The following is a 72089-nucleotide window of genomic DNA, read 5'->3' on the forward strand; positions in this document are numbered from 1 at the left end:
GATCCTAAGTAGAATGACTTCACTTTATTTGATGGATCAACAATTCACAAATGAATCTTTGAAGACTAAAAAGAAACACTAAATAATCAAGGTTAGCACACCCAGAAGTTATAGAAATAATCAATTACTTGAATTATCACCAACTCTTCATGTACCATTAGGGAAAAAGTTAGTTACTTATGCTTTTTAATTCAAAAATAAAGACTATGACTGTGCATTGATTAAATTTATTAGGCTCTTTAAGATCAGTAAAAGTATAACTAGTACTGTAATAGTACTAGAGTTTAACTTTTACGTACCTTAAATTTTATATTTCTCTAGGATACATGTGACACTAATTTGAAAATTATATGTGGACAACTGAAAATTATGTAGAGATTTAAATTTTATACCTACATAAATGGAAGAGGAAGAATGAAGGGAGGGAGGGAGGGAGGGAGGGAGGGAGGGAGGGAGGGAGGAGGGAGGGAAGGGGGGAGGGAGGGAGGGAGGAAGGAAGGAAGGAAGGAAGGAAGGAAGGAAGGAAGGAAGGAAGGAAGGAAGGAAGGAAGGAAGGAAGGAAGGAAGGAAGGAAGGAAGGAAGGGAAGGATCATTTCTGTATAGTAATTTGTCATTCCCAAACTTCCCCCAATTTTATCATCTTGTTCAGGGTGGTACCAGAGAAATCCAGCAGATGGCACTCATACATTTTTCTAAATACGGTGCTGAATAAAAACAGGATTGCTTAAACTTTGTATTTCAGACCAGAAAGACAGAATAAATCATAGAAGCAAACACATTTAAAATTTTTCTATTACCATAAAGAAATAGTGCTTTTAAGCTGCTCTAATGCACATTCATAGCTTGTAACCAACTTGCAATTTTCGCTTCCTATTCTAGCAGCTGGTGGCAAGTAAGCATTCAGAACCATTACGTGCCAATCAACCGCTTGATAATAGAAAGCAGCCCAGTGACCACTGAGAGACCCACAAACTTTTCCCCATTATGGATCCTGGATCATTATTTAATTCTAGTTTCTTTTCAATGCTTTTATTGGTTGTTCTACCTAGATGGGCTTTGAAACCAGCAAACATTATTACTACCATTTTTCAACTAAGTAAACACAGGCTCAGAAAGTAAAAGAAATAAGAAGATAGGCTAATTCAATCAAGAAAGAAAATCAACAATAAATGAATCCAGTTTAACTAGAGAATCAATAATTTATGCTTAAATACTCAATTAATAAATATGGGTTAAATGAACAAGTTAATTCAACCATATTTCAACATACATATATTGAACACTTCCTATATATCAACACTGTTCCAGGCTCTGGAAAAAAAAGTGGTGCATAAGACAGACAATGCCCCTGCTCTCACAGAACTTATGCTTTAGTCGTGATAAATAGAAAAGAAAAATAAGTAAGGATATCAGAAATTAGTAGTATGAAAAAATAGTGAATTAAATTACAGTGGGTGATAATGTGGCCACATGACTACGTAAACTGACTGCTTAAAGGAAGGCTTCTCAAGGGAGACACTTCAGTGCCGCCTGAAGGACAGAACAGGAGGAGGAGCATCCAAGCAGAGGGAGCACAGCTACTGAGATGATCCCAAGGCCACAGCCAGGAGGGCCTGCGTGGAGAGCAGACAGGCCAGGGTGGCCCAAGAGGAATGTGCAAGGAGAAGTGTATGACCTGAGTTCCCTGCAGGAGCCAGGGTGGATGGATGGATGGCCAAAAGAATGGATGGGAGGAATAATAAAAAGAGGGGGGAAATACAGAAATAAACAAGAGTGTTATTTTCAGGTTAATCAGATATTTTTTTACATGTTGATCTTTCTGTAAGTTTTCTAGCAAGTACTGAAAAATGAACATAACTCTTATTCTTTGATATTTTAAGAAGGTGCCACCCCTCAGGTTATCACCTTAAATTATCAATGACCAGAGAGGGTAGCACTGAAAAAAAACCCACATCTGTTGAAAGTATAACAAAGTGAGATGATTAGGTGTTAATTTCAAGAGATACCCAGAAGGTGAATTTTTAATAATACTTGATTTGAGTCTGTTTTGTACTGATTTGCCCCTTTCTCCTCAGGGAGTATAAAAGATATTCTTAGTTTATTAAATATTCACATTCACTGATTCTGATTACCAAAAGGGTGATTTAAACGATTCTCAAATTTCTCTTATCTTCTAATATTTTCCTGTTGCACAAGATATTTTATAAGCCAATATTCAAAAGGAATATATATTTTTAGGTTATTCAAACTGAAACCTCCCTAGCCAATTTGGCTCAGTGGATAGAACATCGGCCCTTGGACTGAAGGGTTCCGGGTTCAATTCAGGTCAAGGGCACGTACCCCGGTTGCAGGCTTGATCCCTGGTCCTGGTCGGGGCCTGTATGGGGAGGCAACCAATCGATGTGTTCCTCTCACATCAGTGTTTTTCTCTGTCTCCCTCCCTCCTACTCTCTCTATAAATCAATGGAAATATATCCTCGGGTGAGGATTAACAAAACATAAAACAAAACGAAACAAAACTAAACTAAACTAAAATAAACTGAAGCCCAAGCAATTAAACTGTAAGTAAAGAGGCTCACTGTCCCTTGTGGGGTCACACAAATCACATCATCATTCCAAATCTCCGTTCATCCTGCAAAAACTGGGATATACGCTTGTCCCCAACTAGAATCTCAATAAAGAGCTTTGATTATATTGGATAAAAATAACTTTATAAACTTGACTTTGGTATTTTACAAATTTTAACTGGCATTAGATCTTAGAGCTAACCTTACACTGACCCTATGATTACTCCCAGGTCACCCATTCCCAACCAGGAACTTTGTCTAAAGTCAACAAAAGCTGTCAACAACCACACCATTTAATGGTGGCTGGAATTTGCAATACTTCCTTCTCAGAAATCACAAGGCCATATCCAGAAATATTCATTAGCAATTGTATTTGCATCTATTAAATGTAGATTAAAAGGATTTTATTTTAACAAGATTTTATTTACCCACTAATTAGAAAGACAATTTATTACAAGTATGGAAATAATTAACTTAGGGTTATAAAGTAGTTTAGCTCTTTTGGCAGTAAGAAGAAAACAAAATAATTTTTCTCCCACTCAACAGGCCTCATTTTGCACAGCCACTTACATGGGCCATTGTTATTAATTTCACATTTTGACTTGCTCTTCATTTTCCCAGACAACTGAGTTCTGGCGCTGTCAATTTCATGACAGTCTTTTAAAGATAAATTCGCTATGTATCAAAAGCAGTTGTTTAAATAAGCATTTGGCTCTGACAGTTTTGCTCTAGATACTTTTCAAGCAACAGCTAAAGAGAGCATTTTACCATCAGTCACGGCTTTCTTTGTTATCCTTTCTTTTTTTCCCTCCAATCTAAGTAAATGTGTTCTTACAACTAGCATTACCTTGCAAAACTTCCCCTCATGTGTAGAGAATGTGACCCTCAGTACAATGAACAACAAATGAATGAAATCCAGGTTTTCCCTCCTAGAACTGGGAGAGCTATCAAATTACTTCCTTCATATATTGATCAACGCTATCTCAAGATGTCATTTTTGTCAAATGTCAGTAAAGTAAATAAAAAAGTAAAGCTTCTTCACTGGGCTGATGATTTGATCATTACCAGGCCAAGCAAAAACCTTATTTAACTTGAAAATATAATGTGTAGGAAGCACAAATGCAACTAACTATGCATTCCTACCTCCAACATTTTCAAAGGTAACTTCATCCTGCCCGTTCTTTCATAAATAAATAAATAAATAAATAATTCTGTTATCTTAAGATAAAAGGGCCACAAACCTCCAAGACTTAATCCCTGCTTCAGGCGAATGACAAAAAATATTTTTCATTTTTAGTTCACATCCTGAAAACAATTCCCTCGACAGAAAATGTTCTGAACTAGACTCCGAAAGGCAAATGCATTTGCTTCATTTACGTTTTTCAGGATGACAAAGGAGAGGAGTGGAGAACAAACATAAAAGTTGACCTAAAATACATCAGTTTCAAATATTAAAATACTTTTCAGTGTATTGAACACCTTCAGATTTCAAACTTCATACTAGAAATAAATATTTGAGTGACAGAACACCTTACCCTGTCCACCCAGGTTTAAAAATCATATCACGGTCCTGGCCAGCATAGCTAAGCGAGTGGTTCTCAACCTTCCTAATGCCGCGACCCTTTAATACAGTTCCTCATGTTGTGGTGACCCCCCAACCATAAAATTATTTTCGTTGCTACTTCATAACTGTAATTTTGCTACTGTTATGAATCATGTAAATATCTGATATGCAGGATGTATTTTCAGGGGTTGCAACCCACAGGTTGAGAACCGCTGGATTAGAGCATCAGCCAGCAAACCGAAGGGTCATGGATTCCATTTCAGTCAAGAGCTTGTACCTGGGTTGCAGGTTCCCACCCAGTTGGCAACCCATTGATATAGTTCTCTCACATCTCACATCTCTCCTCTCCTCTCCTCTCTCTCCTTTCCCCTCCCTTTCACTCTCTCTAAAATCAATGGACAAAATATCCTCTAGTGAGGATTAAACCCTCCCCCAAAATCCTATCATATTTATTTCTAATCACGTCACTGAAATGCTACTGTTCTCTGGACTGCAGATAAATGACTTATTCATAATAATGTGGCACAGTTATGTATGATTGATTGACCTGAAGCAGAAAGGGACTTTGTCCTCAGCATTGGCTTACAACAGGCCTGTCTGGTGTAGGCTGCCTGTCCATCTGCAGCCAGCCAGCTGAACTGCCCGACTGCCCCGCTGATGAGAGACTCAACAGGTTCTTCACGGCATAATTCCCATTCTACAAAAACTACCAATCCCAACTGATACTGTTTTAAAATGTTTCTAGATTCCAACTCATTACAATACAATGACGTCAACCTTATTTTGGACTTTTAGGAATCTCAATACATTTTTTAAAGTTTAAGGGGGAGAAACAAGAGGACAAAATGCTCTCAACTTTGGTTTCTTTTTCAGAAGAACACACTACTACTGACAAAACAACGAACAGTACAGAAATCTTCCCGAGTGCACGTATCTTACAGCTCTCCTTTTTCTTTGCTGTTTCCTCCCGTCTCAATAATTAGGCCAGGGAAGAAAGAAAGGGATTTCCAGTCCACTGGTCATGCTCCACATCCTATAATTTTGCTGCTGGTTTTCCCCTGGCCAAATAGCTCCATTAATCAGCAGGAACAATATGCAGTAACTATCTAAACATCCTAATATTACCCCCGGCAGAGAACTGGGAGTTAGAAAGTTGCTTCTGAAAAAGCCTGTTACCATGAAGAACCAATGACGCTGCCAGGAACCTCAGAGCAGCATCAGGATTACTCTGGGGTAGCCTGAGCTTTGGTTACAACTAAGAATTGGAAAAATTCAGTGAATGAGCATTTATTTAAGAACTAGAGGCCCGGCACACGAATTCGTGCATGGGTGGGGTCCCTTGGCCTGGCCGGCCAGTGGAGCCAATCGGGGCATCTCGCCCATTGAGCGGGGGTAGGGACCGCAGGAGGTTGGCCAGCCAAAGGAGGTTGATTGTGGGAGTGCACTGACCACCAGGGGGCAGCTCCTGCATTGAGCACCTGCCCCCTGGTGGCAGTGTGCATCATAGTGACTGGTTGACCAGTCATAATGGTCACTTAGGCATATATATATATATATATATATATATATATATATATATAATATATATATATATATACACACACACACACACACAAATATATATATGCATATATATGTGTGTGTGTGTATATATATATATATGTATTTATTTTGCATTTCTGTAGAGCCAAAGACTACTTCCAGAACAATCGAGGTCACTCTGAGACACATTCTGACCCAGATAATTTCTGTTATTTCCCTACTTAAAAGTTTTATGAATTACTAATTCTTAAAAATGTAAAAATGGACCTACTGTTCTGCTATTTTATATTGACAGTGCAGTTTTGGTTCATACACTGATTTCTATTGATTGCTATATTTCCTTTGTTCAGTGAGCTTGTTCCATTGATTACATTGATTCTAACAGTCCATTATTTTGATTGGTATCACATGTAGTGCTTTGTATTACTCTACCATGCAGTGCTAAAATAATCATTTATTTGATTGTTTGAAAATTAGTTTAAATGTTAAATATGCAATTTCAGCATTTTGAAATAATGAAAATACTGAACCTCCCTTTTTTTTCTCAAATTTAATTCATATTCATCCTGATTCTATTACTGAATATCTAATTCAGATACTCTCTCTGACGCACACACAAAAATACAGTTGATATTGTCAGTAAGAGTTTATTCTGCATATATGCCACTGTGTTAGTTATGCAAATAAGTGGCAGATCTTTAGTTCACAATATTTTAGTTATAAAACCAATAATAAATAAAAATTACTAAAAAGGCTTTATGTATAAGCTCAACCTACATGTTAATATACATATTTAATAATATTCACAGGTCTTAGAATTTAAAATGTAAATAAATGGATTAAAATGAGACAGAACTGAAGTCAGAGCTAATCCCAATAACTATTTCCCACTCTATATTTGCATATAAAGTGGACTGCAATTCCCTGGTACCTTTCATTTTTTTCTTCTTAAGCAAAAATAATTTATTATTTAATATTGAAAAAATCAAAATAGAAATCACTTCTGAAAATGCAAATTATGTAAAGAGATGGCAATTGGGACACATCTCAAAGGAGACTTTTAGCTTTGCTAATTTTTAAAAAATAAGGGTGTAAAGCAACATATACAAAAAAACTCTGCCAAAGTAAGACTCTCTGTGAAACTAGGCCTAAGTACTCTACTTTAACATCAGCACATATAAGACATTTGTAAACATCTCACATTTGATGTTAAACTAATTCAACTATCACTACAAAAAGAAAGCATGATTCTCATATTTGCGCTCGGTACTTTGAAATATACCCCAAATAAGTTTTGTTCCATTTCCCCACCTATTGCAATCTAGGGCCTTATTGAAGAGTTTTAATACACTTTTTTTGAAACTACTGAAAATACACCTTTCTTCCTAGTCAGGATTGTTAACAGCAGAAATATATGTGATGTTAGAAATCTGATGGCAATACCAAGTTTGATTCAAATGTAAGTACACTGTCTTCAGTTGCAGTGTTTCAGGCCACCAGCGAAAATGATCCTGATGGCCGTAAGATTACGTACCTCCCAAGCGGATGACTTATTTCATTCTAACCCAAATGGGCATTAGGAAGAAAACTGGCAGGCCCAACGTGCTGGATAAGGGCTGCAAGTGCCCGGGACTTAACTCAGACACGTCCAGAGAAACGTGGAGAAAACTGGCTTTTGCCGATGGAAGACCTCAGAGGACCTCAGTCAACTACATCGTGTGAGTGGACAAAGATTGAAATGAAAGTGAGCACCTTGTAGGTGGAACTGGCACTGACTAAATTGGGTCAATAATCCGAGTGCTTCTCCCTATGTGTGTCTGACCTGACCCAAGGCAAGCTGCACCAGAGAGTAAACACCAGCAGAAAGTACAGATTGGCTTAAGGGTCAGGGAGATCTCAGACACTGAGCACACACTACTGCTCCTTTTTCTTCCTTTAGAAATAAAATCAAAAACCACATGAGAACCCTTAAAGTTCCAGCAAATACTAAGACCAAAAACATATATTGGTCTGAACCAATTCTAGACATCAACAACTTTGAACATTCTGAACCTCACAGTAGATTTCTCCACAAGAATCTACTGTCATGGGTCTCATTCATTATCTATCACAAAAATTTGCTTCTAAGATGCTTTGATCAAATCTCAGGTAGCTCATCAATTCTCTACACGTTATTTATTTTCCTGAAGATCTTTCTGTGCCAATGTCTGAAAGGAAAAAATATTAATAGTTACTCATAAGGAAAGTGAAATTCTTAATAAAGGGATTATATATAATTTATGTAAATTTAACACCATAATAAGTCTGGGCATTCCTAAATTTTATTTTTAAAAGTTTTAATATAAAATATAAATCCTAACATAACCTACCAGAGCATTTGTAAACAAAAAACATTTACAGAAAGTAAACATGAAACGAAATGTAACATATTAAAATAAATTTATACTTTAACATGCTTTAAAGCTAGCTATACAGGTGTCCAATTAAAATAGACCATGGCAAATACTGTGTTCGTTTCATAAACAACCAAAGAAGGTTAAAAGCAATTTGAAGTGCTCCAAAACAGTCTGAAAATAAATTTTCAATAATTGAATCCAAAGTTCTTGAGATCATAAAAATCTCTAATGAGAAAGTTTTAGGATCAAATATAATAAAAGTATAATTTATGTTTATCAAAAACAAAAAGCTTTTAGCATCATGATAATTAAACCCCTTTAGTGCATGAGTCCTCTAATAACAGTTTCCATCAAGGGAATGTTGTGTGGTCAAGTTTGAATTCTTTTTTAACTGAGTTTGAAATTATACACATTCTCTTTGAATATAACTTACTGTATGTAGCACCTTGCTCTAGGAACTCAAACTCTTCACAGATTTACATCCTGACCTCAGTATTTTGGTTATTGCTGCTTTTATATATATATAACAAATCCATGTGAACAGCAAAAACCAATTCAATGACATGTGTACCATGTTACTACTGGTAATCAGAAGGTAAAGAATCAATGATGGCTTACCAACTCCAAAAATTCTATTTCTGTTTGGAGAGCTTCGTAAACACTTTGCATGTCATCTTCCTTATAAAGTTCTAATTCCTTTTTAAGTCTGTTTTAAATGAAAAATTCACTCTATTAGTTCAGCAATCTTGTATGATAATTTTTTTATTACATGAACGGTGGCAGGTCTGCAGCTCTATCGTCAGAATTTTAACTTAACACTTAAAGAATTTGAAAAGGAATTTTAATTCTCTCTAATTCTGCAAGGACTACATAAAATTTTGTGAAAAACTCACATAAATAAAATAAGGTAGACTGGCCCTAGCCAGTTTGGCTCAGCGGATAGAGTGTCAGCCTGCAGAATGAAAGGTCCTGGATTCAATTCCGGGCCAGGACATATGCCAGGATTGTAGGCTCGACCCCAGTGTGGGCCATGCAGGAAGCAGCCAATCAATGATTCTCTCACATCATTGATGTTTCTCTCTCTCTCCCTCTCTCTTCCTCTCTGAAATCAATAAAATACGGGCAGTCCTCGGGTTACGTCGGACTCGATGTATGTCATTTCATGGTTACGTCGTCATCTCCCATTTATTTATTTAAAAAAAAAAAAAAGTTCCGTCATTTCGACGTATGTACATATGTGCTTTATGTTTTTTATTATTTATTTACCACAAGTCAAGGTCAGGAATTGTTATCTTTCTTTTAAATTTGTTTTACTGTTTCACTTCATTACTGCTGTGTATGTGCTCCATGTGAGTGACGTAGGTGCTTATGTAGGTGGGTTCCGACTTACAGCGAAAATCGCGTTACGTTGCACCGTAGGAACGGATCTCCAACATAACCTGAGGACCTACTATATATATATAAAATAAGGGAGACTGAATAATAAAAAACACTTAATAATTTAGGGTAATTAAGAGAGCAGGGAATCTACAGTACTGTCTGATGGCCTCTAGTTTAGTCCTGGCCACTACCAAGCCAAATAACCTAGGCTATGTCATTTAGCCTCTCTGAACCTCACCTGAGAATTCTAAGTGCAGTAAAAACATGACCTCTAAGATTTCTTCTTGCTCTAAAATTAAACATTAACTCGATTTTACACATACATCATAAAAATATATTTTGAGCGTGAAAAAGTAATATCAATGTTTCTTTTCCCCAATTAAGCCTTTAATCCTTTGAATATTCTGAAATTACTTTTAAAAATTATTTTATGCACATTTTTATATGAAAAATAGTGATGAAACAGTCTTCCATTTTTAGCATGACTAACATTCTTTCTTAAAAACAAAAAACATAAGCAAAAGCCATGAGCTGTGACTGGAGAGGTGGAGAGCCAGGGCCTGAGACTGGGCAGCTAGAAGGGAGAGGCTGCCCTGAGAACAGATACTGAGAGCAACACTGCTCTCACAAACCTAACCAAGCTGGGCCAGCCACCAGGTAAGCCCTATTCTTAAGGGGAGAGTGCCGGGGTCCTAGGCCAGTGGCACTCCCTCTAGACTAGCAGAAGCAAAGGAAAATCCTCTCTGAAGGAAAGTTTAAGATTATTTAGGCTCATAGGCCTCCCACAGAGAAAGATCAAACAATGAGTTTACAATCAAAGATCACCAAGTACCCAAGAAGCAAACCACTATTAAGTAAAGGTCACTAGAGACAATAAACAACAGATAGGAAGAACTACAAGTCAATAAGAAAAAATAACACAATTGAAAACAGGCACGCGCGCGCGCACGCGCGCACACACACACACACACACACACACTCATTTACCAGATTACTCACAAAAGAAGATATCCAATGGCTAATAGAATATGAAAAGGTGCTCAACTTCATCAAGAAAATACAAAAGAAAAGCACAATGTAATGCTACCACACACCCACCAGAATAGTTCAAATGAAAAACAGGAAATACCAAGTGTTGACAAAGACATGCATAAACTAGAATTCTCAGACACTGTTGGCATAGGTTATCATTTTCCATTCTTTTACTTTTAACTTATCTTTGTCTTTATTTTTAAAGTGAGTTTCTTATAGAAACTGTATAGTTGTGCCATACTCTTTTATCTAACATGATGATCTCTTTGAGTTGGTGTATTTAGATCATTTACATTTAATATAATTATTTATTTGGCTGGATTAAAAATTTTGCTATTGTTTTCTATTTATTCCATCTGTTCTTTGTTCCTTTTTTCCTCTCTTTTTTCCTGTTTTGGATTGCTTGATTTTTTTATGCTAGTATTTTATCTACTAATTGACTTGTTTTTATACATATTTTAAACTTTTTATAATGCCTATGCTGAATTTATAATACACATCTTCAATTTATTACTGTCCACTCTCAAATATTATTATACAGTCATAATATTACAGTATAAAACCTTTACAACAGTATGTTTCCAATTACTCCCTCATATTTTTTTCACATTGTTACCACATAAATTTTCCTTTTACATTTACTATAAACATAAATCATATTGCTAGTATTTTTGACTTAGGCTCTTATATTTACCTTCAGTTCAACAATTTCTGATGCTTTTATTTCTTGGTATAGTTCTGAGTTTCTATTTGGTATCATATTCTTTCTTCCTGAAAAACTTTTTTTTGTAATGTAGTCTGTTTTCAAAGAAGTCTATACACTCATATTTGTTAAAAATATCATACTTTGCCTTCATATGTAAAACATATTTTCATTGAGAATTCTGAGTTGACAACTCTCACTTGATAGTCATTCGTTTGTCTCGTTCTACATGATTTCTGATGAGAAGTCTACTGTAACTCTTATCTTCATCCCTTGTATGTAATGTATGTCTTTTCTTTTTCTGCCTTCCTTCATGATTCCCTCTCTATCTGTGTTTTTCAGAGGTCTGAATATAATATGTAAAGATGTTTGCTTTTTTAAAATGCTGCTTGGAATCCTCTGAGCTTCTTATGTCTGCTTTAAAGTATTTCATTCTTTTTTATTTATTGATTACGGTATTACATAGGTGTCTTTATCCCCCCATTGCCATCCCACCCTCCACCCCCAGGCTCATGCCCTCACCCCCTGATGTCTGTGTCCATTGGTTATGCTTATACTTTTATAATACACTCTGCCATGGTCTCTAACATTATGGATGTTAGAACAGTACGGATGAATCTCAAACACATTACGCTAAATAAAAGAGGTGAAACAAGAGGCTATATTGTGCTAAATAAAAGAAGTGAGACCAGGCTACATACCATATTATTCAATTTATATGACATATTGGAAAAGACAAAACTAGGAAAAGAAAATAGATCAGAGACTGGGGGTGGACTGTGGGCCTTGATTATAAATGGGCAAGTGGGGACATTTTGGGATAATGGAAGTATTCTGTTTTGATTGTGATGGTGGTTGCATAATTAAGTGTGTTTGGCAAAATTAATATAATTGCATATTTAAAAGGGTGAATTTTATTGTATGTAAGTTATACCTCAATAAGCCTGTCTTTAAAAAATGACAATGACAGGAATCCACATTCCTATAAAATAATGGCAACCACCTAAATAAAAACAATCCCAATTACAATGCCAAATAATGCCACCTATAAGCCATACTTACAAGCTAATCAAGAAACATGTGATATTACAAAGTTGAAATTACACTTAAGTACAGAAATAAACAGGTTAATCCCGCAGAACCAAATCTGAAGTCTACACCAAAGCGGAGACTGAAGCACAACTAAGTGGAAGAGGAAAAATGACAGGGCGTGCATGGGGGTGATACAAGACAGGTCAAATGATCCTCAAAAGGAGAAAGTCCTACCCTGCGTGGGAAAACACTGACAACAGGCCTGAGGCCTCATGGTTGAGAATACTGGCTTTTGTCAGATTGAAGGAAATGGGTTTTTTTGTTTGTAATATATTTCTATTGATTTCAGAGAGAAAGGGAGAGGGGAAAGAGAGAGAGAAATATCAATGATGAGAGAGAGTCATGGATCGGTTGCTTCCTGCACACCCCACACTGGGGATGGAGCCAGCAACCCAGGCATGTGCCCTGACCAGGAATCGAACCCATGACCTCTGTTGTCAGACTTTTTTATATTTCCTTGGGCTTGGGAACGAGCAGGCTTTCTTTCAAACTATCCGACCTCTTTCCCGCTTTTCCCAGCTTGTGTTTATGCCCTGTCCATCCATTCTCTGTCCTGGATTTTCTGAGGCTTGTGCCCCTCCCCTGTCCGATCTTTTCCCCAATTGTGCCCGCCCCCTTTTGTGGTCCCCATTGTGGCTCCTACTGCATATGCACTCAGTCAAAGGAAAAGCCCCTCAGCGTTTTCTCCCTCCCACATTAATCCCACAGAACCTGCTGGTCACACACACCACCACCATCTACCTCCCCCACCCCGCAACCTGGCCCCCACCCTCGTGGCTGTGGCTGTAAAGCTATCTTTCCTGCCTAGTTGACGAGGCGGGATGTTTTGCTCCACTGGCCTGAAAGATGCTAGTTACTCCCCAGGGTGACTGTTCCATCCCTTCCCTCCTCTTTTGTTAATTATCTAACTGCCTGCTGGAACACTGCAACTGCCTACTCCACACTCCTATGTGTACTTAAGGCTCCATTTCAATATATTTATCTTTTCAAATAAAATGGTCGGGCTCTTTCTTCCCACCATATCCCCTTTCAGTTCAAATGGACTACAGGTCCTGTAAGATCTTTCATGTCCATCAGAATTGGGTGGTGACGACGTTCGCTTTTAGTTAGTTAACAATAAGAATGAGAGACAGCTGAAATTAAGGAGGGCGTTTAGAGCAAATTATAGGAAGTATTTCACTATTCAGCATATAATCAAGCTGTAGAATTTAGAACTGCACTTAAAGATTGCTGTTGTTAGCTTTAAAAAAAGGCTGATGATAATGGGATGAATATTAATGTGGTTGCAGCTAGCCAACGCTATATAATGGTAAGCAGTGCATAGACTAACTGCCTATCGGAGTCAAGATGGACTTCCTTCACCTCTACACAATAACTACGGGCCGTCTGCCTTGGTTACTGTCATCTTTCTTTGAATCATCAATTAATGACGAGGATGGCCAATAAGGCTAGCTAGTTCAGCAAACTTACATTCCTTGTATTTTTATCATTTCCTGCAGCCTTCCAATTTTTTTCAGTGTCATATAAAATGTCCAATTTTGTTTCTAAGTGTCATAGAAAAGCCTTAACTGAAAGAACATCCCTTTCAGCCACAGAGCTCTACAAAGTACTATTTAATTAGAAAAAGTTCATCCGAAGTCTTAGTGCACCAACGCAAATGCTATTAAGGTTTAAGTGTATTCCATCACAGTCTTTTGTTTCCATCTAATAGTGATTATGCAGTATTGTCTCCTAGCTTTTCTTCTGACTAAAGTGTATCATATACATGTCCCCCAGTTAATTAAGCATGCCAATTAATACCATTTCAGATACCTATGTAACAGGTCTAGGTGGCTACACCACAATTAATCAGCCATTGTACAGCATTTAAATCGTCACTTTTCTTTTCCTACCATAAATAACATTTCTGTGAACACTTCCGTGCACAGTGTTCCTTCTGTAGTTAGAATTATTGTCCTTAGGAGAGACCTCATAAGTGGAATTATGGGGTCAAATGGCATAAACATTTTAAAAATGCCTATAATTTATATTCCAAATTACATTCCAAATATATGCAATTTATACTGCCACAACAATGTATAAATTAGCTCTGTACCACACCCATGCTAATTTCAATTATGGTCATTTAAGAATGTCTTCAAAAATTTGATAGAAAAATTATATTGAATGGTTTTAATTCGAATTTAATTGATAAGCAGTTTAACAGAATTATCTTATCTTATTCATCTTGGTATTTCCAGTTACTTGCAAAGTGCATGATTCCAAGTGGCATTTAATACATGTCTGTTGAATATATACATTAATAAAGAACTATTGATTTCACTGTTTTCTTATTGATTTTTGTCAGTTGATTATTTGATAAACTGTTATCCCTTATTAGTAATAATTACTATAAATTTTTCCCAGTTTATCACTCCAAGTTGATGACTTTTTTAACACATGGGATCTTAAATCTTCTATGTTGAGTCTGTTAATCTTATCCTTTTGTTTCCTTAATTACACCAGAGGTTTAATAAGTGGTCCTTTCTACTTTTTGCTAGTTTTCCTATGACCCAATGGGTTTCTATATTAATTCATATAAAAATTATTTTAGTGACATTTAAACACAAAACACAATTTTAAAAGATATATGAGCATCCACTTTCATATACAATTTATTCTGAAAGTTGAATGTGTCAAAGCAGAACTTGAGTTTCCTAATTATGCCTTCCCTCCATCCAGGCCACCAGCAGACAGGTAGCAGCCTTCACAGGTGTACAAGGCAGCACCAGCGAGATCCGCCATCATCTCCCTTCACCTAAATCCTGGGCTGGTTGGATTAGGCAACTCCTTTTACCACATATTTTCTACCACTTTCCCCACTCTCATATCAAAAGGGGTTGTTTATAAAGGTAAATACACATATGAAAATTTAAAAACGTCTTATTATGACATCAAAAATACCAATGAATTTGGAAATGATTAATATTATATATGGCTCGTGCAATAAACAAAATTATTTCAAAGTTTAGGGATATTTACAACCTGGCACATTTAGATCAGAATATAAATTCTAAAATAATCAATTGATTCTACTGTCAAAATGTCTCTTGTACTTACATAGAAACTTTAATGCCTATAGTGTGTGGCAAGAATTCACAAAACGGGATCTCTATTAGCTTGAAAGCTATATAATCACTGCTGTAGAGACACTTCTGTTAGTGAATAAATAATGAAGCTTTACCAGAAAAGATGCAGTCCACAGAAATACTGAACAAAATACATAGCTAAGAATAACCCTAGAATTAAGTGGGAATTTTCATATTTTAAAGAAGTTTTAAAAAGAGATGATATGGCCATAACCGGTTTGGCTCAGTGGATAGAGCGTCGGCCTGCGGACTGAAAGGTCCCAGGTTCGATGTTTCTAACTCTCTATCTCTCTCCCTTCCTCTCTGTAAAATCAATAAGATATATTTTAAAAAAAAAAAAAAAAAAAGAGAGAGAGATGATATGGGTTAGAATGAGACATATAATTATTTTTGGCTAGTATTTTCCAGAAACTTTAAAACTGAGATCCTGTTACACTTGTCCATTTTGAGCTCATTCTTGATGGCAGAGAGAACTGCAAAGTAAATGTGCATTATTTTCTCAAAGTAGCCTGGACAACCCTTTCTACTACTCTGCTAAATGATGCTTATTCTAAATAATGTTACAGAAACACTCCCCTACATATTTAAAGATACTGAATTAAAATGTTTCTCATTATGAATATTTAGAAACTCTTGGAGATCCATCGATGGGAGAAAAGTAGCATAAATATGGCATCTCTATACATTGGCATTAGATACTGAAGTTGATTAGTACAAACTAACATGGGATGGGGCTAAGTAATAAGGCAATTTTGATGACAGAATCAATTAATTGTTTTAAAATTTCTATTCCAATATAAATGGGCCTAGTTGTAAATATCCCTAAACTTTGAAATAATTTTGCTTATTCTATGAGCCACATATAATATCAATCACTTTCCAAATTTACTGGTATCTTTGGTATCAGAATAGAATTTTTTTTGTACAGTTTTCATTGCAAATATGCTCTTCACAAGAACATTCTGTCTTCAAATGTACAGAAGAAAAAATCCCAGGCTGATGACTATGCAGCTTCATTTCTGTAACAAACTTCCTGTTGCCTTGAACAATCACAAATATTGTTTATTAAAAATGTAAAACCATTCTACAACGGAGTTTTGTGAGTAAGGACAATGCCTGAAACGCTGCAAGTTGTCCAGGATATTCACCACTTGAAGTAATAAAAAGTCGTGACCTAGAACTAGATTTTAGTGTCTGGTGTTGGAGAATAATAAAAATAATAGGTGTTGGGAGCCCAATCTTTCACATTCTTCTTTCCTGCTTCTCTGAGGTCACTCACCTTCCAGAGCTGGGATTCGAAGGCTTGTACTCCTAACCTCCATGCGTACTTGCTCTCAAGGCCCTGAGCGCTACCATCTCTGTGCTGCCCGGACCACATGAAAGAACTAGCTCGTCACAGCTTTACCAGCCACGAGGAAGCCTCTGGCTGACGTGTGGAGCAGAGCAATATTCTACACATTCGCTGCCTTCACACCTGTTCATGAACGAGCCCACACTCCCATGTAGACTCTTAAATAGACAGAAATCTTGGTATTTATAAAAACGGAAAGATTACCTATAGCAGAGATCATGAAACCATCGTGAGGGTAAGTACTGTTCTCTACTTTCATGGACGGCATCAAGATAGAGTTTAACAAATAACCTAAACATTACAAATTAACTTAAAAAACACACAATAATTATAAAAGAATTCAGCAATATAGATAGAATAAAATATGTATCAAAATTTTCTAACTGCCCAGCCAGTGTGGCTCAATGGTTGAGTGTTGACCCATGCACCAGGAGGTCATCGGTTCGATTCCTAGTCAGGGTACATGCCAAGGTAGTACACTCGATCCCCAGTAGGGGTTGTGCAAGAGGCAGCCAATCGATATTTCTCTCTCATCAATATTTCTATCTGTCATTCCTCTCCCTTCCTCTCCCTCAAAAATCAATAAAAACATGTTAAAAAATCTTAATTACTAAAAGTAGAAACAATACGCTCATTGAAATGAACTAATATTAATTTTTTTATAATTGCTTTCTTACCAAAGTTTAATAAAAGTGTACTTATAATAACCTTAAAATAAAGCTAGTTGTTCAATGTGGACGATTTCCCTCATATCCTTGTGTACAGGGGACAGTCGGCAATAATGTCTGGAGACACTTTTAGGCATCACAGCTGGGGGTGCTGGGTGCTACTGGCATCTAGTGCATAGAGTTCAGGGATGCTGCTAAACATCTTACACTACGTAGGACAGTTCCCCACCACAAAGAACAACCTGGCCCCAAATATCAGCATTGCCAAGTTTGAGAAACCCTCCCATCCACCTATAAAAATAACAGCCATACCAGTAGTAGCTAAACCTGAAAATTTAAGAAAAAGGCTACTATTACAAAATTTAGTATACATTTGAACAAAAAGATGAAAAAGACTATTCTCTTCCAAAATTAAGGGATAAAACCAACTGAACTTTAATGAGGGCCTTCATGATAAAGTTGCATAAATGTCATATAATTGCTTGCCATCATTAGCGTCTTGTTATGAACTAATTAATAGGACCGAAGTCCCTCTTTCCTAAAAATTTTACACTCTGTACTTTGACTCTGCTCTTCACACTCAAAATAACTTTTACAGACTATACCAGCAGGGAAACTAAGGCACGCATATCAGAGTTTAAAGTAGGAATTGATAAATATTGGCATTTCCTGTAATAACTCCAAAGAACGGCCTAGGAATATGGACCAATGCTCCTTTCTTCCCAAAGTCCCTCTCTGGGTAGTCAGTGAGGGAAAGTACGCTCTAACAGACTCTGTGTGGTTAAGTTTAACCCAGGGCACAGTTTTATGATGAGTAATAAACCCACCAAACTGGAGGTCCTATCAGAAGCCCTTATACTACTAGCTATGATACCAATGGTCATTACCATTTTTAAAAGTGTAAAAAAATCAATGAGCAGATTGTCATTACAGAAACTCATTCTGCATCACACATATCACCCAGGAGATTGATATTTCATGCTTACAAAACTTAACATAAAATTAAATTGCAAATATTTTCTCATAATCTACTAAAATTATGGCCTAAGGCAATACACTACTAATATGAAGCATTTGTTCAGCTCCAGTGGACATATTTCCTATATGATTTATGTGAAAGAGGGCTTCATTTGCTTCTTCAGAGATTCAGTAATGAGGTTTCTTTGGTTATTCTAAGCCTGGTTAAGTCTAAAAAGTATAGAAACTTCTCTAAATTAAACCAGCAAACATACCACTGAATTATTATTTTTTTTAAAAATATATTTTATTGATTTTTTTACAGAGAAGAAGGGAGAGGGATAGAGAGTTAGAAACATTGATGAGAGAGATTGATCAGCTGCCTCCTGCACGCCCCCCACTGGGGATGTGCCCGCAACCAGGGTACATGCCCTTGACCAGAATCGAACCCGGGACCCTTGAGTCCGCAGGCCGACGCTCTATCCACTGAGCCAAACCGGTTCGGCACACTGAATTATTAATAAATAGTCAAATTTGCCGAAACCGGTTTGGCTCAGTGGATAGAGCGTCGGCCTGCGGACTGAAAGGTCCCAGGTTCGATTCCGGTCAAGGGCATGTACCTGGGTTGTGGGCATATCCCCAGTAGGAGATGTGCAGGAGGCAGCTGATCGATGTTTCTCTCTCATCGATGTTTCTAACTCTCTATCTCTCTCCCTTCCTCTCTGTAAAAAATCAATAAAATATATTTTAAAAAAATAAAATAAAATAAAATAGTCAAATTAATAAACTGGGTTTTCTTTTTCCTCCTTGTGTATATGACTATTTCATTTTAGACATCAGCCACTCTTTCATTATCCAAACACATAAAAAGCATCTGAATATTCCATACAGAAAATACAGCTTCATTCTTTAGGCACAAAACCAGAGTAACAAATTCTAAGCAAAATAGTAGATGGTGACTCCTCTCCCCACTGAAAACTAGAAAGATAAAAAATAATTCCAATCATTTCCAAAAGAAAAGTCAGGGATAAAAGAAAGGAGAGTTGTGGGACCAATCTTTGTCTTAATCCATTAGGATGTGAATAACACTGAGCACAGGAGGTATAGGAAAAGATAAAATTGATTCCAGCATTATCAACTCAATGCATCATGAAACTTATATGTAGCACTTTCTAGCTAGTGACATGCTTGCTTATTACCACATTTCAGAATACACAGAGAAAAAATAATGTCTTCATCTGAAACTGTAAAAAATCTATGCAGTTAGCTTTATGCTGAAATCTATCTGACAACTTGAAAAATTACCAGATTTTTATACCAAAGTGTAATGGGCAATTCTTACCTTAAGCATTCAGCATCATTTTGAGGCTTCTCACTGATTTTTATTTTTTCTGCCTCTAGGTATTTGGTAGTACAAATGGCTTCATTCTTTTTCTCTTCAAAAACTAAACAATTAAGAAAATTCTTAGTCTTTTAAAAATTAAACATAAAGTTTATCTTTACTCATTCATAAGAACAACCCTAATTTTTGCTGCTTCATATAAAATGTGCTAATGATTTTTATTTTTCTACTTTAATATAGCAACTAAAGGCACAAAAATACTATTAACAAAACCTGAGACATTAAAAATATCTGCTAAACATCTTACATTACGAGGACAGTTCCCCACCACAAAGAACGTCCTGGCCCCAAATGTCAACTTCCAAGTCTGAGAAACCACTGGTGGCTCAGTTGGTTGGACCATTGTCCTATACACCAAAAGGCTGTGGGTTCTACTCCCAGTCAGGGTGCATGCCTAGGTTGCAGGTTTGATCCCTGGTGATGTGTGTGGGAGGCAATTGATTAATATTTCTCTCTCACACCAATGCTTCTCTCTCTCTCTCTCTCTCCCTCTCTTTCAAAAACTATTGCAAAAATCAGATCTAACACTGATTAATTCAGTGTTTTACCTATTTCTTTCTTTATACCAATAACAGCACTATATCCCAATAGGTTGATACATTTTGAAAGAATAATATGACTCTATCTTTTGTATATAAATATACTCATTGGCAAAATAAACGAACACATAGAGTATGACCTTTAAGATTTCTCTGCAGAGTAAACAGTTCCTGCATTAATTCACTCTTTTGTTTTTGAAGTTCTTTTAACTGGCCACTGTCATGTTCCATTGACTGCATTTCTAGAAACAAGTAAACAAAAAACATTATTTTAATTACTTGGGCTTCGCCATAAATGTCAGCACCTCTTAACTTTTCCTGCTATAGTAAAAATTTAAGCAGCAAATCGTCAATTTTAAGCCTGGACCGGCTTCCTTGGCCACCTACAAATTATTTCTAACAAACTGACCAGGATTCTTTTAAGCTCCAACTGGATGCAAATGAATGTTAGTTGACGGTTAGACTACTAACAGAGAATTCAAAATAAAGTAATATCACTAAGTAAAACAAACTTACCAATGAGACAAAAAGAACACTCTATCTTTCAAAGCTAAAGCATATTTAGAGGGATAGTATATAGTATTCACCAAATGGCTACAAGGTTCCACAATATTGCTAATATTGTTTCTTCTATGTGGAATGCCTTCCTCCCTTTATTCCCACAGCAAACACATTTATATTTAAATTTTTATCACAAAAGGGTGCTGCATCTTGTGAAGTGCTTTTCCTGTGTCTTTGGTTACTGTCACATCTCTCACTTCTCTCTTGATTATATCCATGTCTGTGAGCACACTTATACTATTTATGAGAGCAGTCTTAAAGTCCTTCTTCGCTTACTGCACCCTACCTGTCATTTATGTGTGTGTTGCAATTGACCGAATTTCCTCCTTGCTACTGCTCCAAGTGTCCAGTGACTTTTTTATCGGAGACAAGACACTGTGTTTACTATTTTGTTAAATGTTTGAATTTTTCTATCTTCCCCTAAACCATGTTGATATTTGTTATTTGGCAGGTGGTTAAATAACTTATGGATCAGGTTCAAACCTAGTTTTTCAGATTTTTTTAACAGTGAGTCTAGAATAGCCTTAAACCTAGGCTAATTTAACCCTACGATGAAGGGAGGACTCTTATGTTTAGTGAGATCTTACTATTCTGACAGCTTGGAACATGAATGACTGTTTTTCCTTATAGGAATGCACACTGCAGTATCACCAATGCCTATAATAGTGCCTGATACACAAAAAGGTACCAAAAAATAAATCATTACTGAATGAATATACTAGGCACATTTTAAAAATACACTGGTGAGTAAAACAGACATAACTCCTGTCCTTGTGAAAGTTTACACCTTTGTAGAGGAGATAGTTATGAACCAACTAAGTATGTAAGTAATTACAATGCTCTGAAGGAAAAAAAAAATAGAGACCATGAGAGAACAGAATCAGAGAAACTGACCTAATATGGGATGGAGGGGGTCTGTGTCAGAGATGATTTCCTCTGGCCGTAACATTTGAACTGAGACCAGAAGAATGACTGGATTAAGTAGATAAAGAATAAGAAGAGTATTCCAATAAAGCATATTTAAAGGTCCTGAGGCAGGAGGAAGCACAGCACAACCTAGGACAGTGATGGCGAACCTTTTGAGCTCGGCGTGTCAGCATTTTGAAAAATCCTAACTTAACTCTGGTGCCGTGCCACATATAGAAATTTTTTGATATTTGCAACCATAGCAAAACAAAGATTTATATTTTTGATATTTATTTTATATATTTAAATGCCATTTAACAAAGAAAAATCAACCAAAAAATGAATTCGCATGTCACCTCTGACACGCGTGTCATAAGTTCACCATCACTGACCTAGGACACAACAGAGGTCAGTGTGTCTTCAGCACAGAAAGCAAAGGCACCGGGTGAGTCTGGAGGAGAGAGGCAGGAGGTTGTGCAGGGATGGCAAAGCAAGTTGAGGTGCTTGGTTTGCTATGTTTATCGTGATATTTTTAAACAGAATATAAATAAAGTAAGAGGCTCATTATAATAGGCCAGTAGTAATATAATAATTTCTTTTAAAATACATGGGTGTTAATGTTTTGGCACTTTCAAGGAGTGAGAACAGAGCCTAACTCTGGGATTAAAAAGTAAGTCAAGGAGGATGTCTGGCGGGGGAACACTCTGAGAAGTGGGAAATAATAAAACAGCTATGGAGTTTGAAGATGAAGATTATTCAAAACCCAGAAAACTGGATGACTAACCACAGTTACAGGCTAAAAGCTCCATGGGAAAGGTCAGAGGGGGAAGCCAAGGGAAGAAGGAAGACGCAGGAGAAAAATCAAGTGTCAGGAAATAACAGATGTGGTGGTATGGATTAGAGGAGGGGATGGAAGAGCAAGCCCCGACAGGAAGGAAGACAAATGGAAACTAAAACTGCTCTGGGAAGAAACTGGCTCTCATATCTGCTTAAAATTTGAACAATACAAAGGAGAGAAAAAAGCATCAGAGACATTTCACCAATGAGTTGTTTCAAACCTTGAAGGCACTGATCATTTTAGTATCTACATTTTTCCAGCTGGAGAAAAAAGGAAGCATTTTACTACATTCTTTCAGTTGACTCAACATAGCACTCACACAAAGATTAATCTCATTTATAAGTACTGGTACAAAAATCTTAAAAAAATATTATCAAACAGAATTCAGAAGTACATTCGATGACTAAGAGGCCACAACTAAGTAAGGTTAATAACAGGATATTTATTAATAAAACTCACTATATTAATAGATTAAAGTGGGAAAAGCTTTAATTGCACCTAAAAGAGTATGGTGGACGAGGAAGGAGGGAAGGAGGATGGGAGAGAGGGAGGAGAATCCTCACAACAGCCTTGTTAAGGTCATTATTAAAACCCCCTATCTTTAAAGAGAGGAAACTGACACAAAGAAAAGTCAAACATCTTGCCCAAGATCAAGATCAATTAAGTGGTGAAATTACAATTTAAATTCAATCAGCATAACTTTAACATTTATAATCTTCAGGATGGTGGTTCTTATATGACATATGCCTAGTAAATATTACCTATAATAATAAAAATTGTCATATGTAAAGCACAATAAAATATTCATAACAATAGCTCTAAGTCAATAAAAATGTTAAATGTGTTTACTATTCTTCATTGACTAAATGAATCCAACAGTACATTTTAAAACAACTTCCATGAAAAACTCATTTTCCATTTAATATCATGTGTATTTTCATTCTCTACTTCCTCAACCGCCACTCTATGATACTGTTCATGACATCTTCTGATTGTCAAATTAATTTCGTATTTTGATTCACACTCATTTGCAAACAACTTTTTTTTTTACTTTAATTTCCAAAATATTACTGTCTACTGGTTCTCCTCTTTGACTACTCTAATTCCTTTTCTATTCCTTTCCTTAAATTCTCTGCTTTCCTAGTTTCTAGCTTCGGTCTTTGCTCTCCTCCAGGCTCCCTCTGCATGTCTGCTTTGCATGATGTCACCAACTCCTCTGGATTCGGTCCCAAACCTAATACTCTAGCTCTGCTCTCTCTTATCAGCCTCACAACCACATTTCCACCTGCCTTCTGGGCGTCTCCACCTGTTTATGCCATAGACATCTCCACCAAAACTATCTGAAGCCAAGCTCAATTTCATTAATGCCAGATAAGTGAGGTAATATTATATAGTCATACCCTTTTTCAAAATGTTTGCCTGGTTTTCTAAGTCAGATATTTCAATCTTGACATTTTCTTTCATCAAAAGCTCTCTTTTCTTTGTTATTTCATATTCATTATTGAAGTCTGTAATTTCCTTAATAAATTTTTCCTCCTCCTCTATCACTTTTTTCTTAGTAGCCTCCTAAGAAGCAGAAACAAAGGATCAAATACAAGAAGTAATTGCAAAAATATTTTTATTTTGTGATTTAAAATGCAATCATTTGAAGTTATTAACAACAAAATGTAACATTATACTTCTCGGTATTGTCACAAAAATGCTTTACTTCTCTGGTGATATTCATAAAAAGCTAAAGCTATTATGTAATAACAGCCAACTATTTTCACATGAAAGATTTATTCGTAATGTTTTGGGAAAATTATTGATGTAGAAACTCTACCACTCACCATTATATATGTGTTTGTTTCTATATTAAAGTTATAATCATATATTCCATTTTGTCACTGCAGTATAAATTTGGTAGTAAAGTAATTAAATGACCAAACTTGAATATAAAAATCTATATGCAAAGAAATTACTGCCTTATAAAAAATAGAGAAATAAACGAGGAAATCAAAGGAAACCTTTTAAAATGTATACAATGAAAGCAAAATTATATATTCATTTTAAATTCAGTTCTAAATAGTTTACATTTTTATGAATTATCAACATGCAGTAGAAATAAAAATTTCCAAAAACTTTGGACAATGCTAGAACCTAAACTTTTGATACAGCTAGAAGCCAAACATTACTACATTTTTCTATTTTTTTTCCTAGGAAATGCCAACTGATTATGAGCTACATTTGGAAACTGGCCATGCGATTCATAAACCACTGGTCGTTGATTCTGTTGACTTTAGATATATATTTTTAATATTTTATAATGTATTTTCTTTGAAATGTCAATTAATTGCGAGTTATGTTCCTTAACTGCCCCTATCATTTAAAACTACTGTGTCTGTTGGCTCTGACTTATGATAAAAAGATAAACAAAATCCATCTTTTCACCCACATCCATAAATATGCCTACAGTGCAAACCTCTCTGCTTTTCAAAAGCCTTAAAACCAATGTTTAGAAGTCTGAGCAATTCAAATCAGTTTCACTGTTTCTTTCATGCTATTATAATTACAAATAATTTGCATACTGTATCCTTGCCAATAAATACTCTTTCAAACTACCAACTGTTTTTAAATAGCACTTAATACTTTCTGTATCTGACAGGACTATCTGACAACGTGCCTGTGGGTAATTTTCTAAAAGTACACCTAAGTGTATTCAAATAGACACAGTTAGTGAAATAGATTTCTCTAAGTGGCTGGAGACTTACAAAGGTTTGGAGAAGCATACTCCTTTGGTTTATAATTTCACTGCACTGTCTTTCTAAGGCATTTTCATGAGTTTTCAAAAGCTGTAAGAGGGAGGATTTTTCACAAAACTGCTGAACCTTAAAGTAAAATTAAAAAAATCAGAAATCCAAATGAACCAATTATACATTTTAGGGTACCTTAGTTAATAGAACAGCTCTGTATAGTATAAAACATGTTCTGTACTATCTTCACATACAAATTATAATTCACATTAAACACCTTACTTAATATGCACTATCTTATAATATTTTATAAGTGCTTTATAGTTATGATATTTATAATCTCTTCCCCCAATAAAACTATAGGCTTCTCAAGCACAGATAATCTGTTTTCTTTTTCCTTTCCAATATCTAGCACATTTCTTCACTTAGGCACTAAAGGTTTTTGACTACACACATGGAGATCTGCTTCAAGACAGCCTTAAAAAGAGAACAAGTTTCTGTTCTCATCACTCATAAGAAAGATATGGATGAATAAATCATAGACATGACTAATAAAATAATGAAATAAAAGCTACAAATCATAAGCAAAAACTGAATCCCATGGCGATAGTTATATATTAAATAAAACATAAATCTGCTAAAATCCTCAAGTGGGTTTTGAGAACTTATTTTTTACTTTAGTACCTCAATTGATTCCAACTAGCAAGAGATATAGTAAACATTAATATTAGACATGTAACTGTTATTTTATTTGGGCCATAAAAAATAGCATCTCTTGAGACCATGTATGTTGAAATAAAAGTCAGAAGGCTGTGATATATAAAAGCTAAAAACGATGCTGGGCTGGAAATGCCCTTTCCACTATGTTCAGTACTGGCCCTCCCTCATAAGAAAGTATCACTCCTAGTTTGGGGCTATTCCTATCTCCATAGGAAAAAAAAAATTAATTTAAATTACAGAAAGCAAGATTTATGTTAGCTGTAAGTCAGGCTGTGAAATCTCTGTCCTAGAAGATATTGAATAGTAAAGAGCTTAGAAAGAGTCCAGTCCAGAGGCAATGGGCCTAAAAGACATTGAAATGATGTGGCTCAAAAGTCCTACAAATATTGGCATTTTAAAAAGTAGCCCAAATTAAACAGAAGATATGATCTCACACATATATTACCATAGCACATCTGCCCACACCTTCAGTACCTGATGCTGTGCTCATCAACTCTGTCTTAAGAAAGACATCAATAGAGCAGTGGTTCCCAATGTGGGCCACAGGCCCACAGGGGGACAATTTTATTTTTAAGGGGCAATTTGATTTTTTTTAGAATATATTGTATTGAATTTTTTACAGAGAGGATGGGAGAGGGATAGAGAGTCAGAAACATCGATGAGAGAGAAACATCTATCAGCTGCCTCCCACACACCCCCTACTGGGGATGTGCCCACAACCAAGGTACATGCCCTTGACTGGAATCGAACCTGGGACCCTTCAGTCCGCAGGCTGACGCTCTATCCACTGAGCCAAACCGGTTAGGGCGCAATTTGATTTTTGATTTTTAAGAGGCAATTTGACTATTCAAGAATGAGTTATAACAGTGAATTTTTTGCACTTCTTATGGTCCTAGGGGCCTCGTATATAGTATATAAATATATATTGTGACATATTTATGCATTTCAGTTCTCTATTATGTTTTGAAACTTTATTTGCTATTTTTTCATATCATTCATATTATTATTTTTAACAATTTTTTAGTGATTTCTTCCTCAGTACTTCAACTGTCCTTTCGTTCTTTTATTTTTCTCTTTCATGGATGCCATGTTCTTTGGAAGCTTGTGTAGACCAAGTTCATGGCCTTTGAGGCTTCCTCCACGTGAATAGGAGTTCACTTTTTGAATAATAAGAATTATATGTCACAGGCAGAGGGGGCATCAGGATTTTAGAGATGCTTAGGTGGGGCGTGGCCAAAAAAAGGTTGGGAACCACTGCAATAGAAGAAGATTAGAGAGGTGAATTTTACAAGACCAAAGGAAATCAGAGAGTACTTTTAAAATTGGGGGAAGTGAGAATGGGGCAGTTAGTATTTCACTGTCTGATACTACAGATTAGAAAACATCTGTTCAGATCTATAAAATCATGTAGAAATTGATAACAATGGCAAACAAGAGTCTGATTGTGAATTCCATCACATTTACAGAGAATAAAAAATACTTCAAAGCTATGTAGTATATATCTTACCTAATAATAGACAAACATGGTAATTGACCATGCCTTTGCTATGCCTCCCATTGGCTAATCAGCGAGATATGCAAATTAACTGCCAACCAAGATGGCGGCCGGCAGCCACGGAGCTGGAACGAGCAGGAGGCTTGCTTGCTCCAGTGATGCATGGGGGGGAGTGTCCCTCAGCCTAGCCTGTGCGCGGCCAGCTCTAAGCTACACTCAAAGCAACAAAGTTTCAATTATAGAAGGTAAATAAACCCCAGATACCTGCTTTCAGCCGGCCGTGGCTACGGAGCTGGAGTGCAGGAGGCTTTCCCTCCCACCCGCCCTGGCCAGCTCTGAGCTCCACTCAGGCAACAAAGTTTCAATTATAGAAGGTAAATAAACCCCAGATACCTGCTTTCAGCCGGCCATGGCCACTGAGCTGGAGCCTTGGGTTGCCCCTGGCGATGGAGGAAGCCAAGCCCTGGCCGGCTCTGAGCTCCACTCCAGGCTACAAAGTTTCAATTATAGGAGGTAAATAAATCCCAGGAAAAAAAAAGGAAAAAAGGAGAGGCGAGAGGTGGGAGCTTCTGTCGCTGGGGAGGCTTGGCCAGCCTGAAAACAGCCCTCAGCTCTTCACCCAGACTGGCCAGGCACCCCAGTGGGGACCCCCCAACCCTAAAGGTGGTGTGGCCAGCCTGAAAACAGCCATCAGCCCCTCACCCAGGCTGGCCAGGCACCCCAGTGGGGACCCCCACCCTGAAGGGCAAACCAGCCAGCCCCCACCCATGAACCAGGCCTCTATCCTATATAATAAAAAGGTAATATGCAAACTGACCCTAACAGCAGAAAGACTGGGAATGACTGGTCACTATGACACACACTGACCACCAGGGGGCAGACGCTCAATGCAGGAGCTGCCCCCTGGTGGTCAGTGCGCTCCCACAGGGGGAGCTCTGCTCAGCCACAAACCAGGCTGACAGCTGCCAGTACAGCAGTGGTGGTGGGAGCCTCTCCCGCCTCCTCAGCGGCGCTAAGGATGTCAAACTGCAGCTTAGGTCTGCTCTCCACTGGCAAATGGACATCCCCCGAGGGCTCCCAGGCTGCCAGAGGGATGTCTGATTGCCAGCTTAGGCCCAATTCCCCAGGAAGTGGGCCTAAACCAGCAGGTGGTCATCCCCCGAGGGGTCCCAGACTGCGAGAGGGCACAGGCCAGGCTGAGGGACACTCCCCCCCATGCACAAATTTTTGTGCACCTGGCCCCTAGTTATTATATAAATGCATATAAAATGAATTCCAGAGAAGTCAAGTACCTTAACAAAGGTTACATAATTAGGGGCAAGGCCAGGACTAAAATAGGGGCCTCTGACTTCCTTTCTTGTAAATCATGTTAACATGGAAATATTAGAACTATTTCAAAGTAATAAATACTTCTGGTACCAGAAAGAGACTTCAGTCCCTGATAATAGTGTAAATTGAAAGAATATAAGTTTAAGGAAAATAATTATCAAAGAGTAGGTCCATCCCAGTTTATTGAGAAGGTTGCTGGCGTATGTATCGAAATCTCCAAGTTGCTATTATGGATGGTAACCAGGAATGCCTACAAAAATGCTTTGAGATCAAATATTGGGCTGGATAAATTTTGGTTTCATCCAATAAGGTATTTCATATATCAAGCCTGTTAGAATCCAAATTCTTGAATCCTGATTCTATTTCTGCTATTGATCTGTTGTAAATGACCTGTGTTGAAACACACAAGTTGACAAAATACTAGTTATCAAACTAAGAAATTTCACAATAAGACTTAAGTGAATTTATTATTCAAGTTCAGAAATTAAGGTGTTCTGTTCCACCTATCACCAACTAAAATCTGAATCACCACTAAGCTGACATTCTCTTTCTAAAAAAGGAAAATAAAGATTAAAGAAAGCTATTAGCATTGAATTAGAATATTTTATCATAACCTGAAAAATAAAACCTATGTACTCAAAACTGAAAAGTAGAGTTGTTCAAAAGAATGATAAGAAGGATATATCTATAATACCCCTTTCTCTAAAATCCTATGTGAATTATCCATTTTGAGGTCTTTTCTGCTTTTTTTTTTTATTATTAATCAGTCTACTCATCTTCATCCCCTTTCTCTCTTTATCCTTTACTTCTACATTTCCCTCTTTTAATCAACCTAAAAAAAATCCCAATCAATAACTATAGAAAAATTACAGCAACATTCATTTTAGAACAGCATAACAGAGACAGAGGCACGGGTTTGGGAAAGCTCAAGTCAGGACCATCAGAAAGAATAGATGCCTACATATGCTGACTACATGTTGAGGACAGCAATTCAGTTAGGGCTGCAGACCACATGGGGTCTAATATTATTAATAGAGAGTCTACATATTTTAATGGAATAAAGGGACAAAAACTTTTGGATCTGCTCAGTTCCTCTCTACCACGTATAAGTTAGTAACTCTTAAGGACTGAAATAGCTTTTCATGGCCACCTATTTGCAGAATGGGTTTCTCCTCTTTCTTTTTTGTTTGTTTGCTTGTTTGTTTCTGTTATCACAACTCATTTCTTAAATTATTCTTGTGTTTGAAAACCAGATTTACAGATATGTAAAATTTAGGTAAATATTCCTGAACATATTGATAGGATCACAAGATGAGGTAGGTCATTTCACAGAATAAATTATCCTCAGAAAACTCTACCTCTCTTTTGTTGCAACAGTGATGGGTGGAGATCAGAATTGGGAAGATAGTAGAAGAGACGTAAAATCATGACTTATATACTTTTGAAGTTACTGACTCTATTTCCTAAGTTATGCAGGGACCGCAGGGGGCTACAAAGAATAAAGAGAAAGGGTGGAAGCCCTCGCAGCAGTAACACAAATTCCTCTTTCTCATCGCTCTCTCTTCTGTGACTACAAATGAAGAAAAGTGTTTGCATGCAGCTTTAAAGTTACATTCTCATATGAAATAGGCAAGCTTTGTCAGAAAATATTGCTGTTACGGAAAATTTTCATTTATAGCAGTGCCAATCCTGGATAATTCTGCTTCTCTCAGCAAAAAAGATATTTTTCCTTTCCCTATTTTATTCCTCTTGGGATATTTGATTTTCAACAGAGCTTACAGTTTTCCCACTGAGCTGACTTATCTGGTCAACTGGGTCAGTTTCAGCACAGCCATGACTTGTGACTCTTCGTCACTCTTGCTGCCTGGGTGCCTTTAGGTATTTTTCTACTATAAGAACTTGAAAATCTAAAGTGACTGAGGTTTTAAAATTAATGCGTGTGTCCAAGTAAGCAAAGCACAGAGCTACTCTTTGTTCTGGTTACTGTTGTTTAGAATAATCTCAGCCTTCAGAATCTGACATTGTGCTGATTGAAAGCTCTGCAACAGTATAGGAGGCAACTTTACATAAGAAAACAGAGAGCTATGCAGATTTCATATTTGTAAAATCATAGCAATTGGGGGAAAATGTGTTTGTTATCACTAAGACAAAAGACATTTTAAACACTAGAGTACATCAATGGATATTTTATCAATAGCAGATATTAAGGTTTTTAAAAAAGTTAGATCTATTTTTTATAAATACATTTCTGCACCACAGATGCAATGCCTAAGGAATAACTCACTATGATACAGTAACCCTAATACAGTAAGGAAAGTTCAATACTACTCCTTTCTCCGTGTCCAATCTTATCTCCACCAGCCTCCTCAGTCTCTCCTCTCCAGCCACACTGTTCTGCTATTCCTAGAACATACTAGGAATCCTGCCCCAAGGCCTCTGCACGGGGTGCTCTCTGCTGGGAAATCCCTTTCCCAGCCTCTTGGTGGCTGGTTCCTTTACCTCAGTCAAGTCTTTGCTCATCTGTCACCTTTTCATTGAGGATTATCAGGATGCCTGGTAAGACCATTGCTACTTAAGTTTGTCCTAGAAGTTCTTCTTAATGCAATATGGCAAGAAAAAAGAATAAGAAATATAATTATCCAAAGAGCTGACACACAATTCTCTCTCTTGTTTGTTTGGGCAAATGTCATTATTATATACCTAATAAATTTAACAAAATCTACGGAGAAACTGTTAAAAATAACAAAATAAACAACAAAAACTAAGGACTGTATCTTTTCTAGTTATCAGTAAATTTTTAAAAAGCATGAAAAAGATCCCATTCACAACAGCAAAAACAAAATAAATAAAACACAAAAGCTTAACAAGAAATAGAGGTGAAGAGGAGCTCATGATAAAGAGAAAAATACCATTTTAGAGTAATAATCTGATCTATTTCCTACTGTGATGGTCACATATGTCCCATTCCTTCCTCTTCTCTATCTTCTCCTGGCTATGAATAGTGAAGCAAATTAAGACAATAAAAATTCACTCCCATCTTTTGACATGTGGGTTTTCTGTCTCATGTAACTGTACATTGCCTGTCATTTATAGGAGAAACGAACTATATTTAAAGCCATGTAACTAGTCTGAATCAAAGAAGCTGAGGTAGGCAGCCTTTCAACGTATCCTGAAATATTATTCAGACAAAACAATTCATAAGACCTCAGAAGAACCGAGGGTTATGTGAGAAATTCTTTCCGGCAGCATGAAGATCACAGGCACAGCTATAAGTACCCAGTTCGCCCTCGACCTCTTTCATTCATCTTTTCTGAACCCGTCTGGATTCCAAGTCCATTGCCAACCTTCCACCCTTGTCAAAATAACCCTCATTCTCCAAAAATGACTCTTCCCTTCTCCTCAAATAAAACTCCCGTTCCCAGAGACCTGCTGATTAAGGAAAGAGTAATAAAGCAAAAGTATTATTTTGTGTTTTTATTTAATTTATCTTTATTGTGGAAAGTACTATACATGTCCTCTTTCTTTCCCCATTGACCCCCTCCACTCCACACCTGCCTCTCCCAGGCCTTCACCACACTACTGCCCCAGTTAATGTCTCCCTACCCTCTACTCCACCCCTGAATGATGCTTCCTAAGCTGACTCTTATTAGGGAGATACTTTTAAATAAGGTGACTTCTATGTTATTTGACAACTCAGGAGGTAGTATCTAACCTTACCTATCATTACAGCTTCCTATTCTGTCACGAAATAAAACAATGGAATGCTTATTGTAGTGATTTTTCAAGTACTGCTTTTAACAGAAGAACAATAAAATGCCACCTATTCCTTAAAATATACAATTCCTCTTCATAATAAGAAAATGTGGCACATGAGCAAGAAAAGATCATACCTCAGTCAAGTACTAGTATACTGCAAGAATACTAGAAATTGGGTTGGAGACCTTAAATAACATTAAATGTAAGCAGGATATAAAGTTTTCTTTGATTAAATTTAAATAATAAACATCTCAATTTCAATAGTATAAATGATAGTAATTTGTGATTTTGCTCTTTCCCTAATTAGGTAATAGAGTACTAATGGATATGAGATTGCCTGCTGCTCTGAGAAGCCTCTTAACTTTTATCAATTAAAGAAGAGAAATGTGTACATTTTTAAGTAAAAGAAGGCACCTTGAGTTACTTATTTCAATATAATTTTACTTTAAAAATTCATAACATTTAAGAAATACATGTTTTTATTGATTTCAGAGAGAGGCAGGGAGAAGAGAGAGAGAAACATCAATGATGAGAGAGAATCACTAATCAGCTGCCTTATACACAATCAAGCCTACAACCCAGGCTTGTGCCCTAACCAGGTCGAACCGTGACTTCTTGCTTTATAGGTCGACACCCAAACACTGAGTCACACCAGCCAGGCTAAGAGTTCATAATATTTTATTATTGCTAAGATGTCTACTGCAGTAAGTTAAAATTGGGAAAAGAAAAAACATAGACAAAATCACCTCTGACTTTCCTCCATTTACTTCCTTTTCAGAATGTATGGTGCTATGTTAGGTTTGATATATATACTTATAAAGATTGACGATACACTATTTTAACTATACACCATTTTCAAAACACAACACATTCTTAAAGGTGCTTAAAAGAAACTACAAGTATTTTGAGATTCCTTAATTTTGATTTGCTCTGTTGTCAATGCTAGAAAACCTCTCCGAAACTCTAGGTATACTGGCAAGCATCAATGCAAATCCTGCTCTTGTCTTTCTGTTTGCATATTACCAATCCTAACCAGGCATACCGTGGCCGTCCAATTCGCAATGTACTCATACCATATAATATCAGACTTTTGCAACCACATATTTTAAAGAATTCACTGAGCCCTGAAAGGCAAATGCTATCATTCAAGTTCTAATTACATGCTACCTGGGTTTTACAGAACAAAAGAAAAGTGAATATTGTACTTCATAAATACATTTTTGACCACGAGCAACTTCTAAAATAAATGCTTAAAATATTTATGAATGTATTACTGTACAACTAACTCAAGCACTGGCCTATTCAAATTATGTTCTAGTTTCTCTTTATGCTGCTTCTACTTGATAAATTGATCAATAAATGCCAAGTCAAATATGTAAGTAAATATATTTTCATTGTTATTGGCAGACATATAATTAATTCTGCGAATAAAAGAAACAAGAAATCAATTTATGATTACTTCTACAGTTCTTCCCATTAGTCACTTACATTGTAATTGTGCTTCCACTTTTAAACCCTTCATATACACATATACACACACACCATTTTGACTATATTATAAATCAAATTATTTAAATTACAAATTACTATTATATGAACTGTGACCCTCATATGTTAATTTTATTAGTAGGCTACAATTGTATTAGTACCCACATATATGAGCTCATTAAAAAGCAATGCACATTTATGAGACTATATTAATTAGTAATTTCAGCAAATGTTTCTAACAATGTTAGGGATTTGCTTTCTTATCTCAAGTATAAATATTTGAGTCATCATTTTTTATGTACTTGTATATATCAATAAGCTACATTTCTATTTTCCAGCAAAACAGCCTGCTAACAAAGAGTAAACCTAATTTTTTTCAAAGAAATATTCAGAGTAAATTTTTTTCTTTAACATTTGATTTGTTACCTGTCAGGTCAATATCTTCATGAATCCCGGAAAAATACATTCTGTATAAAAACTTACACAAGTGACCTTTTAAAAATAATGCCCTAAACTAGATGTAAAAGCTGCAGATACAATATTATATATGAAAAAAGAAATTCAAGATGAGTTTCAGAAATCTGTTTTAATAAAATATGCTGTTGTACTTCCATTATGGTAGTTTGTGTTTAAGTTATATGCCAAGGACAAGTCATTTAACCTCTTGGTTTCCTCCCCTAGAAAGAGGGATTAAGGATGGTACCCCATCACATGATTCTGCCAGGATTAATGGAGTAAATGCAGGTATAGCCTATGGAACAATGCCAGCATATAGGAAGTGCTCAGTAAGTGTTAGCTACGCATTACCTAGTTGTATACGTTTTGCCTATCACTTCCAATAGCTTCTAGTCACCAATCCTGAAAGTATCTTCATTCTTTTTAAAGAGAAAGAAAGCTACATCATGACATTGTTAATGCTTTGCCCTTTCTCTTCGCTTTCAGCACTGCTCTTAGCAGCTAGTTTATCCACTACTCACAGGCAAAAAGGGGCCTAAGGTTTCACTAAATAACAGTTCCAAATTCTATTTTAAAAGACAGCACCACTCTCCCTATTATCTCATCATTGGTACTTAATAATTCACTTAAAACGCTAATGTTTTATGTGCTAGGCATGGGATATAGGCAGTGGAAATAAAGAATGGGGAAGAAAAAAATTCCAGATATAGTGCTTACAAAATAGTGAAGTGGATGCAAACACTGGTACCTATGGTTTAATTGTACGGTGGAAGGCGGTGCACTGAATGTTACAACACATCTCTTCCAAGATGCCCGAGGGAGGGCTTCGGGGTGATGTTCCAGCAGATTGGAAGAGCAGAAGCTCTTGGGTAGAGAGAGGATCCATGTCACTTCGTTCAAAACAAAGGAGCTGGAAATTCCTCACAGCGCTAAGTTAAAATAGACATATTTTAAGAAAACAGACTCCCTCAAACAGATCTCCCGCCCCCCACTGCTTGCTTAGTGTGTCTTCAGGAGCTGAAGAAACAGTTTTGCATGACTGTCTGCCCCTGCCCCTAGCACGGCCTTGGCTGTGATACACCTGAGTGATGCTCTTCGCTCCCATCCTCCCAGAGCTCGGAGAGAGATTCTGAAAATCCCTTTTCTCACACAGGTTCCCAATCAGAAGCCTGCAATGGCTTCCCCCCTCCCAGGCCTCAGCCCTCTGCTTTGGCAGCTCTCTCTCCCTTCTGCCCAAATGCTCCCTGGCCCCTCATGCGTTCCTCCTACTGCCTTGCCTCCCCAAAATCCTACTCACCCCCCTTCAAAAACCCATCAGATCCCCTCGCTTCTAGTTAACATAACAACTTTACAAATGCTGCAGAAAAGGGAGACATGCTAGTGGGAAACACATGCTTTGGGGTGAAAAGTTACGTCCAAAACGTGGGAGAGAATTGAAAAGAAAAAAAAACCAAAAGACAGAGACTCCTTTGAAAGTTACATTCAGCTGTTGCATCAACACAGTCCGCTTCTTACATTATTGATGATTCAAAGCGCATGGACCGCACCGACTGCTCACGGAATCATTCATTTCCAATGACATTCTGCTCGCGTCAAGCTGTAACCATCCCCAACATGGACAGGGACCTCTTTATCGCTCACCCTGGCTTCTTTAGGACAAATTAATTCATAGGAGCCTGGACGGTGTCACTGGATTCAGGACTTTAAACATCTCCGGGCAACGGGGCACTAGCTCACCGGCCTGCCAGCCTGCCTCCTCCTGGGAGGGCAACGAGTTCGGTAGGAAAACACCTCCTCCAGTGAGAAAGGAGCCCGCGCTCCATGGCCAATACCTTAGATTCCAACTTGATTTTCTCCTCGTTCAGCTCCTCGGTCGCTTTCCTCATGTGGTCCCGGCATCTGCTCACTTCCGCCCGGACTGTCAGACAAAGCCAAGGGCTCAGCACCGCGGCCTCCCCGGGCCCGTGGCTGGAGCCGGGCTCGGGCACCGCTCGGCCGCCCTTCCCTCCCCGCGGCGGGCAGCCCCTGCAACTGCTCGGACCACCGCCCCGGGGACCGCCTGCCGCCCCGGGCCCCACGCGACCCTCCCGGTGCCCCGCGGACCTTCCCGCATCCGGCGGCGGCTCTCCTGGGCCAGGTGCTCGGAGGAGAGGATGTGCTGGAACAAGGACTCCAGGCTCATCGCGGCCCGGCTCCGGGATCCTGGAAAGCGCAACCGAGAAGGATTATTCTAGGGCTGCGTCCAGCTGGGCCTCGGCTGCGGGCCCCCCGCCCGCACCAATGGCCAGGCCCACGCAGGACGGGGCTGGACAGGGTCCCAGGGCCCCAGGGTCCCAGCGCCAGGCCTGGTTCCCCCGGTTCCCACCCACAAGCCCGGTTTCCCCTCCTTCCGCCCTCGCCCCCTGCGACAAGGGCCTCAAACTCCCTCTTCCCGGCCCAGGCCCTGCTTGCCCGCCATCCCATGGCGCGGCAGCCCTTCCTGTCCTCAGCCTACACCTCTCAGCCCCGGCTTTTAGTTTGTTTGTTTGTTCTGTATTTTAATGTTTTTATTGATTTCAGAGAGGAAGGGAGAGGGAGAGAGAGAAACATCGATGATGAGAGAGAACCATGGATAGGCTGCCTCCCGCAGGCCCCACACTGGGGATCGAGCCCGCAACCTGGGCATGTGCCCTGACCGGGAGTCCAACCGTGGCCTCCTGGTTCGTAGGTCGAAGCTCACCCACTGAGCCCGGCCGCTGGGTCAGCCCCTCTGGAGAGAAAAGGTCCTCCAACTGCTCCGACTGGCTAAGAATCCCGCAGCTGGAGACGTTGAAGGTCGTGACCCCACGCGGGAGGGGAAACTACGGCGGCTCCTCGGGGCCAATCCGCGTTCGGTTATTTTGGGCGGCCACGTGGCCCCGGAGACCCGGGCCTGACTTGGAACCGGCGTGATCTGTCTCCAGCGCACAAACGCCCCGTATCGTGTAAAGTGCACGGTGCCCGCGGTGCTAGATATAAACGTTTGCAAAGTCTTATCCTTAATGGCAGAGACTGCTGTACACGAGCGAGGTCTGACGTTCCGCCCTCATCATCCCCCGGTAATCAGGGCCTGTCTCTGTGGCCTGCTTTGAAATTAATCATTGCCTTTTGTAATCAAGTCGCGGTGATATGAACACGGAAATATCTGTGCCGTCTGTGTAGCAGACCAAAGCGGTTGCTAATCAAAGCTGAAACGTGAAAGGCACCTTTGGGACGTCTGCATGGGATTTTTGTTTAATTTTTAAAAAAATAATTTTCATTTTGGTGAGTCGAAATATTACGATGACAAGAGACATTTGACTTTATTCCTGGTGGCTAAACTTGAAAAAGTAATTTCTAGTTAGGATGTATTTAGAATGAAGTAAGGAAAGGTAAATGTGGTTTCTGGCACATCATCTGTATAATAGACTTACTATTTCATTAATGCTGCAGTCTAAGCCGTTGTAAATTTTAACCCTGTTCCAAATTTCCACCTTAATTTCCATCAAGCCATGTGTGCAAAAAAACTTAATTTTAAACTTTGATATGAGAGAATACATACTGCAAAGTGTAATAAAGTAGAAAAGAATTGCCCACCAAAATCATTCAGAAGGAAATATTGATAACATTTTGGTTGTTACCTTCTAGGTAATCTTCCTCGCCTTGCATTTTTCCTTTACAAACTTGAAAAAAAAATTGTGAATAAGTAATAAGAATTATTTTTTTATTGAGTAAATTTGCCAGGCATTATTCTGGACATTCTCTATGTTTGGTGATGACTTTTACTATTACCTTCCAGGTATAGTTTAGGAAACAGGCACAGCACAAAGTATCTTGCCGAATTTGCATATCTAGTACACTAGAGGCCCGGTGCACGAAATTCTTGCGGGGGGGGGGGGGGGGAGGGCTTCCTCAGCCCACTATGCACCCTCTCTAATCCGGGACCGCTTGGGGGATGTCCGACTGCCAGTTTAGGCCCCATCCCACCACAGGGATGGGGCCTAAACTGGCAGTCGGACATCCCTCTTGCAATCCAGGACCACTGACTCCTAACTGCTTGCCTGCCTACTGGCTTGATCGTCACCTAACCGCTCCCCTACTGGCCTTACGGCCCCCAACTGCCCTCCCCTGCCAGCCTCATGGCCCCCAACTGCCTCTGCCTCGGCCCCCACCACCGTGGCATTGTCTGGAAGGAAGACAGACAGTTGGAAGATGTCCGGTCTCCCGGTCCAATTAGCATATTACCCTTTTATTAGTATAGATGGCAGAGCGATCTCTGAACCCAAGAAATCTGAGATCAGAGGCCATGGATTTAATTTGGATTCTGCTCTTTTTCCCTCTTATTACAAGCATTTTAGCATTTCATTGAAAACTCTTCATAAATACATTTTTTACAACTTCCAAATCCTCCATCACATAGATGACCCTATAAAATTAAGATGTACTGAAGTAAATTTGACTCTTATCTGTTCCAGGATGGAAAACAAAGCTGAAATTGTAGTTTGAACCATTTTCTTTGAGCACTCACTTAGAGGCTTATGAACTATGCCATGGCGGCCATCGAAGGATAGGGCTTCCGGAAGATAAATTATATTACTAATTAATGTCACTCCTTTCGGAATTATTTCCCGTGGACTTACACAGGGAGCGTCCTCAGAAGGGGGCTGGTTTTCAAAAGCATGCTGCTCTTTAGCATTCTAATTTTATTAGTTACACTCAAACTCACATTTATTATTTAGCATGCTCTTTCTGTACTGAGACTTGGCAGAGTGAAATTTGGGCAGCCTTTAGGGAGCCCAGTTGCCTCACTCACCAGCAGTACAGAACAGAGAGCTGCTGGAAATTCTGCAAAGGGAGCAGGAGAGAAATGGCTTCTTTATCTTCTGCAGTCTTCTTCCAATTCCAGAATATTTTGGTGCTTTTAAATTCCAAGTTTGAGTCTTTTTAGAGAAACCCCAACTATAGACATTAGCAGGGTGCTTTATTTTATTTCTTAAAGCAAACCTAATTATGCAAGCCCACCATTCAAATTTTTAAAATGTGTCATAATAATGAGTAAAAGTAATATATTAAGATATTAAGATTTTTTTCCTTATAGATATACATTGACAAGAGTAGCAATACTCTAACGACATGGTAAAACTAGGGCATACTATTTTCTGAAATGTATAGTATGTGTCTAAAAAAAGGAAATGATTCATTCAACCGCTGTTTAATGAGTCTCTGCTATTTATTCAACATTCATTCAACAAATATTATTGAGCATCTCCTATATGCCATATTAGAGAAACAACAACAGGATTTAATAAAAACAGAAGTACATAAAAAGTATTTTTCTTCCCCCGGATATTTCTAACCTCATTGGAGAATTATTATATTTTTCAGCATTTTGGCAGCAATATAAACAACTGCTTTCAGATGTCTCAACAGATGTTCTTTAGAAAGAAAGCCAATTATTTGCATTATGATACCCACACATGATTCTCAGATCTAAACTCTCCATCTGTACATGTTTCATTAAATTTCATACCTATGGAGTATAACAGTTAAGATCACTCATTGTCTCTCACCCTGAGACTTTTGTTCAGAATAACAGTAGCACCTGGGTTATTGAGCCATCGATAATTGCTTTGCTAGAAGGCCTTATATAAAGCTATATTGCTCTTGCGGTTTAGAATGCATTGCCTCTCCTTTCTTAGATTGATGACTTCCCTAAATTCTAAACCAGGCTTGCAAATACCCACTAGCCCAGGGCACATATATTGCAATGAAAAGAAGAAAAGTAATTCGTTTGTCTTGTGTTTTTCTTACGGCATCTGCCAAAGAGAAGAAAACACGTGGGTTCAACCAAGTTTAGCAACCATTTGTTGAGCAGCTACTAAGTGTAATATCTTTGGTAGGCTCGGTGGGGGGATACAACATTGAAAGGTACAGGCCCCGCCCTTTTGGAGGTCATAACCTATCAAGAGGGACGGAGCATACCCAAATAACTCCAGGCAGGATGTGCGTAAGAGTCTCACAGGGCTGGCTCCTCCGGGCCTTCTGAGGGAGGATATGCCTCTTGCCTCTTCTAGCTCTGGTCATTGCTGGTATCTTCCGTGTTGTTTGGCTTGTAGATGCATCGACTCCAATCTCTGCCTCCCTTGTCCCTTGGAGCTCTCCCTGTGTAGCTGCCTCTTTGTCTCTTTTCCTCTGCTTATAAGGACACCCATTCTATTGGACAAAGGGCCCATCCTACTCCAGTATGAACTTAACTATGTCCGTAACTAACTACATCTGTTTCAAATAAGGCCACATTCTGAGATCCTGGGGATTAGGACTTCTACGTATCTTTTTGGGGACACTATTCAATCCATATAAGAGATCTTAAAAGTTAACTTGTGAGAAATAGTTATGATTTTTTAAAAAATTAATGACTGATTTGTTTCTATTATAATCTACATTTTTAGTCATTTAATGGACCTCAGAAAACATCTTGACAATATTTTTATTTTACAGATGTTGACACTGAGGCGGTGGAGGTTGATGGATTTCCCCAATATTGCACAGGCCATTAAAGCCAGAGCTAGTCTAGAAACACCCTCCTAGTTCCTTCTGCTCCAATGAAAGATCATGTGTGTTTACCAGTGGCTTTCGATGACTTCAGTTAAAACAACTCCTCTTCCATCTCTTTGCTATACTGAAGCCTCTAGTAAGATTTTGAAGAAAGGGGCAAGTCAGCTACCACTGCAGGCTTCTTCCCCATTAAGCAGATTAGATAGATGGATGATGGGCAGGTGGGTAGGTAGATAAATAGATACAGTTATGGAGAGAGACCAAGAGATGCATAGATACAGAGAAAGCACACAAGCAGATAGATAGATAGATAGATAGATAGATAGATAGATAGATAGATAGATAGATAGATAGATGATAAAGTCATATATATGTATAAATGCTTAAGGCGTTCATTTTATTTTCAGTCTACACTTCTGCAATAGAAATTTAAGGAAACTGTCAATTCTTAATTACTAATTAAGAAAACCCACCTTTTTCTGGTTGTGAGATATATTGTGTAAGGAAATTTCATGAACACATTAGAAGTCATTAAATATCAAAATCTTTGGAAGTTGAAAAAATGTAGCGTAGCTGGTGAGGGTGGATTTTCACATTGTCAGAGCCCAGAGCCAGCATGAGGTCCAGGAAGGCCGCCCAGGTGCCCCGCCTAAGAGATTAGCCTGCGGGCCCCAGAAGACAGAAGTTGGAAACCACTGTTCTCCACCTTGTATTATTCATTCCTTTATTGAGTAACCATTTATTGGGTATGCGCTATATGTATGGCGATAAAGAATCTGAGATTACAAAGGTGAGGAAAATAAGGGGTTTCAAATCTGGTTGTACCAAGTTGTAGTTTCCATGACAATAAATTTAAACAGTTTAGGATTGCATAGAAAGAATTAAAGAGAAGTTTAAGGCTGTTTTTTTTTTTTTATTACCAGTTACTTGTTTTAGTCATTAATGTATTCTTTGCCTACCTAATAAGTTACTTAGTAAATAATCGACTCTTCAGTTATTGAATAAGTTCAAACTTAAACCAACCATAACATATTCTACTCTGAATTTCTGTGAAGAGTTCTATTACTCTTTGTGAATTAGACAGAGTGACTATTTGGAAATCTGGGATAAATTTTAATATTCTATTATAATCTATGAGATGGTCATGGTGACTCTGGAAAGTGTGAAAAAAAATTAATGTGCACACATACATATATGTGCACAGGTAGAGTGCACATATAAATCCTGTTTATTCTTAAAACAATGTACAAAATTGCTCATTTGTCAAGATAGAACTACTTTATGCTCCCAATGTTTAAAGTGACTTTAGTGGCCTTAGTGCAATAGCATTACATTATACAAGTCAGACACTGCCATTATTTTCCCCTCACAATGCCGTAGACAATTCAAAATGTTTTATCACAGTTTACATGGCTCATAAACTTTATCTTTTATTTGACATTGCAGGTGTGTTGATAATAGAATATGGAAAATCTGTAAGACGGTCAAGGAAAGCAATTAGCATTTATACAAAAGAGCTCTCTAAGAAACATCTCAAACAGAGAATAAGCTGATTATTCCATAGGTAATCCTAAACAGTTTTGGAATTTAAGGCAATAAATAGAGTGAAAGGAATTTAAATATCTGAACACAAATAAATATTGCAAAATATTAGAATTATTCAAGGTGGGTATATATCATCATTTTGAAATTTAGAAGGTTTGTAATTCTATACCTGTTATATCTCATTAGTCTACTTACAAAATGTGTACACGCAGGCTTTCCTGAACCATTTGATAATCTAGCTTTACCACCTCCTTTTCCAAGGTGCTAACACGAAGAAAAGCAGGCCCAGCTGAGATTCTGCATTTTATTGTGTCTTAGCCTCCAGGGAATAAATGCAAAGATTATGCGCATCGGATCCAAACACTCCTAAAAAAGATTCATGGTGATATTCTTAGAAGAAATTAATAAAACCTAAGAGAACTTGTCAGAAGAATGTCCTAACGATGATTTTATTTCGGTAATGGTTGTACTTTAAATGCTTTCATTTTCTTTTGTGATGTCTTTTGTCTTACTTACAGATGCTATTGTTCATAAAATATGATATTTCAGTCCAGAAAGCTGTCGCTGTAAATGAGACATAATACCCTCATCCAGAAGTAGATAGAGGGATTCAAACCTCCTACTTCACAGTGTAAGCAGATTACCACAGAGGTCTGAGAGCTAGTTCCCGCTGCCTTTAAGCTCCTGCTCTGCTGTTTTACATAACTGACCAGACACCTTGTCTTTCCTTTGTTCAGTCCCAGCATCTGAATGGCTGCCTGTCTCGGTGGCTGACAAGATGGACTGGGAATTCTGTGCCTTGAGGGTGGTGGAATGACGTTAGGATGAGGCGCCGAGGAATGACCATGAACATCATTCACTAGCGTGCACTGAAGCACTACAGTGTACCAGGTTCTGCCACAACAATGAGCAAGATGAATGCGCTCTCTGTCCTCACGGAGCCTACGGGGGAACAAGAAGCAAACACATTCATTAATTCAATAGGCATGGAGTACGTGTCGCTGTAAAATCTAACAGCGCGGGGCAGAGACCTGCCATAGACAGTGTGGACAACACATTTACGCCCCCACAGAGTCCCTCAGGCTGGACGGAACTGGCATCCGTAGGACAGAGAGGGAGCCAGTGGGATCGGTGCCCAGATGGGGTTGGTGAAATGGTCAGGGCCCAATCACACAGGGCCTTGAAGGCAATGGAAGGAGGTCAGGTTTTATTCAAAATGCAGAGGAAGACTGTACAGGGGCTCTTTAGGGGAACGATTGCATTTAAAGAACAAGAAGATGACCACCACGCACTGTTCCCTTGGTGGAGAAGTGAAAAAGGGGAAAATGAATGTGTGGGAAGGTTTGACGGAAACAACTGTTTTGGGTGTAAATAACAAACATTTCAATGTTCTCTTTAAAAAGAGAGAGAACTCATGGACAAGGACAACAGTGTAGGCATGGTGCGGGGCGCGGGGGGAGGGGGGAAGGAGGTGGAGGTGAAGAGGACAGAGAAGGGATAAATGGTGATGGAAAAAATTAAGTTAAAAATAAAGAAATAAATATTAAATGTTCTTTTTAATAACCATAAAATGCTGGAAACTCTATTCAAAGTACTGACCTTTTGACATATCGTATCAAAGTCCCAGTGACCAGCTGAATTGAAAAGGCCTATATTTCTGTCTAGAAATAAGGTTTCCAGGTTTAGCAAGGAAAAATACAGGATGCCCAGTGAAATTTGGGATGTCAGGTAAACAATGAATAATTGTTTAGTATGAGTGTGTCCCAGATATTGCGTGACAACCCAGCTGTAAAGCCGCACGGCACCGTATTGTAGATGAATCGTACCTTTATAAAGATGTCATATTCTTAACGTTGGTGTCATCAAGGATGAAAAAGCAAGTGCTATCACTCAATTGTGTTCAAAACGGGGGTAGGGGAAGGTGAAAACCGACGGTGTCAGATTGTGCTGTTTGAAAAGCATGCTTTTCTGTGGGCAGGTGCCCATGGAGGAGGGCTGAAACTCAGCTTGTCATAAACTCTGCAGAGCTCCCAGTGATCAGCAAGGATACAATCTGAAGGGGAGGTCAGGTAAGAGAGCGGCCGCATCCATATTACCTAAAGCACACACAGCTCCACGAAGCAGGACCGGAAGGAGAGCAGCGAAGAAGGAGAGAATCACCCCGGGGGAGCCGCGTTAGATTGCCCTTAGGAGGACGTCCCCCAACAGCCCCAACAGCTCCTCCTATTTTATGTGCGTGTTGTGCCGGGTTAGTCTGTACAATAGAGTTGAGCATGTTCTATGCACCATGTGGTCTTCATAACACCCCATTGCTGGGGAAGTCATTCACTGATTTTCTTAGAAAGGGCAAGGGGTTGCTGTGTTCATTTGTGCCTGATCAGAAGCAGCTCCGCCGATGCCTTTTTTCCCACTAGGCATTTAGATGCTACCTGTCGGTTAGGCCTGAAAATACCAGATGGAGCCTGGGAGCAGAGCTGACACTGTTGTCATAGAAACAAGATGCTATCCCAGCTCTCTGCAGCTGCCATCTTATTTTCTCTTTCACTGTCAGGAGTTCTGATAGGAACAAATCCTGATAAACTACAGAGATCCTTCCTCCCCCACCGCCTCCCCGCACAATCATCCGCCTTGGAAAACACTTTCCAAATACTGCACAGGTAATTCATGAATAGGTCCCTCAGCTTATGGGGAGCCTAGAACTATGGAAATGACTTGATTTCCAGGTCTTCTCATCAGAGTAGAACTGGGAAGTCCATGCTTTGGCATCCTCCCCTTTCCTCTAAACGGCGATGACGCATTTGTCCTATCCCCAAATGAGACAATATCCTTTGTAGCCAGGGGAGCCTCAGCGTTGACAGTCCTGGAAAATGCAGCCTAAGTGTTTGTAATCGCTGCAGTTTCTGTGCTCGGCAGGAGAATGGGGAGGGACCTCTCCGGATTCCCTGAATTCCCCGCAGAGGCGAGCAGAATGCTGAGCGCACAGGCAGGGCCTGATGAGTCCTTGTGGCTTGGTGTCCTAGCTTGAGGGATGCAGTTATTGGCCACGTTCCCCACTGCTGTCTTTTCTGTTTTGGGCATCAGTGACATCAGCAAGGGCGAGTGACTGTGAGGACGGTGCTCAGCAAAGATGGGAAGCGGGGTGGGCAACTGTATTTTCTAGAGGGAAGGCTGCTGTTGTGTCCCTCCATCGTTGGGGAATGGATTACATTCTAGGCTAGGACCTTGGAGCTCTGGCTTGAAGACTTGTGTTTCACAACAAAGGACTATTAAGATTGAGATGACTGAGAGCAACAGTTTGTGTATTTATTTCCCATTGTCACAGTAATACATGGCCACAAACAGCAGCTGATAGAACAGCACAAAATCATTCTCTTGCAGTTCTAGAGGAGAGAAGTCCAAAATCTGTCTCACTGGGCTAAAGCCAAGATGTCAGCAGGGCTGGTTCCTTGCTTTTTCCCATTTCTAGTGCCTTCCCCTCATGCATTGACTCGCGGCCCTTTCCTCCACCTTCAAAGTCAGAAGCCTAGCATCTTGCTTCCATCATCATGTTGCCCTCTTCTTCTCTAATCAAGTGCCCCACCATCTCCTGCTTAGAAGGACACTGGTGATTACATTCTCAAAGGGGCCTTGAGGACCAAACTCTGAACTTGAGACAACACCTTTGCGTGAAAGGAGAACATTGGAAGCTATACCCACACCATCCAGGCTAATTTCCCCATCTCAAGACTTTTAATTTAATTGCATCTGTAACCTCCCTTTTGCCAGAACATTCACAGATTCCAGGGATTGGGACCTGGGGTCCATTATTTCATCTACCACAGTTCCCAAACCCAGATGATGATCAGAAATACCTGGGAAGCTTTTCAAAAGTAAAGACTCCCAGAGCAATCCCGTTAGAATTTCTTAGGGTGGGCAGGGGCTTGAAAATCTCTTTGTGAGACCTTCTCAGGTGATTCCCTTGAGCACGTCTGTTAAGAGCTTCTGCAGACTCTTCCCCAAACACATGCCCGTGAGGATTTAGTGGCACTGTGATTGAGTTCTTCAGGGTCAATGAGCGTGTGGGAGAGGTTTGAAAAATGTCTTTGTTAGGAAGCTTGGAAAGTCATACCATCCCCTGAGGCTCACAACACTCCCACAGAATAGCTTCAGCAAATGATTGTGTCATGTGACCGGGGCCTAGCAAGTCTTCAATTTTTATTTTTATTATCTAAACTAATTTTATTTTTTTTAATTTTTTTTGTTTTTTTAAAATCTTTATTGTTAAAAGTATTACCTATGCCTTCTTTTGCCCCCCATTGATCTTCTCCAGCCTGCCACACCCCCACCCCAGGCCTTCACCACCCTATTGTCTGGGTTCATGAATTATGCATATATGCATACAAGGTCTTTGGTTGATTACCTCCCACCCACCTCTTCAATTTAATGGTGAAAATGCCAAATTGTTAGCTAATGACTCCCTAGCCCTTTAACCATAGCAAATATGTATCTTGCTTTCTGGGATCAGCTATTGTTCCTTTTCCTTGTGCAGACTGACTGTCTCAGACCATCTCTTCCCTCCTAGATGCCTCCATGTTCTCAGAGCTCTTGGAGTTGCCTATTTTGCCTGCTTCCAGAAAAAAAAAAATAGCTTTGGTAGAGGAAAAACCCCGTACAGTATCTTTAGAAAAACTGTAAATATTTCATCGTTTCTTACTAAACATACATTATTTACTCTGGAATGTAAATATTTTATGACCTGCAACTGGCAATTTTGGGATCTATTGGTATGTTTGGAGAATTGCAGCTCAGTTAGAAACCCTCCACTGCACACCCAGCTCATCTTTAGCTTCCACAACTCCTCACAAAGCATTTAACTCTCCGAATTAAGGGAGCAGTAGCATCTCTTTTTCAAAGGGGCCTTGAGGACCAAACTCTGAACCCGAGACAACACAGTTGCGTGAAGGGAGGAAGTTGGCAGCTGTGACAGCCCGGGACTTCCCTGTGCTGCAGAAAGACGACGCGATATCGTTACCGGGGCCCCGTGGGTCTGATTGCACCCCGAGGGGAGAAGGGCCCCGTGCCCAGGACCAGCTCACTAGAATGTTTACAAGCTGGTTGGGAGTGGAATCGGAGCAGGAGCATCTTACCGCGCACACAAAGGCAGGGCATTTCCCCAGCTTTAGAGGAAGTGTTTGGAGCTGTGCAGGGGACAAGAAAGTTCTTTCGTTAAATAAAATGGCTATCTGTCAGAACACTTAAGCCCTATTTTCAATAGAAACCGAAACTGTTTGGAGAATTTTGTTTTAATTCCAGTGACTCTCCCCTATAGAGGTCGTAGGATCTGCCATCATTCTGAATTACAGCCCATTTCAGAGGTTGGCTGAGACCCAGGAGGTTGCATTATTTTAAATTGCCTGTCAAAAACCGTCAAAACACTGCCATTATCAAAAAGTAGTCCTTTTAAATAAATTTCTCACTCTTTTCCCTGAAATTTTACTGGCATTGAGCCTTAATATCATAGCTTATAGGCCTAGTGAGTGAAAGCCTTTCACATAAGAAGCAGGATGGGGCGGGGGAGGGGGGAGAGGGAGGAATTCTAGGAGTTCAACGACATGCAAAATCCCCGGCAGAAAATTGAGTCACATCTGCAAATGCTACCTCCCCCCCCCCCCGCCCCCCCGCCTCCGGCCCCCCAAGCAATAGCTATTGTTAAACTACATGTTAAATAGTAACCAAAGAATACAGAATTATATAAGTCCTAATAGCATGACTTTCCCCCACATTTAATGTGTGGAAGGAATTCTATCGTTAGTGGCTAGGCCCCATCTTTCCCTGTTTTTCCTCTCCTTCAATGCCAACTATTTAATGAAAAATGTTGTACCTTACAGATTATAAATATGGAAATTGACACAGATAGCTGCCTTATACATCCAAGACTTCATGAAGATCTAGAACTGAATCCTGTACTATTTTTAATATACCTCCCAGCTCTCATTTTGACTTAGAAATCCATCTCCTTTAGCTTCTTTTCTTTCTTTTTTTTTAATATATTTTTATTGATTTCAGAGAGGAAGGAAGAGGGAGAGAGAGATAGAAACATCCATGATGGGAGAGAATCATTGATCAGCTGCCTCCTGCAAGTCCCCCACTGGGGATCGAGCCCACAACCCGGGCATATGCTCTTGACCAGAATTGAACCTGGGACCTTTCAGTTCGCAGGCTGACGCTCTATCCACTGAGCCAAACCGGCTAGGGCTAGCTTCTTTTTTTTTTACTTTAGACTTGATCATATAGAATTCCCCTGTTTTGATTAGAAAAATTTACAAAAACAAAAAGCAACCCATTCCACCCACATTGTAAAAACCTTCAATTCTAGCGAAGAATGTTAAAACGTCAATTCTAGGAAAGAATTTCAACAATTCTATTTAAGACCATTTATCTCTCAAACAGTCAAAGATGACAAAATATTTCAGAGAGGCTGCTCTTATTTTGAGTCATTACAATTCAGGCAACGAATTAGGAAATCAACAGGGTAATTCAGTCCTACAATCATTGTGACAGTTGTATTTGTCAACAACTAGTTTTCAGAAGAAATGGAACTCAAAGAAAATACTTAGCTTCCAAATTCAGACAAAGAGATACACAGAAATATTTCTTTAAACTATCTGTAGTATATTCTGGAGAAGATTTTAATGTACAGGTGGATTATTTTAACAGGAAGACAACTCTTTGAACAAATGTAGCATAAAGATATTTCAAAATAGACCTGCAGCTACTGAAGATGGCAGAAATACATGTAATGATGCTTGATCTCATTAGTAAGCAGCTCAAACTCTTCAGCTATCATAAAATACAAATCGCCAGCCGCTCATTCTCTGGAGCAGTGTATCTGTCTGACCCAACTTCTGCTCTACGGTGAACAATTTCGTTTTAATCCATAAAAAAATTTTCATCATCTCTAAATTGTGCAGATGGGTTCCCAGAAGATCACACGTAAGTCCAGTTTTCAGGGTGAACCCTGCTCTATGTTCCACAGCAATTTCTAGGGTTTGAAGTTCTTCTCTGTAAAATCACTGACAAGCCATAATTAAGTCGTTATCAACAAAGACAACCCAAGATCTTCCAGTGGAGGATTCCATGAGACCTCTGTCTCCCAAAAGAGCATTTTGTTGAGCACTTTCGGTTCTCTACCATCCTGTTATTAAAAATATACTGGCCTAAAATAGCCAAACTTGAGAAAAATGATATAGACAAGTATTTGTAAGCCGTGGTTTAAGGAACCCCTAGTATGCCTCAAGATTTTCATAGGCTTTCTTTAAAAAATAAAAACAATGATTCTATATGAAGATAATTTGGGAAACTGCATTCTACAGTTTTCCTGGAGACTCCCAATGCTCATTCCTTGATTAAAGATTCTGGGACATCCTGCAATAAAGAAGTCCTGATTCATATAGTTTAACAAAATGTTCCCAAATGGATTTGGCCATGACCCTTCCTCATAAGGAGTACTTAACCATGTTAGGGTCAATGATGTTCTGCAATATATAATGTGTGGTTCCAAGTCTGTATGGATTTCTGTTACAGCTTCCCTCTGGCCAGGAGTTCTAAAAGTTGTGATCCTGGTCTAGGCTAGCATTTTTGTAAAGCATTGTTCACCAGGGGAAAGGACATGAGTATGTTTTGAACAGAGTAAATCATCTCTGATTATTTTGCTGCTAAACTATAGGTCCTCTTGATATTATAAATATATATATATACTAGAGGCCCTATGCATGAAATTCATGCACTGGGTTGGGGGTCCCTCAGCCCAACTTTTGCCCTCTCACAGTCCAAGAGCCCTCGGGGGATATCCAACTGATGGCTTAGGCCAAGCAGTCTAAGCTGTCAGTTGGACATCCTTAGTGCTGCTGTGGAGGTGGGAGAGGCTCCAGCCACCACTGCTGCACTCACCAGCCATGAGCCCAGCTTCTGGCTGAGCAGCGCTTCCCTGTGGGAGCGCACTGACCACCAGGGGGCAGCTCCTGCATTGAGCATCTGCCCCCGGGTGGTCAGTGTGATGATGGGTCGTTCTGCTGTTCTATTGATTTGTATATTAGCCTTTTATTATATAGGATATATTTCAGATAAGGAAACTGAGACATAGCAAGACTGAGGTTAAGTTACTTGTGAGACTACAAGCAAGTAAGTGGGATTCAAATTTAAGCCATCTGGTTCAAGAATCCCTGCTCTTAAAATAGGGATTAATATTGGTTTTTACAAATGAATAGTTTGGCCTATCTATGCACATTAATTGTCATAGATACCTAAGTATGACCACTATTTCCATGTGTCCCCTCAGCTTGGGAATAAAAATAAGATTATGAAACAAATAGCATAATGATACTTCAGTTTCTAGGCAATAGCTACCTTTGGAAATAATGTATTATGTCACGGTGCTCCACACAAGACTGTGTCTAAGCAGTAATTCTCTTTAAATCAATTGATTTTCTGATACTATTAACAGCAGCTTGCATCTGTTATCTCATTTGATCCTCATGACAATTCTGTGGGGAAGCAGCACAGTTATTAGCATTGTCTCTGATTGGCAGATCAAGAAACTGAGTTCTGATTGGCTCAAATGTGCAAGTGACAGGTTCCAGTTCAAAAGCTCCCACTTTTGGTTGACTTTTTCTGAACATAGCCAATTTCTTTTGTTAATTTTTTTTTCTTGAACTTCATTGTGAATACAAACCATGCTGTGGCCCGCTCCTGTTATCCCAACTTCATATTACTCTTTTTCTAAATTGTGGCTCCGTTTTGTTCTTAATTATCGTTCAGAATGATAGATGACCACAAGGAGCCACATCCTGCTATTTCAATAAATCACAAACAGCCAACACATCCCCTTGGTACACATCCAGCTAAAAGTGAATTTGAATAGCAGGTATGTGAATAAAGTCATTAAAAAAAAAAAATCTGCCCACAACGTGTATAGCCCTGAGCATTCCCTTCCATGTGTTTATTTTCAATCTGGTATCTGCAATCAGTCATACTTTCTTTCTTGTATATTAAATGAGATGGATTACACTGCTTCAAAGCAGTTAATTATAAAAGTAAGATACAAAAAGGTCTATTTAAATACAGCCTACTGAAAATTTTGCCATGACTTCTGTTTCCACACATATTCGTATTTTAGCTCCTCTGTAAGAAATGAAATTCCAGGTGGAGACTCCAATTGGCAAATATAAAGACATGTTGCCCTGAATTATGTACCTACTTCTTATATGTAATAAAGGAAATATTCATACTAATTTTTGTCTTCTTTTCTTTTTAAATTTATTAGGGTGACATTGGTTAATAAAATTACACAGGTTTAAGATATACATTCTACAATATGTTATCTGTATATTTACAGATATCCCCCTTTATCACCATTTATCCCCCTTAACCTTCTTCTACCTCCCCCACACCCGTCATTCCCTCTGGGAATCACCATACTGTTGTTCGTGTCCATGAGTCATATATTTTTTTTTCTTTGCCTAATCCCTTCACCCTTCTCACCCACCCCCCAACCCCCGCCCCTCTGACAGCTGTCAGTCTGTTCTCTGTTTCCCAGTCTGTCTCATTTTGAACCCTAGACAATTCCACTGTTACCCACACTGGGCTTCCGTTAGACCATGCTTCCTTCTGTCTTTTTATGAAGAGAATATGCAGGTCAAGCCAAAGGTTACGCATTAGCGAATTCTAAGACTTAATGCCCAGGAAGTGATGTGTTGTTTTGGAGGTGTATGCTCAGATAAGAAGAGGAAGTGTGGGAGGGAAAGGCTCTGTATCACGGCCTTTTGGGCCCAGTGATAACATTTCATTCAGACCTCCACCTTCTCTCCTCACAAACAAGTTCATGTGGTGCCAATTGCCAAGGATTTCAACAAAGGGTGTCCCATGCCCTTCTCTTTCCTCTTTGCAAATAACAGGAGGGTAAGAAGCACTGCAGGTCATCCCTTGGTCCTCTGTTAATATCAACAGGGGTCAATGTCATAACGACAGTTCCCAGATCTTGTTCACGTAGCACCTTGGTGAAGAGACAAATGGATGACATTGATGGCACCAGATGAGAATCTTGATGTAATGTTTGCTTCTGTGATTACTACTAACTCTGGAGCGATTTTTGGTAATTCCATCGCTCTGTTGATTTCAAGATAATAATGTGTGCCATGTATTATGTAAAACATTGTTTTTTCATGGGTTGTCCCTTTTAACGCTCAAAATATCTCTACAATGTAGATATTGCCATAATTCCCATTTTAAAACCAAGGCCTAGAGGGGTTTAGGAACTTGTCTAGTTAAGCAATCATGGTGCTGGCCTGGCTGGCGTGGCTCAGTGGTTGAGCGTTAACCTATGAACCAGGAGGTCATGGTTCGATTCCCAGTCAGGGCACATGCACAGGTTGTGGGCTCAGTCCCTAGTGTGGGGTGTGCAAGAGGCAGCCGATCAATGATTCTCAAACATCATTGATGTTTCTATATCTCTCTCTCCCTCTCCCTTCCTCTCTGAAATCAATTTAAAAAAAAAAAGAAGAAGAAGAAAAGAAATCAGGATGCTGAAACTCAAACTGAGGCCCACTCCGTTTCTGTTCATTTGTGGTGCATGTTGTGGGCCCTGTGCTGGAATTTCCCCCCTCTTCAGACTTCTGCAAACATTTCTACCGAAGACTTGTTTACACATAAATTTGTATCTCGTTTCTTTCGAGGCAAACATTTAATGCTATTTAATCTTCGAAGATGTGTTGAATGCTAATAAGCTACCTAGGCTTTTGGGGAGATGGGATGATGGAGGAGAGGGCACGGGAATCAGTTCCTGGATTGCACTTTATTTTGATGTTTGTAAGTTTTTGAAAAACCATTTGAATAATCACCATCATTCTACTACCACTACTCACTACGTTTTCACCGAGCATCAATTGCATATGGGCCCATGGTTTTTGCTCAGTGGATTTGCTCTTTCAAGTGAACTGCCCCCTGTTCTCCTCGTCCCCTTCCCCGCAAAAAAGGAAGAGGGAAGAGTGGAGAGGGAGAGAAAAAAGGCTTTCTTTTCCTTTCTTATAAAACAGAATTTTCCCCAGTTGAATTCAGGTGCTCTGCTTTTTCTCTATTCTGTCTAAAAAATAATTTTGCCATCACTTAACATTGTGTGGTCTCTGGAATCAAGACTCTTTTTCTTACAAAAGAGCTGCAATGGCCAAATTTCCCCAGCTAGGAGAACAGGAAAGATTGAGACCGTTTTCTCAATAATTGCTTCAATCTTCCCCCTTGTGGGAGCCGTGGAGACTTGGCCAGCGACCATTAAAGAGATGTCGGATTGATTTCGCCCTCCCTGTTGCTGTTTCCTCTGCCCAAAAGGCTGTTTTCCTCCCTCAAAGTTGTCACACTCCCTCTCATTCCTCAGGTCAGATGTCACCTCCCCTGGGAGACCTCTCCTGACATTCTTCTCTCCCGACTTCCCTGATTACTGCTCACTCCCTCCATCCCCAGCAAAATTAATCAGCTCTTCCTCTTTGCTCTTGTAACACTTAGTTATTCCATTCCCATAACATTAATCATGTCGGGTTAGTAGCTATTTGCTTTTCTTTTCCCCTAAAACCTGTGAATTTTCTGAAGTTAGGGAATGTTTGTTCGTGTCTCTTTAATGCCTGGTATAGAAGAAGTTTGCAGTACGTCTTTATTTGAACAGGTTTGCCCCAGAAATGAATATTCACCCCCTTCCCAGACTCCGAGGGCAGAGACTTTTTCCCATGTCAGTGCCTCCCCCCACTTCCTGCGGTACACACCAGCTTCCCTCCTCCATGGCCTGGCCCCAGGGCCATGTTTGGAAGCCTGGGCACATGGGTAGAAGTTTTGAGCAACACATTGTTAATGAGGATAGGCCCAATGCCAAAGTATCAGGTGGACACAAGCCTTCCTTTCCTCATTCAGTACCAGTAACAGATCCCCCTATTGGTATTATGTCAACTGGCTTTACGGGTCTCTACTGAACCAGAAAACTGAGATAAAGGAAAATCACATACAACAACAAGTGCTGATTCTTCGCAGTGATTTCAGTCGTTGAGGTGGAGTCTGTTTCTTACTTGCGTGTGGTAGAACACTGCCTTTGGAGGACTGCTGCCTTCATGCCGATTGCACATGTACTTGGTGGGGCTGTCCATCCAGATGTGCTCCAGTTCCCATGGGATGGGCCTGCCCTAGCTTCATCAGGATGCCCCTCCCACTGGGCACAGTGATTGGCCAGGGTCTAGGGGTAGGGGGAGAAGAAAGAGAGCATGAGAAACAAAGATAGATAGAGACTCTTGCCTTGTGAAATCATCATGGAGGCCCATGAGCTGGACCAATGAGAGGGGATGGAGTTGGGAGTGAGTGTGTGGAGGGGGGATGATAGTACAGGTTACAAGGTAAGAGATCATGCTCTGGGCCTCAGTGTGCTGATCTATCAAAAAAACACAGTGTGGCCCTAGGCGGTTTGGCTCAGTGGAGAGAGAGCATCAGCCTGTGAACTGAAGGGTCCTGGGTTCTATTCCTGTCAAGGGCATATGCCCAAGTTTCGGGCTCAATCCCCAGTGTGGGGTGTGCAGGAGGTAGCCGATCAATGATTCTGTCTCATCATTGATGTTTCTCTCTCCCTCTCCCTTCCTCTCTGAAATCAATAAAAATATATTCGAAAAACAGATAACAACAAAATCAGTGTAGCCCTGACCAGTTTGGCTCAGTGGATAGAGCGTCGGCCTGTGGACTGAAGGGTCCCAGGTTCGATTCCGGTCAAGGGCATGTACCTTGGTTGCGGGCACATCCCCAGTGGGGGGTGCAGGAGGCAGCTGATCCATGTTTCTCTCTCATTGATGTTTCTAACTCTCTATCCCTCTCCCTTCCTCTCTGTAAAAAAATCAATAAAATATTCAAAATCAGTGTAAAGATTTTTAACCACTTTACCCTTGCTGGAGCATGTGAAAAAAGTCCTTCAGGCCGATCCAGCTCTCAGCAACCTTGACTGTCCACCCTTCACATGGTTACAGCTAGCTGGGAATGAATCCATTATGGAGCAAGCAGGGCTGAGAGATGGAGAGAAACAGACATCCTCCTGATGACATCATCTGAACCCCTGGACCCAGCCTTATGTAAGCTGTCTAATAACAGAGGACAATAAATTATCTTTTTGGCCTAAGCCAGCTGGAGTTTGGTTTTTGTCCCTTGCAACTGAAAGAGTTCTGACCAATTGACTCTTCCAATTCACAAACCTGCTTCCCATTTCCAGGTCATGGAAAGAACACTTCAAGTGCAATGATGTGGGACCCCTGATTCGATTTCTTAGCCACTTTTGGGAGGATATTGCCTAACAATGACCTTACAGAAGTGAGCAGGTTGAATGAGTTCCCATTCAGGCTCTCTGAGAGGCATCTCACTTACACATCAGAAGTGAGTTCCTGAGAAAATTTCTTGCTGCACGAATACATGCTGGGTCCTTCAAGAGTGATTGCTTTGGTCTGTTAGGGTTTCCATTAAGGGCTGTCACTGCCTATGGATTCTGCCCAAATGGGCACTTCTTCTAACACAGAGAGAGTCTATATTCTAACTGGCGATCTCCGTACTTTTCAAACTATAATAAAGGTGCCTGGTATAAAAGGTTTGACGTTAATGAGGTTCCTCTTAGTTTGCGTTTTTTTTCTGTAACGTAAAAACCAAACAAAACCCCAAGCCTTAATAATTTAAAATGACCATTGACCAGTCCTACCAGTATAGCCCTCACATTTTCAATTTTCCTGTAATAGATCATGTCTCCATTGAAGTGGACTATTATAGCTGCCTGAAAAAGTATTGTTTGATGTCTGTAAGCACAGTCAGCAATCAATAATTTGAAATTTGTACCATTTGTACCTTTGAATCCTGGCACATCATTTTTTATTTCATTCAATCTGCTTACGGTTGAAGAAAAGGGATTTTGAACCACTGCCACAGAGCACATTTATGTGTGAAACGGGGTTCATTTACATGGGGGGAAGTATATCATTTTGACGTTTATTTGCAATATTAATTGTATCTATTGATTCCAGTTTTTCAGAAATTGTAAGTTTATTATAAATACCGCCTGCCACCGATGACCTTATTTTGGTGAAAATATTCTTCTGAAGAAGTTGAAAACATTTAGGAGTCAAGTCGTGGAGTTTTAAATTCAGAAAGACATCATATGCTGTAATATTAAATTAAAATTCTATAATCAGATGTTAGCTCAAGAACAAACTTGAGCAGGAAATGCATATTTTAAAAAAAAATGTTGTCTCTTAGCTGTTAGAGTAAGGATGAATGACCTTTGGTGATGAGCTTTTCTTGACTCATCGTTGTAACTCATTGCTTGGGCTTGAGCTTCACCCAAATATAAACGCAGTGTGGAAAGTTATCTTTAGCCATTCCCAAGTGTCGTCAGTGTTGTCAGTTAGGAATCCTAAGAGCAGCCTGTCTCAAAGCCATTCTCTGCACTCCCTGAAGAGACCACCCCACGCACATCACACGGGGATAGGCACGGGGTTTGAAAGAGCTGAGGAAGGACCCTTACAAGGAACACCAGAGTTCAGCACGGCTGGGAAGAAGTCAAAGGGCTGCCACCCAGGGATGAGATGCTCTCAAGCTGTTGAAAGGGATTCAGAGTTTAGGCTGGGCAGGCAGGTTTGTCCCTGAAGGGTTGTTGCCAGAAAGAGAGGAACACTCTTCAGAGAGGATAATTATCTCCTGGGAGAGACAGGGAGACTGGGCTCTGTCCTTTCACTCGCTCAAAATTTAGGTCAGTTACTGAATCTTGCAGACATGATAATTTAAAAAATTCCATCGAGCGGTTTAGCTTGCATTTTGATCAAGCACATTTGGTGGGATGATGGGGTGATAGGCCCTGTGGAGGGGGTGGGGGAGCTGAAAGACACAACCCTTGCAGCTAAGAGGCCTCTAGTTTGGGGGAATGAAAAAGTAAATATATGGACCTATAAGACAATGTCGGCGGAGATAAGTGCTGGCAGAGATGTATAGATAAAGTGCTATAAATATTTACAAGAGGGAAAGACTATCTCTGCCCGGGGAATTTGAGAAGACTTTATAAAGGAGGGGGCATCTTAGTTGAATCTTGAAAGATGGGTAGAGAGGGATGGCGAGAAGAACATAAAGCAAAGGGAATCACACACACAAAGGGCAGGAAAATACATCACGTAGTCAGGAAACATTGTCCAGTATAGATTGCATAGCAGATACATAGAGTAGAGAAGTGGAAGAGAAGACTGGAAAAGCAGATCGGAGCCCAGCTCTGGCAGGGCAGGTCTTAAATGACAAAAAACTGAATATGGATTTTCCTCTCCAGGCACCAGGAGGCCACGAAATGCTCGGGCAAGGAGAGCCAGGCTCCTGGTTAGAGTCTAGGAAGTCATCCCAGCACCATTCCTCTTGCACATGAGGGCCGTGCAGACCAGGGGTAGCTGTCCGGGAGGAAGGCTGTGAGGGGCTCGCTGGGGTGAGGGCAGTTGGAATGGAAAGAAGAGGAGGAAGAAAGGAGCGATGGCAGAGACAAGGCTGTCAGGTCTCAGCAACTGGCTGAGTCAGGGTGCAAGAGCAGGGGAGGGGTTGAGTCTGGGGAAGAGGAGGATGGTGGGAGGTGCTGACGTCCATTCGGTACACACTGACTTCCCGTTTCCGGTGAGACTTAGAAGAGCCCAGCAGACAGCTGCAAATGTGGCGGGAGAGAGGCTAGATAAAGATTTGGGAGTCAGCCACAGAGAGGTGAGAGTGGAAGCCCACGGATGAGATCACCCAGGGAAAACCATATGGAGGGAGGGCTGGATAAGCACAGAGAGAACCGTGGAAGACTGGTGAGAGCCAGAGAAATGCTCTGTGGTGAGGAGGATCCATAGACTTGGAGGCTATTATTTTGAACTGAAAGACTTTGGAGATCAGTCGGTCTCATCTTTTCACTGAGCAGGAAGCAGAGGCTCAAGAAGGTTAAACTACAGCCGACTAACAGCTGTGGTCTGGGCTGCACTGAGTCCACACTAAGAAGCAGGTAAAGCTTGATTCCCCATCCTCCTGCCTCCCTCTCTCAGATGGTCCCCTTTTTCTTTATTGTTTACTAGAGGCCCAGTGCACAAATTCGTGCACAGGTGGGGTCCCTTGGCCTGGCTGGCAATCGAGGCCTATGTCGGCGGTGGGGGGGCAGGGCACCGGCCGGGGGTCAGGGGCCGCGGGAGGTTGGCTGTGGGAGTGCACTGACCACCAGGGGGCAGCTCCTGTGTTGAGCGTCTGCCCCCTGGTGGTCAGTGCACCTCACAGTGACTGGCCAACTGGTCATTCTGGTTGTGGGGTCCTAATGGTTGCTTAGGCTTTTATATATAAATAACAACATGCGTAGTAGCGATGTTTGTCTTGGAGATGTGGGACCTATGGTGTCATGGTTAGGGACTTTGCAGCCAGACTGTCTAGAAGTCAAGCTTGGCTTCTCCACCTCCTAGTTGTGTAACTTTAAACCAATGACTATAGCTTTCCAAGCCTCAGTGTCCTCAGTGTTAAATGGGATGATAACAATATTTATCTCATAGTTAATGTCTGTAGAACACTTACGATAGGACTTGGCATCCAGGAATCGCTAACTAAGCATGAGCCATCGTTTTATGGAGAACTCCGAATTAGGGCCACCAGATAATTTATTGTTCAAACTGAGACGCACTAGAATCATGCCACACACTGCCTGAGGCAAAATGAAAAATTGCTAATACTGATGCATCTTTTATTTAAAATGTGGGTATTTCTGTATTAATTTAGATTTTTTAAAATATTGCCCTGAAATATGATTTATCTCAGTTATTGAGTTTTTCAGCGCCCTTTCAATTTTGCACTCAGCTATTGAGGGTGATATGGAGGACTTTTAATATTTATGCTGGGACAGCAGGCATCAGTCAGTACTGTCCTGGGCCCAGTGGGATATAGGGTCCGCCTCTCAGTGCCCCATGTGTGTGTGTCTTGTCTCCCACCAAATTACACACTACCTTTCCCGTAGTTTGTGACCTCAGGACCAATTGGAAACGACGTAGGAAATTCAGGTGTATTCCACCAAAGGTCACCTGGAATTGGCTCCTTGAAGTTGTTGCTCTGTAAGGTTGTGGCCTCAACCTTAGTCCTTTCGTCTCAGAAAACATGCCTCTAGGCCCAATGATTAAACTGATCCGATGAGGCAAAAGTGACTAACAGCTTCACGACTTAGTATTTCCTGGAGTATTTGCACAATTTGAGGGATAATGTTAGATCATCTCTACCTCATAAGATTAAATGAGCCCTAACTGGTTTGGCTCAATGGATAGAGAGTCGGCCTAAGGACTGAAGGGTCCCAGGTTCGATTCTGGTCAAGGGCATGTACCTTGGTTGCGGGCACATCCCCAGTAGGGGGTGTGCAGGAGGCAGCTGATCAATGTTTCTCTCTCATCGATGTTTCTAACTCTCTATCCCTCTCCCTTCCTCTCTGTAAAAAAATCAATTATATATATATATATATATATATATATATATATATTTAAAAAGATTAAATGAAATAATGTATATAAACTACTTAGCAGTGTGTGGACATGGTAGATATTCAAGAGGTGGTAGTAGCTGTTACTGCTATTTAATGACAAATCTATATATATAAAAGCCCAGCAACCGAAAGGTGGAACAACCAGAACATCCGGTTGAGCAGTCGCTATGATGCGCACTGACCACCAGGAGACAGATGATCAATGCAGTAGCTGCCCCCTGGTGGTCAGTGTGCTCCCACAGTGGGAGCAGCCTCTCAGAGGGCGGGTCCACAGCCACTCAGCTGACTGGGATGAGCGGCACTCCCACAGCCGACTGATCCCCGCAGGCCATGCCCCCCACCAGTGCACAGATCCATGTACCAGGCCTCTAGCAATTACATAATACCTATTATTACTATGGTTATGCTATGAAATTGTTGGCAGTCCACAGGGTTGGACCTACAAAAAGAGCACTCTCATATGGATCAACCTACTACTACTATTAGGATGATGATTAGACTATCAGATTGAACCACATTAATCGACCACTCCAGAGATCAACAATGGTCAAGTATTTACAACTCCATACGATTCAAACTCAGAAAAGCAGTAGGTGGTTGGTAACGCTGACTTCATCCAAAGGGCTGGGTAACGAACAATGGTTATATCGGGTGATCACTTCACTGGACAACTGCTTGCTTTCTGAGCGAGAAAGCTCTTCCAAATTACATGCTTCACAAGTGTCTGGCCAGCATCACTGCAATCATTCCACGCGCTCCGCAAACATGCCCGGCCCTTCGCCAGCACGCCAGGTATTGAGAGACGACTAAAAGGACCAGATGTCTGCCAGGCTGTAGGTTTCCTCCAGATTGTGTCCTTTTAGAAGCTAGAAATTACTGTAATTGTTGCACATGGTCGTTTTCCCATGCTGTTAATTCAAAAAAAAAAAACACATTATTTTTTTTCTTAGAGCCAGGGAAGTTATCAGGAATGATATATGAGATGGGGGTAAAGGAAGTTGCTGCGTTTCCGGCTTTATTCCCAGTTCCATAAGATACAGCCCAGAACAAGCTGGGAGGAGGCTTGCACACTTGATTTTGACTTGCTGACAGACACTGTGAACCCCTTCTGCTCAGACTCCCTAAGTCATCCCTAGGAGGAGACGGGATTTAAACATGTATCAGCGTCGTACTCTCCGGGAACAATGTGGTTTAAGTTACAGCTTGTCAGCCAGCATGGCCTCTTCCTTTGTGCATCTGGAAAGAACTGGAGGAATCTGCAAACTCTTCCCTGTGTCTTTTCAAATCCTCTCTTAGCCCCCAGTCCCGACTTCTTAGATATTTCCCCCGTTTTGCTAATTCAGCCTCCCCTCATTTATAAAAAAAAAAAAAAAAAAAAAAAAAAATTGGCCTCAACTACAGTTTACTTAAAAGTAAGTGTTCTGGTTAAATGTGGGCCCAAACTCTCATCCGCCGGCAGCAGAATGAAATGCCAAGGAAACCAGTTAGTGAGAATCTGTAAAATAAACAGATTCAAGATTTTTCTTGAACTCCCATTAAAACCAGCGAGGCAGTAACTGGTCCTGATTAACTCTTAGAAATAGCAGATGGGAGATAAGCAGGTAGCTGTGAGCTGCAACATAATAAACAACTCTGATGGCAAGAAATGCTCCCCTGAAAATGGCCAGATGTGAAAATGTTTTTTAGAAAAGGTTATTTCAAAAGATGTTTTGATGTCACTTAAAAGAATATTTTGAGGCTCAGTCTGTGTTTTACTGACTGCTTTACTGATTAGCTATAATTTGCCCTCTTTTTCTATGGGGAGAACATTTAAGATCTATTCTCTTAGCAAATTTCAAGAATACAATACAGTATTTTTAAAAATATATTTTTATTGATTTCAGAGAGGAAGGGAGAGGGAGAGAGAGATAGAAACATCAATGATGAGAGAGAATCATTGATTGGCTGCCTCCTGGATGCCCCACACTAGGGATCGAGCCCGCAACCTGAGCATGTGCATTTGACTGGAATTGAACCCGGGACCCTTCAGTCCGCAGGCCGATGCTCTATCTACTGAGCCAAACTGGCTAGGGTTACAATACAGTATTTTTTTTTAATTATTTTTTTTAATTTTATTGATTTTTTACAGAGAGGAAGGGAGAGAGATAGAGAGTTAGAAACATCGATGAGAGAGGAACATCGATCAGCTGCCTCCTACACATCTCCCACTGGGGATGTGCCCGCAACCCAGGCACATGCCCCTGACCGGAACCGAACCCGGGACCCTTCAGTCCGCAAGCCGACGCTCCATCCACCGAGCCAAACCAGTTTCGGCTACAATACAGTATTAATAACTGTAGTCACCATGTTGTTTATTAAAATCTCCAGAACTTATTCATCTGATAACTGAAACTATGTCTTCTGATTGCCTGCGGCCCCCATGCCCCACACTGGGGATCGAGCCTGCCACCCAGACATGTGCCCTGACTGGAAATAGAACCATGACCTCCTGGTTCATATGTTGATGCTCAACCATTGAGCCACCCGGGCTGAGCAAGAAGGCACTTTTCTGGCACTTTTCTGAAGGATAAGCCACAAGCTTCTTGAGGCACCACTCTTTTTTTTTTTTTTTTTTTTTTTTTTTTTTTTTTTTTTAGGGAAAGCTTTTATTTGCAATATTTTGTCGCATAATTGTTTTGCTGTTTTCCTTCTCTAACACATAAATGTGTTAATTTTAAGCAAATCATAATCCAGTTATGCTTCTTTCCCAATTGCTACTCTGTGAATCATGTTCAGTTATTTGTTCACTGACTGATTTTTTTTTTAAATCTCTATTTTATTAAGGAAGTATCCAGCATATAATATTCTGTGAGTTATTCAGTGCAGTGAGTTTATTCGGTAATATAGCTGTATAGCTGAGAGCAGTTCAAAGATGTTTAAGAAATTGCCCTAACCAGTTTGGCTCAGTGGATAGAGCGTCGGCCTGTGGACTGAAGGGTCCCAGGTTCGATTCCGGTCAAGGGCATGTACCTTGGTTGCGGGCACATCCCCAGAAGGGAGTGTGCAGGAGGCAGCTGATCGATGTTTCTAGCTCATCAATGTTTCTAACTCTCTATCCCTCTCCCTTCCTCTCTGTAAAAAATCAATAAAATATATTTTTTTAAAAAAAGAAATAGTTCTTACCTTCAAGAAACTTGCAATCTGGTAAGGAAAATCATAAATATACACAATAACCTATAATACAAGGTAGATGATGATAAATGTCATCCAAATGAAGTGATCTCAGCATTCAGAAAAGCATTCTCCTGAATTTCTTTGAGACTCCTACAGCACAAAATTCTTTACCTCTGACTCAAGCATGAAAAAGTTATTTCCCAGAAGGCATTTTAAAAATAATATCAGATCTTTTCAAAGTAATTTAGCATGAACGACTTTCTCTACTCTCCCTCTCAAAGAACCACAGCTTTCTAATCAATGTGTCAAGATGCAGCATTGGTGAACTCTGCTCAATGTGAGAGCCATTCTGAAATGTGGAAACCAAGGAATCAATGCCAATATTTCTTCAATAACAAAAGGATGTATTAATTACTGAAATAAATAATGTCTCAAAAAACTCAGAAATCATCATCAGTGACAATTCCCTTCATGGCTAAGAAAAAAAAATTAATGTCATCAGCTCAGGTGCCTACAAATAGGTATTTAAGTATTAAATAATTATTTGGCATTCCCTGGGATAAGCATAGAGGGAATTTACTGATAAGTAATATATATATGTGGATGTTGTGAAACAATGAACAAAATGATATACAGCACCAATTTCCCAAAATTTTCCAGCACCTAGCACAGGGCCTGGCTCATTATAAGTGGACAGATGAATGATCACATGGTATTTCTTGTATTTAGCAAGGTACCTAACATACAGAAGGCACCTGAGAAATATTTGTTAAAGGAATGATTGATCAATAACTCTTGCTTTAGGTACTCAACCAAGTTATGGCACCCAGTCACAGTCCTCGGTGCTGATGAATGCTCTTGGGACAATTCCAGCATCTCAGTATTCACACTTCCAGGTCAACAGGGTCATTGCCATTACCTCTTCTTCACCTGATCAACTCTGACTCATGCTATGAGACTCAGTGTGAATGTCAGCTTCTCAGAGAGGCTTTCCTTGACCCACCAGATCAGCATATTTCAAAGTCTGGCCCATGACCTTCCTGGTTTGTTGGTCAAAGTACAGATTCCTACTCGAACAGATCCTTGTACACCCATGTTCACAGCAGCATTAGTCATAATAGACAAAAGGCAGAAGCAACCCAAGTGTCCAAACAAATGAGTGGAGAAACATAATATGCTCTATGTATTCAATGGGATGGCATTCAGCCTCATGGAGGAAGGGACTTATGGTACGGGCTACAACATGGGTGAACATTGTGCTTCTGCTGGGCGGGAGGGGTGGGGGCCGGCGTGGAAGAAATGGGAAATGATTACATGGGGTTTCAGATTGGGCAGACGAAAAGTTCTGGAGCTAGAGGCTGCCAATCTTTGCACAACAATGTGACCGTATTAATGCCATTGAGCCATACACTTTAACATGTTAACTATTAAAACAGTAAATATTTTTTATTATCTATACCACAAAATAAAAAAAAAAAAATGGGGGCAGATTCCTGGCTTCCACTCTGGCCTATGAAATCAAAACATTGAGAGGAAGAGACAGGGATGCAGTAGGAACCTGCAAGCTCTCCAGGCGACTCTGATAGAAAAAAAAAATTTGAGAATACTGATACAGACCACGTGCAACCCGCCTTGCCTTATGCCTCTACAGCAACCTACACTTTGCACTGTGTGATCGGCTTGATATTTGGCCGTAAGCTTCATGAGGGCAATGCTGTGTGCCCAGCATCCAGGACAGTGATGGTGAACCTATGACACGCGTGTCAGAGGTGACACGCGAACTCATTTATTTTTGGTTGATTTTTCTTTGTTAAATGGCATTTAAATATATAAAATAAATATCAAAAATATGTCTTTGTTTTGCCGAAACCGGTTTGGCTTAGTGGATAGAGCGTCGGCCTGCGGACTGAAGGGTCCCAGGTTCGATTCCGGTCGAGGGCATGTACCTGGGTTGCAGGCACATCCCCAGTGGGAGATGTGTGGGAGGCGGCTGATCGATGTTTCTCTCCCATCGATGTTTCTAACTCTCTATCTCTCTCCCTTCCTCTCTGTAAAAAATCAATAACATATATTTTAAAAAATATGTCTTTGTTTTACTATGGTTGCAAATATCAAAAAATTTCTATATGTGACACGGCACCAGAGTTAAGTTAGGGTTTTTCAAAATGCTGACACACCGAGCTCAAATGGTTCGCCATCACTGACTAGTGTAACTCCTGGCTCAGAGTGGCACTCAATGTATATTGACTGAGCTACTTTATTTGAACATGAGTCTTATATTCCTGGTTTGTAAACTTAGTGTAATAATGATCTTGAGTGGCTGACATGAAGGTTTGAGGCACACCACACATAAAGAACCTCTTACCATGTCTGATTGCATAATAAGAGTTTCATCACCAGAAGCTGCATTATTATTGTTGTTGTTGTTTTTAGTAGTAGGAGGAGAAAGATTATAGTTATTCGGGGTTTACACAAGGAGTTACAAATTCAGATGCCTAAGGGTTCTAAGCAGTAATTGCATCCAGCAGGCTGGTTTTATACTATCCAGTAGGAAGTGATGGGCACTTTGGTGAAATGAACTTGTAAATTCCAAATAAAGCAGGTTACCGCTACCTAGCTTTTGCCTGTTGGTACCACATGGGTACCCAGGCCCAGAGCTACCAGATCTTTTGATTTCCAAGAGAAGATGAACATATGGCTTTTCATCTGACATTTCCCAATTTCTAAAAGTCGCCTAGTTATTTTAAAGGTTTTTAAAGCTCCGTGAAAAGCAAACAAAACACATTTGTCCACGGGGGCTGTGTTTGTATCCCTTGATTCTTCCGAAGGCCCAGTGTATTCCAGATCCCTAGGACCGACCCTCCTTCTACTGTGAAAAGGGAACTGGAGCCACCCATCTTGAGCTGGTGAACTTTATTTCTGGATTTGGGAGACCATCTAGTTCAAACCAATCAAAACAATTGGGGAAAGGGTGGTGCCAGTATCCTCATAATTGACCCGTCGAGAAGAGCAGGGTGTGGAGGGTCAGGATAGATGCCCATGGATGCTCACAGTGTTGGCATTACTACCGACCCAAGTGGTAAGACAATAGTGGAAGATCAAGTTTACGTTTGTATCTAATTGTTTCCCAGTAGGTTTCATGGCGAACTACTTTCTGCTTGTGCAGTTAGGTTATCAATCTCCACCTAGGAGAACAGAATTATTTCCAACAGCTAGAGGGCTCCAGCAGTCCACCTTTCAGACACAAAGAGATCTGCTAACATAGTTTGAAACTTAAAAATGGATGACTCTTCATTGTCCTCTCTACATATCAATAGAGGAATGTTATCTCAACATTATTTACTCCATATGCAAAATTACTGATATGCTTTGTCAAAAATTATTTTCTTTTTTTCACTTATTTCTTCCTTACATTAAAATATTTTTCTGTATGTCATGAAGCTGGTTGATTTTATGTTAAAAGTGCTCTTCAAATTATCTAAATTACAAAGTAAATGTCTACTGATGGGTGAATAGCTGAAATGCCTAGTAATCACCTGAAGCATTTAGGTTGTTATATTTTAACTCAATTCTTATCCAGCACATCTTAGAAAAGAGCTATATATTGATCCTGATAGGTAAGAAAAATGACTCTTCACGCCACAGAAATTATATAATTCGACCATTTTAGGACTCAAACAACTTTGCAGCTTTTAGGGGTGCTCAACAAAGGAAGATTTAAGTGGAGCTTCTGAAGTTTTTATCTGCTCATCACTCCTGCTATTTTTTTTTTATCTGACATTTCCACTATCAAGTCACTTAAATGTAATAATTTAGCCTTAATTTCCAGTTTCTCTTTCTTGTGGCCTCCATTCTGCTCTAGGACATGTTTTAAAAGCACTTAGAGGCACTTAATGGACAGATTTAGCAAAATCTCCATCCTGTTTCTACAGCTCAGTCGCATACAAAAGCCAGAATAAACTCTTTCCTCCTTCTGCCTCCATCCCCTAAAAATATTGATTGTGGTCGAGGAGGGTGGGGGAGGCAGAGGGAGATTTCTCTTGTGTGAAAGCTACACAGAAAAAAAAAAATATGTTTTTGAATTGGTTCTTTTCAGATGCTAAATGCCCACTTCCTCTTTCTTATCAGCCACTTTACTGTACTACTGGAAATCACAGTACTTAAACAAGTACCCACACATATTTTCAGTTTCCTGAATATCTCAACCATCGCTGTTCCCAAATATACTGACTTCAGAAAAGTAAAAAACGAATTTTATTCCAGACCATTCTTTCTAATTTGCAACCCAAGTGAGTTTAAGGGAAATGCAATCCACATGTTTCTGGCCATTTCTACTCAAATACATTCATCTCAAGGGTCCTCCTCCCTTTTTTTCCTTTCTTTATGAAAGTGATTTGATGTCTATGAAGCTTTTAAAAATAAATCTTGGCCTCCTTCTTCTTCTTTTTTTAAAAAGAGAGGAAGTTTCTTTGGATAAGATTAAATTAATATAAATCCTTTAGGGTTTGACTTTGGCCTCATATTTAAAAGTCATTTTGGTTAGGGAAAGTTCCAAACTGATTTCTAAATGATCAAATCATCTAGTCCAGTGGTTCTCAACCTTCCTAATGCTGCAACCCTTTAATACAGTTCCTCATGTTGTGGTGACCCCCAATTTCATTGTTACAAATTGAACATAATTAAAGCATAGTGATTAATCACAAAACAATATGTAATTATATATGTGTTTTCTGATGGTCTTAGGCGACCCCTGTGAAAGGGTCTTTCGACCCCCAAAGAAGTCGAGACCCACAAGTTGAGAACCGCTGATCTAGTCCCTCATCTTTTTCTTTTTTTTATCATGCCTTTATTACATCGCTTCAGATCCTTTTTATTGTAAATCAACCATTCACCCAGCTTATATTTCAAGTGCCAGGCCCTGTGCTCCGTCCTAGGGTACAGCCAGAACACAGCAGACGTGTTCCCTGCCCTTATGGAGCTTGGAATTTGGAGGAAAGAGATGTTAAACAAAGGATTACAAAGCTGATGGGAGAAGGCCAAGTGCTAGCAGAGAAGCCTTTCCAGAGTGCCCTATAAGCCAAGACCTTCAACCAGACCAAACAGGGGCTAAGTCAAAAGGCAGGTTAAGAGACCAGCAACGGCAAAGCTCTGAGAACAGAAAGTCAATATGTCTAGAGCTTAGGAAAGTGAGGGGTAGGTGCCTAATGAGGCTGGGACAGACCCCGGGACCCTGTTTCCTGTCTGTCCCTTAGAATTCATGACACATTCAGGGCCACTAATAGGAACAAAACAGAATTGTCCCAGCTGGACACATCTCCCAGCCCAGCCCTCTGTGAGCTTTTTACCTGAGTGGCACCAGCCAGCTAGAGCAAGACAAAGGCTCAAAGGGTGAGGGCACCTCCTCTAAAATCCATCACATAGATAGAAACAAATATATATTTATACAGGGCGCCCCAAAAATGTATACATACTTTAACAGCAGCTGATAGCTCAGTTGATGTTTCTTTCTTTTCAGAATTAACCAGTTGGAGTTAATAATGGCAGCCAAAGTATGTATGTATACATTTTTTAGGACACCCTGTATATACATAAATAAGTACATGTGTGAATACGTATTTATATATGAATACATACATGAGAACACACATTTACATATGAATATATATTTATCTATAAATACATATTTATTTTTATATGTGCACATATATATGAATGTGTATATGTCTTTCACATTTTATTACCTTTTGAGTGAGCCCCTCTCCCTCGCCACTGTTGCTGCCTGGAGTTTAGGCTTCTTTTTCATCACACCCCTAGACTTTGAAATAATCTCTTCTTAAGTCTCCCGGCCTCTAGCCTCTCCTCTTTCCATCTCCAAACAGCTGCCAGGATTAATCCTCCCCATCCAACAGCCACCTATGGCACCAGCACTGTATCATCCAACCACACAGCCTTTCCTCCATCACCTCTCAATCTGTGCCTTGAAACACTGGGTCAATGGGATGCTGATGGGATTTAGCCCTCAGACAGTTAAATATGTTGAAGTTCTAATCCCCAGTGCCTTAGAATACACTTTTATTTGAAAATAGGGTCTCTATGAGGTAATCAGATTAAAATGGGGTCATTAGGGTCATATTGGATTAGTATTCCTATAAAAGGGGAAATTTGGACACAAAGACACATACACAAGGAGAATGCCATGTGAACATGAAGGCAGGGATTTGGAGTGATGGCTCTACCAGCCAAGGAATGCCAAGGTTGGCCAGCAAACCATTAGAAGAAAGATAGAAGCATGGAACAGATTCTTCCTCAGAGCCTCAGAAGGAAACAATCTTGCTAAAAACTCAATATTGGACTTTTAGACCCCAGAACTGTGAGACAATAAATTTCTATTGTTAAAATCATCCAGTTTATGATACTGTGTTATGGGGATCCTAGGAAACTATAGGAAATTATAAAGTTAAACAGTGCAAGAGTTGCAGAGTTTTTAATATGCTAATGAAGACCCTACATCTCCAAGAAGGGATGGAGTATCTCAAACATATAACAGCAAAACCACTCTTCCCCAGTGTATTCCAGGGGGATCAGTATTCTGAAGAATGCATTTTGGAAAATGCTGACCTCGTACTTTGAACTTAGCTAAGGGTTAAGGCGGAGGCTGTGCGGTGAGTGAATGAGTAAATAAGTCCACACAAAGTTGTAACTGACAGCCATGTAACATTCCTGGGACATCCTCCTCCAGAAAGTGAATCTATAATTGGTAGACTTTTAGGCCTCATGGAAAGGCACAGAGTAAGCCTTTGGGGTGACAAGTTGCTCCATTCTTTTGTCTGTAAGTATCACCTTGGCACAGGACCAACTTTGTAATTTGCAGGGCTCAATGCAAAAATGAAAATTCGGGATCCTTTGTTCATAAACTCTTTAGAATTTCAAAATAGTGACAGCGCATGAAACCAGGCCCAGAGCCCTTCTAAGCATGAGGTCCTATGTGCTTCCATAAGTCTCATGCTCATGGAGCCAGTTGTGCCTTGATCGGTCCAACAGAATCCTTTACAATGCTATGCTGCTGTCTGTTCATTTCATGAATCACATTTAGAATATTTCCATGTTGGAGGTTCCCAAGACCACCCCCACATTCAACGCAGCATCTAGTGTATTCACAGCTATGATTCATTACAGTGAGAAGAGACAAAGCAAGATCAGGAAGGGAAAAGGCACGTGGTGCAAAGTCCAAAGGAAAGCAGGCGTGAGCTTCCAAGAGTCCCCTCCCTGAGGAGCCACACAGGACCTGCGAAAGTGAAATATTGTCTACTAGGGAAGCTCATTCGAGACTCAGTACCCAAGGTTTCTATTGGGGGCTGGTTACATAAGTCACCCTCTTCCCAGTGTGAAGCAAAATCCTAGACTCCCAGAAGAAAACCGAGTGTTTAACACAGACCATATTGCTTTCACAAACCGTTTAGGTGCCATGAGCCATGCTTATTAGGAAATGATGGGAACCTCCTCAAATCCAAGTTCCCAGACTCCAGGCAGGGCCGATCTTGTAAGCAGACCTTTCCAAGGATAACAGTTTCAGGCCTGCTGTGTTAACTCATTTCTACACAGTTCCAAAGGTGTGTTTTCTAAAAAGTATTAGATTTTGCTGATAAGTGTTTACACTAACAGGGAATAGCGAATTCAAGTGCAAATGAGCTTCTCTGAACACTCTCTCCAACTCATGCTGAGTGGACTCACTTGTCAAGAAATTCAGATTTTTTTCTGTCCGGAACTTGAAGAGGATTCCTCCCAGAAGCTTATGAAAGGTGGCACACAGTCTTAGCAATCTGGGGCAGAAACCTTCTATCTCTCAACTTGCTTAGACATGAGGTGAAAGTGAGAGTTTATCAGACCTTTTTTAAAAAGTTTACGTTCAAGCATTTGAGTACTATTAGACATGGCTGAGGTCCTCCCTTTGCACACCCACCCCAAGCCTAACCAGTTTCCAGAAGTTAGACTCTTTTTAAAAAATTTATATTTTTATTTATTTCAGAGAGGAAGAGAGAGGGAGAGAGAGACAGAAATATCAGTGATGAAAGAGAATCATTGATTGGCTGCCTCCTGCATGCCCCCTAAAGGGGATCGTGCAACCTGGGCAATGTGCCCTGACTGGGAATGGAACCGTGACCTCCTGGTTCATAGGTCAATGCTCAATCACTGAGCCACATCAGCCAGGTAAGAAATTAGACTCTTTTGGGGAGCTCATTGCTCATCTACTTTAGGACACCATGTCAGGGATTCAAGAAGCACCGCCCCCCCCCCTTTTTTCCAACCAAGGAACCACAAACTTGATCATACTAAAGTGAAATTGACCAAAAACACTTCTGAGTTAACTATCCCAAGGATGTTGATGTTTTGACAGGGATCATTAATTATATTGAAGCCTTAAAGATGGGTCCACAGTCACCCATCAGCAAGGTAGGGAATCATTTTGCTAGGACAGGGAGCTGTCCTGTAGACCCTGAATGGACATCCCACTCGCTGTGGGATTGGTAGTACTTAACAAAAGTCTCCGTTTTTTCTTTGAAAGGCTGAGTTGACTTGACATTCTTAATCACTTCTTAGTTTTCACAGTAATTAGAGACAGAATAACTCAGGTTAAGTCATCTGGCCCCTAATATTTTGGAGAGGCATGTAGGGGATGGGGTCTGGGGTGAC

The 72089-nt window shown here is 39.8% G+C and overlaps 1 protein-coding gene across 1 annotated transcript; it reads right to left on the reverse strand.

Annotated features, from left to right (window-relative positions):
* Positions 1 to 7845: 7845 nt before the first annotated feature.
* On the reverse strand, positions 7846 to 36785 carry CCDC172 (coiled-coil domain containing 172). The gene is made up of 8 exons (XM_036337320.1): positions 36707 to 36785; positions 36436 to 36521; positions 25378 to 25494; positions 24028 to 24193; positions 20463 to 20564; positions 19724 to 19826; positions 8689 to 8776; positions 7846 to 7881 (listed from the first exon to the last, which is right to left on the reverse strand). The coding sequence occupies exons 1-8, from the start codon at positions 36783 to 36785 to the stop codon at positions 7846 to 7848; spliced, it is 777 nt and encodes a 258-aa protein (XP_036193213.1).
* Between the last annotated feature and the right edge of the window lie 35304 nt (positions 36786 to 72089).

This window comes from Myotis myotis, unplaced genomic scaffold, assembly GCF_014108235.1.
Source record: "Myotis myotis isolate mMyoMyo1 unplaced genomic scaffold, mMyoMyo1.p scaffold_m19_p_15, whole genome shotgun sequence".
NCBI lineage: Eukaryota > Metazoa > Chordata > Mammalia > Chiroptera > Vespertilionidae > Myotis > Myotis myotis.

Bases quoted from the DNA above. Each gene is read 5' to 3' on its own strand.
- CCDC172 (XM_036337320.1), bottom strand. From the start codon at position 36,785: ATGAGCCTGGAGTCCTTGTTCCAGCACATCCTCTCCTCCGAGCACCTG. The intron at 25,495-36,435 runs GTATTGGCCATG...TTTTACTTTAAG, and splicing joins AAATCAAGTTGGAATCTAAG to GTTCAGCAGTTTTGTGAAAA. The intron at 8,777-19,723 runs GTAAGAATTGCC...CATTTAAAACAG, and splicing joins AATGATGCTGAATGCTTAAG to ACTTAAAAAGGAATTAGAAC.